Raw genomic sequence first — 72,089 nt, 5'->3', positions numbered from 1 at the left:
GGTGGGTTCCGGGGTCCCCTCCTGCCAGGGCGTTTGGGGTGGGCGGGAGGCGCACTGCCTGGACTCCAGCTGCACTGGCGGGTCCTCACCCTCGGGGCACTTGGAGCCACCAGCACTGACACGCTGGGTGAGGCCCAGGGACCTAGGACCCCTCTCCCGGCAGGAAGGAAAGGGAAGGCCGGCTGCCCAGACTCTCCGGCGGGGTCCCTACGCTCGCGCTCATGGAAGCCAAAAGCAGCACGATCTGGGGGCGCACAGCCACCCTTCCAGGGTGTCCCTGCCAGGGGTGCAGGGTCTGGGGGCTCGTGGACACCTCCCCTGGGTGCGCCCCTGCCTGCGGGGGGTGCGCATGGCTCCATCTCGGGGAGCGCCCTGCTCAAGGCCGCTGGGTGCTGGAGGTTTGGGGGGGGGTGCGCAGCCACCTCTAAGGGGTACGCCTGTCCTGGGGTACTGGGTCCGGGGGTGCTGGCCCCTCTGTGGCTGTACCCCGACTTCGCCCCTCACCCCACCCAGCAACTTCCCAGGTAGGCACAACAACCCAGCCTTCAAGGGCACAGGAACCAGGGGCCACTTACTTGCAATTGGAGGAATCTCACTAGATGGGCTCCAGCACTATGGACCTGGCCACTGGCTGCTGTCTGGCACAGCACCTTGGGGAGTCCCCAGCAGTACTTCCACACGGGGACTCCGCACAGTTCTTGCTGGGCGCTCAGGGCGCAGGGCCCAGGCCCCAGCACTGGGGCCTATGGGTGCGACACAATGCAGCATGGCTCAATGCTGCCTGGGGGTGATGTGATGCTATGCTACTCAATGTGACAGGGGGCGACAGGGTCTCAGGGCCCGGGCCTCAGGGCTCCATGGTGCTGCTGTGGATGCAGCTGGGACAAAGGGAAGAAGAGAAGAATGGAAGACAGGGTGAGAGAAAGATAGACACCTGCAGACCTGCTTCACTGCCTATCTTTCTCTCCCCCTCTGTCTTCCCCTCCTCTCTCCATTTTTCTCTGTCCTATCCAACTACAAGGACATCAATAACAACAATAATAACTACAACAATAAAACAACAAGGGTAACAAAAGGGAAATAAATATTTTAAAAATTAAAAATAAAAATATTTTTATTATCTTTGTTTATTGGATAGTAACAGAAGAAATCAAAAAAGAAATGGGAAGTAAAGAGGGAGAAGAGAGAGAGAGAGAAAGAGAGAAACCTGCAGCACTGCTTCACCATTCACAAAGATTTTCCTCTGCAGGTGTGGTGGGGACTCAAATCCAAAATAAATTTTAAGAATCTAACTCAACTCATTTTGTGTTGATGGTGTTAGGGTTTAGAGACAGACTTAAGTTTGAATAAAATCTAGAGACAGGATGTAAAGTTCAAAATCTCAGAGCCAGAAAAAGAAATAGGGCTTTGCCCAGACCCATCCCTGCTACCTGCACGATGAGACTGCGTGAGAGGAGGACAAAGCAGTAGGAATATAATATCCCTTTGGAATATATATCCCTTGGAATATAATATCCCTTTGGAATACAACTAAAATAGGCCTACCAAGGAGGTGACTATAACTTAATTTGGGTTAAAAATAGAGTAGAAAAAAAGGAAAAATTTTTTTCTTTTAAATTATTATTCCCAAAGCAAACCTCCTCCCCCTCACCCCCCCCCATAACCAATCCCGGGGGACCACCTCCTAGCAGGCTCCTCTGCTGAGCTTCTTTCTTTAACAAGATTCCTGTCCCACCAGGGAGTACCATTCATTCTAAGTCTATTCCCTTCTGAAACCTCTGGCCTTTTTTCTTTCTAAGTAGCCACCCCTCCCCCACATAGATAATTAAATAACAAAAAATAAACAAATAAAAAACTCTTTCCTTTAACTGCTCTTTTATTACTGTTCTTTTTCTTGTCTTTTTATTTTCTCTCTCTCTCTCTCTTTTTTTTTGTGGCTTCCAAAGCCACAGACCCCATCCCCTACATCACCAAACAGTGTGCTTTCACTGAATTCACTGATACACGTTTGGGAATTATTTTTGGGATGAAATCTGACTCAGAGTGGACTCTCACTATGAGTATCTCTCACTATGAGTATCTCTGATCAACTTCCCTTCCTCCTTTAGCTACCCCTAGAATATACAGTGGATAATAGATTTGTATAATTGTCTATTCCAGCTATCCTTGTCTAGTCCTGAGGTTTTTTTAATTATTATTTTTCTTCTTCTTTCTTAACAATCAGCTACCTCTGCTCACGAGGTTTGAGGTAATCTGGGACAGGGTGTTTTTTTTACCCTGCTCTATTTTATTATTAATATTATGTAAAGGCATATATCTTCCGCCCCCCCTTTAGGTTGATCAGAATTAACTCTTAGGGTATCTTTCATTGCTAGGGTAATGGGCATCTTATCTATTGTGAGAGGAACTTGTCTCATTACTCCTACCTCCTCTACAGACTCTCGCCTTCCTCCTCCTAGCTAATTAAAAAAATTAAATTAAAAATAAAGTAATCAAAAAAAACTTTCCTTTCACTGCTCTTTAATTACAGCTCTTTTTTATCTTTTCTCTTTTCTCTCTCTTGTTTCTTTTTTTATCTTGTCATAAACTTCTTCCTTCCTTCTTCTTTGCCTTTATGAATTTGTGAATTATTTTGGGGAATAAATCTGACTCAGAGTGGACTCTCTATGTGTCTATCTCTGCTCTAGTTCCCTTTCCCCTCTTGTTGCCCCTAGAATATACAGTGGATAGTAGATTTGCATAACTGTCTATTCTTGCTATCCCTTTTTTTTTACTCTTTCTTCTTCACTGGGATTTGGTTACTATTTTTTCACAGACTGGAGATATTGTTTGGCTAACTGGTAGTGATTAAACTGCTTCAATACTTGCTACAGTTGCTATTGTAATTCCTGAGGTTGGTGAGTGCAATTGTCATAAAGGTATTTAGTACAGTGTTAATTGTACTGAAGACACAACAAAAGAGGAATAACAGAGCATAAAAAAAGAAACACATTAAAAATGGGTAGATCAAAAACAAATAAAACTGCTGCTCCAATGAATGAAGACAAGAGCCCAGAAGAAACTACAAATCAGCCAGAAGTAACCATAGATAAGAAAAGGATACAAGCAATAATAAACTTATTAATGACAGAAATGAAAACAACTTTGGAGGAAAGGAATGGCACTATTCGGAAAACAAGTTGAGACCCCCAAGGAAAATACTGATTATATTGAGGCAATTAGAGAACTGAAACCTCAAATAGCTCTAATGAAGAAAAAAGCTGAGGCACGGGAAAGCAGACTAACAGAAGCAGAAAACAGAATTAGTCAGAGGATAAGTTAGAGAAAACTAAGAAAGAGGTGAAAGAGCTCAAAAAGAGACTGAGAGACACTGGAAACAACAACAGAGACATATGGGATGATCTCAAAAGAAGTAACATTCGTTTAATTGGCCTGCCAGAGGAAGAAAGAGAGGAAGGGGAAGCAAACATTCTAGAGGAAATAATAGAAGAAAACTTCCCAGACCTGAATAACAGAAAGGACATCGAGATTCAAGAGGCCCAGAGAGTTCCAAACAGATACAACCCAGACCTGAAGACACTAAGACACATCATAGTCACTATGAGAATAAGTAAGGATAAACAAAGGATCCTAAAGGCTGCAAGAGAGAAACAAAAAGTCACATACAGGGGAAATGCCATAAGATTATCTGCAGACTTCTCCAATCAAACTCTAAAAGCCAGAAGAGAATGGCAAGATATCTATCGAGCCCTGAATGAAAAAGGGTTTCAACCAAGGATAATATATCCTGCTAGACTTTCATTCAAACTAGATGGAGGGATCAAAACCTTCTTAGACAAACAACAGTTAAAGGAGGCAACCATCACCAAGCCGGCCCTGAAAGAGGTTCTAAAAGACCTCTTATAAACAAGAACATCACTATAAATACTTGCAATATATCAGAGCAAACAAAAATTTTTATTTGAACAATGGCACTACAATACATTAAATCCATAATATCAATAAATGTCAATGGTTTAAACTCACCCATCAAAAGGCACAGAGTGGGGGATGGATCAGAAAGCATAACCCAACCATATGCTGCTAGCAAGAATCACATCTGTCACAACAAGATAAACACAGACTTAAAGTGAAAGGATGGAAAACTATCATACAGGCTAACGGACTACAAAAAAGGGCAGGAACTGCCATTCTCATCTCAGACACTATAGATTTTAGGTTAAAAAAAGTAACAAAAGATAGGCAAGGACATTACATAATGATTAGAGGATCAATCAGCCAAGAAGACATAACAATTATTAACATCTATGTACCCAGTGAGGGGCCATCTAAATATGTCAAGTGCTTACTGAAAGAATTTCAATAATACATCAATAATAATACAGTAATAGTGGGAAACTTCAATACACCACTCTCACACTTAGACAGATCAACAAAGCAGAGAACCAACAAAGATACAAGAGAATTGAATGAAGAGATAGACAGACTAGACCTCTTGGACATTTTCAGAGTCCTTCACCCCAAAAAACTGGCATACACCTTCTTTTCAAATCCACATAATACATACTCAAGGATAGACCACGTATTAGGCCACAAAGACAGGATCAATAAATTCAAGAGCATCAAAATCATGCCACGTATCTTTCAGACCACAGTGGAGTAAAACTAACATTTAACAACAAACCGAAGATTATTAAAAGTCACAGAAGTTGGAAACTAAACAACATTTTCCTTAAAACTTTCAGGAAACAGTTAGTACCCATACTTCTTAAGCTTTTCCATAAGATTGAAGAAACAGGTATACTCCCTTCCACCTTCTATGAAGCCAACATCACCCTGATACCAAAAGCTGATAGGGACAGAACAAAAAAGGAAAACTACAGGCCAATATCTCTGATGAACATAGATGCCAAAATATTAAACAAGATCTTTGCTAAAATTTGCTAATGAGCTGAACTTGGATGGGAAACGATGGGAAATTGAAAACCATAGTAAATATTAAAAAGAAATGTTTCTGAGTGGAGCCAGACATGTTCATTCCTACTAGAACCTGGTTTAAAAATGACAAGCTGAGAGCGGACCCCAGAGAGCCCTGAGCAGCCCCAGCGCCACCGCCTCCTAGTTACCATCACACCCTGGGAGGAGCTGCAGCTGCAGCAGCTGGCCCCAGTCACCATCATGGCAACCATGAGCAGAGTGGCCTAGACCCAGCAGCCGCAGGCTGCCCCCGCCCTCAGCACCACCGACACCACGCCTGGTGCCACGGGTAGTGGCACAGGGAGCGGCTGCCCAGGCAGCCTCATATCGGTAGCGCCTGCTGGCAGGGACAAGAAGATCAAGGCAATGAAGGTTATGGGAACAGTAAAATGGTCAATGTAAGGAGCAGATATGGTTTCAACAACAGGAATGAGCTGAAGACCTTAAGTGCTTGCTTTTTGCCCCTTGACCAGATAACCAGAACTATCTGCATTATCTATGCAGCAAGGGGGTTTTTATTATTTTTACCTAAAGATGTCTCTTTTTGGTAATGTCAAACATGTTTTTTTTTTTTTTAAAAAAAAAAAGGCCTGGTTTTTCTCAATACACCTTTAAAGGTTTTTAAATTGTTTCATATCTGGTCAAGTTGAGATTTTTAAGAACCTCATTTTGAATTTGTAATAAAAGTTTACAACTTGATTTTTTTCAAAAAAAAAAAAAGGCAACAAGCTGTAAGCATCTGTTAATAAAGGTCTTAAATAAAAAAAAAAATGACAAGCCATCTTCTGTTTCCCAAGGAGAAGACTGCAAAAGAGACCTTGGTTTTACATTTTTACTAAATTTGCCATATAAACATTTAATTATATATGATTGAATTAATTTAAAAATCTACTTTAATCTTAAATATGCTAAGTATAGAAACTAAAAATCATGTATTAATAATCACACTATGAATCCCAAAGTATGTGTTTTCACATTTATTGAAAATATTTTATTAAAGATGTCCAGAGGGGAGTCAGCACCATAGCAGTCTAGCAAAAACCAAACAATGCATACATAACATTCCTGACTTCCATTGATGCTACAAAACAATAGCAATTAAAAAGTTATAGCACTGTAACAAAACCAATTTATAGACCAACAAAACAAAATTGAAATTCCATAAATAAACCCCTATGTGTGTACTAATAAAGGACTAAAACCTTTTCAGTGGGGGAAAAGAAGGCCTCTTCAATAGCTGATACTGGGTAGTCAATTGCAGAAAAATGAATCTGCACCAGCCTTTAACACCATATGCCAAATTAACTCAAAATGGACCAAAGACCTTGTTGTTAGAACTGAGACTAAAAAATATAGAGAAGAAAACATTGGTGAAACACATCCACAATTTAACATCAGGCTCTATATGGAGACTCATCACACTATGGGTAAGCAAAACTAAAATAAGGTTAAATTACTGGGACTATATCAAATTTAACAGCTTCTTCACATTAAAAGAAAACTTCACACACACATACACACACACACACACACACACACACACACAAAGGTAACCCGGAAATTGGGAGAAGATACCTGGATGTCACAAAACTGACAAGAGACTGATCACAAATGACAATAAATCAATCATATGACTCAACAATAACAACAAAACAACTAAACCCATTATTAAATCACTAATAAAAATAGGGAAAAAAATAAGCAATGTTCCTCCCTCACCAAGTGTATAGAGAACATGTTTTCTTTAGTATTTTTGTTAAGCTAGCTAAGCTAAACTCTTTTCTAAATATACTACAGAATGAATGTGGAGCTTCAGAAAGTTACTAAGAAGGTAGCTAGCAGATAGTGTGCTTCTGTGTTTTTACAGATTTTTTTCTCTTGCTTTCTTTAAATTAGTGATTTAATAATGATTAAGAAGATTGTGGGATAAGAGGAGTACAATCCCATACAATTCCAGTCACCAGAGTTCCCTATACACTCCCCTCCACTGGAAGGTTCCCTAATCCTTATCCCTCTGGGAGAATGGACAAAAGATTTCTTCTTTTTGCCTCCAGGCTTATAGCTGGGGCTTGGTGCCTGCACTACAGTCCACTGCTCCTGGAGGTCATTATTTCCCATTCTTTTGTCCTAGTTGTTACTGCTGTGGTTATTGTTGCCATTGCTATTGCTGTTGGATAGGACAGAGAGAAACAGAGAGGACAGGAAGACAGAGACTGAAAAGGAGAGCAACACCTACAGTCCTGCTTCACCACTTGTGAAGTGACCCCCTCCCACAGGTGGGGATCCAGGGGTTCCAACCAGGATCCTTAGGCCAGTCTTTGCGCCTTGTACTGTGTACACATAATCCACTGCACTACCGCCAGGCCCTGAATTTGCTTTATATTTATATAAATCTTATATATATATATACATATATGTATAACACTTATTTACAAGATGCCTTCAAATTCTTCTATTAAATTTTTATTTATTCATTTATCCTTTTGTTGCCCTTGTTGTTTCAAGTTCTTAATAATAACTGACCCTATTATTAATATTCTCAAATGTGTACAAAGAGAGGAAAGGCTACGTAACTAAGAAAGACTACTAACCTCAGTCCAGAAACATTTTTTTCATTCTGGGACTATATCAATTCACATCTAGACCATCCCCAAACAGCAGTGTTGTTTCCTCTGATGTCTGCACATTGGCTTCCATATAGTGTCTACAAGGATATGTACACTGAATTGTTACTGTTTACCTGTTTGCTACAGATTTAAAGATTCTTTTAACTTGTTTTTAAAAAATATTTATTCCCTTTTGTTGCCCTTGTTTAATTGTTGTAGTTACTATTGTTGTTGTTATTGTTGCCCTTGTTGGATAGGACAGAGAAATAGAGAGAGGAGGGAAAGACAGTGAGGGGAGAGAAAGATAGACACCTGCAGACCTATTTCAAAGCCCGTGAAGCAACTCCACTGTAGGTGGGGAGTTGGGGGCTCAAACCGGGATCCTTAGGCCAGTCCTTGTGCTTTGTGCCATGTGTGCTAAACCCACTGGGCTACCGCCCAACTCCAAGATTCTTTAAATGTGCTTTTTAAAAATATGTATGTTTTTTATTTTCCCTTTTTTGCCCTGGTTCATTTTTATTGTTGCAGTTATTACTGTAATTATTGATGTCGTCATTGTTAAAAAGGACAGAGAGAAATGGACAGAGGAGGGGAAGACAGCGGGGGTGGGGATAAAGATAGACACCTCCAGACCTGCTTCACCAGGTGAAGGACTCCCCTGCAGGTGGGGAACCTGGGGCTCGAACAGGGATCCTTAGGCCGGTCCTTGTGCTTCGTGCCACCTGCGTTTAACCTGCTGCACTACCGCCCAGCTCCTCCAGATTCCAGCTCCTCCAGATTCTTTTAACTTTTTTCTCTCAACATCATTGTTTATTTATTTATTTATTTATTACGTTCTGTGTTTTGTTTTCCTCACTAGGGTTATTTCTGGGTATTGGTGCCTGCACAAGGAATCTATCATATTTTACATATTAATTTGCTTTTGTTACAAAAGGCTTGGTTATAAAATCCTGCGCCTGGTAGTGCCTCAATTAGCAACCACCCCTAAGAAAGCCTGGCGCGCTAGCTGGCACTTGGAGAGCAGGGCATCAGCCACCCCCTGCTGGCGCACGCATTTCCCCCACCCCAGCAGCTGCAGCCGAGGCCACCCTACACCAGCGACCCCACACCTCTCCTTTCCCGCGGGTCCCAGAGAGCGTCACCACAGGGAATTGATCAGGGAGGTTGGGGGGATGCAATGTGCTGCCACCGCCACCGCCACCGCCACCGCCACCACCACCGTGGCTGCCCCTCCGGCGCCAGAACCCGAGTCCCAGTCAGCATGTAGCCCTCTTGCTGGTCAGCCCCTCCATGGGTCTCCTGGCTACTGGGCTCACAGGGCCGAGGAGGGACCGTCGCACCTCCGCGGCACCCCACTAGGCGCCCTCCGTGTTTTAGGGTCCGGTAATCCACAGAAATTACCAAGAGACCAGAGCGATGTAAAATCAACAGAGTCTTTATTAGCTGGCGCCAGGGACGAACACACTGAGCCACCACGCAGTGGTGGTCAGAAATGCTTGACCCCCTCTATAGTTTCTATTGAGATTATATAGGGTTTAGGGCAGGGGGGCTACGTGACAAGCATCGTGTTAGTTTAGTCAAAAAAAAGTATTCCCAAGCCATAGCAGGAGGAAGCAGGGGGGTAGGGGTTGCGACTTTTGGTTATCTTCCCTTCTGCCTGGTCAGCAGGATGTTGCAGGTTGGGGAGTTGCCTTTCTTAAGCAGGACATGCTGCGGTGGGTAGGAAGCTAAGTCATCAAGCAGACGCTGTGCTGTGCTCCTACTCATTTGTGAACCTTCAGGTCCTACCAGTATGGTACACATCTGACTGACTGATCCAATGAGCCTTAGAATACAGGTGGCTTTACACTACAGAGAAAATATTAATAAGCCTATGAATACCTATTTGACACATACCAGTCACCAGAGTTTTGATGTACCTTTCTAAGTCAGAATCTACAGAAAGTCTAAGAGTTGAGTTAAATCAACTTCAGTGTCAGCAAGAGCAGCTCTGCCAATTACATGAACACAATCTGTAATTAGCTAGTGGTCACATTTCTTCAGTGTCTGATTGGTTAAAAACATATCTCGTGCTGCAATTTCAACTGTTAATTTGAATGATAGTGATAATAGCTGTATCACAAGATTAAAGTCAGGACCACCTTACTGACTGGACAGTGGCAATCATAATGAAAACCATACTTTAATATTAGTTAAAGAGTAAAGGCCAGGCCAGGCGGTGCTTCACCAGGTTAAGCGCACATAGTACAAAGTGCAAGGACCTGCACAAGGTTCCCAGTTCAAGCCCCTGGCTCCCCTCCTGCAGGGGGGGGGATCACTTCACTTCACAATCAACAAAGCTAGTCTGCAGGTGTCTATCTTTCTCTCTTCCTCTCTATTTCCCCCTGCTCTCTCAATTTCTCTCTGTCCTGTCTAATAACAGAAAAAATGCCTGCAGGAGCAGTGGATCCATGGTGCAGGCACTGAGCCCCAGCAACAACACTGGAGGCAAAAAAAAAGTAAGAGACAAACGAAACATAAATGCAAATAGTATATAAATACACGTATTAATCATCTCCAGGGATGAGTTTTAAATTGAAAATGTATTTTAAGATGAGACATTGTATATTCCTAAAATTACCACTCATTGTAAAAACAGCATGTAAGCATACCCATATACTTGCAAGGAAGACCTTAAAACTAGAAAATAGAGAGCTAGGCGGTAGCAGTGCAGTGGGTTAAGCACACATGGTATGAAATGCAAGGACCTGCGTAAGGACCCCAGTTCAAGCCCCCAGCTCCCCACTTATAGGGGAGTTGCTTCACAGTCAGGGAAGTAGGTCTTCAGGTATCTGTCTTTCTCTCCCCCTAAATTCCCCTCCTTTCTTGATTTCTCTCTGTCCTGTGCAGCAGCAACAATAGCAATGGCAACAATAAAAATACCAACAACAAGGGCATCAACAAAGGCAGCAAAAATGGGGGAAATGGTTTCCAGAAGCAGTGGATTCATAGCGCAGGCACCGAGCCCCAGCAATAACCCTGGATATATATATCCACATATATTCAAGGTGGGAGAAATAGACAATTTTAGGATGCAGGAAAGATTTGGGAGCAATCCAAAGATGTCATCGTGGGCAGTGAAAGAAATCTTGTTGTGTACGCTCTCTAGAAAGAGTATCTCATTCATACGGGCACAAGGAAGCCTCTCAAAACCAGACTCACAGTAACACCTGAGGCAGCATTCCTTTATTAATTATCTGAGTGCTGAAGACAAGGCAGTTCAAGTCAGAAAGCAGCAGATACATAGACTCCGGTTTCCTAAATAACCTGTAGGTGAAATCACTGGGGCTCCCGGGGGTGGGGGGGGGGTTTAGAAGAGCTGAGTTCTATGGACTGCAAAGACTAGAGACAAAAGTGGTAAATAACCTGAGGTCAAACTCATGCAGTTCAATGAGAAGATAACTGTATCTGTACTGTTGGTAAAATGTCTTCTCTCTGGGGGTCGGGTGGTGGTGTAGTGGGTTAAGCAAAGGTGGCGCAAAGTGCAAGGACCAGCATAAAGATCCCAGTTCAAGCCCCCGGCTCCCCATCTGCAGGGGAGTCCCCCTTTCTGTCTTCCCCTCCTCTCTCCATTTCTCTCTTTCCTGTCCAACAATGAACAACATCAACAATGGTAATAATAATAACCACAATGAGGCTACAACAACAAGGACAACAAAAAAGTGGGAAAAAAATGGCCTCCAGGAGTGGTGGATTCATGCTGCAGGCACCAAGCCCAGCAATAACTCCGGAGGAGGGGGAAAAAATGTCTTCTCTTTAAAAGAAAGGCAAGGAAACTAGACTCTGATATTTTTTTAATTGTCAAACAATAAAAAAAAGTGCTAAGTGCCCTCCAGCGGCAGCTCCTCTCTTAGCACTGGGGGAAAAATTTCCTAAACTGAACAACCTTAGTCTTGGCCAACAGCCAAATAGCCAACAGCCCCAAATTCCACAATTATTTTGATTTTTCATAAGGTGATAAATTCACATACATCTTATAGGTATCTATGGATTTTTGTGCATGTGTGTATGTAACTTATAAGGCAGAAGATAACCCAACCCAACAGCCCCAAACTCCACAATTATTTTGATTTTTCTTATGGTAGAAAATTTACATACATCTTATAGGTAACTGTGGGTTGCTGTGCATGTCTGTATGTAACTTATAAGGCATAAGATACTTCATTTTGAATCTGAGCTATCTCGGGCAAATAATGAGAATGAAGGGTACTATAAATCAAACAAAGTAAGACTACAACTACATCTCAATTATTTTTTAGGTCAAATGATATTTTTCATTTAAAATAATTAAGATCACCTAAGGAAATTTCTATAGCTTCATTATTCTTATCCTTAACACATGTAAAATAAAATCAGAAATAGATCACTTTTTTTCATTTAATTACTATTTTTAAAAATCTTGAATAGGGGAGAGGGCATAATGGTTATAAAAAAGACTGATATTTTGAGGATTCAAGGTCTAAGTTTCATTTCCTTATCACCTTCATAAGCCAGACCTGAGCAGTCTTTCTCTTCATATCTTTCTCTTCATATCTCCACTTATTTATTAAAATAAATTTAATAAATAAGTAAAATCACACTACCAAATCCCCAACATCAAAAAGACCAGAAACAGCAGTTATTGGTGAGGGTATGAAAAAAAAGGATCCCTTATGCAGAGATATGTAAACTGGTCCAGGCTCTAGATAAAGCAAATGGAAGTTCCTCAAAGTATTAAAAATGAACGGCAGGGTGATGGCACAGCCAGTTGAGAGCACACATTACAGTGCACAAGGACACAGGTTCAAGCTCCTGGCCCCCACCTGCAGGGGGCAAGCTTCACAGGTGGTGAAACATGGCTGAGGGTGTCTCTCTGTCTCTGTCTCCCTCTCTACATCCCCCTCCCCTCTCAATTTCTCTCTGTCTCTATGCAGTAATAAAGATTATTAAAAACTTTTAAAAATAAAAATAAATTGTACTTGGTCCTGGATAACATATTCATTTTGATGATGCTAATACTTCCTATTATTTTTCTACTTCCTTGAATAGTGACTCATAATTTTAAGTATACAAATCTTTCACTTCCTTTGTTAGGTTTATTCCTACATATTTTATTGTTCTTACTGCTATAGTAAAAGGGATTGATTTCTTCTTCTGTTAATTTAGTGTTTCCATAGAGGTATGCCACTGACTTTTATATGTTAATTTTATAGCCTGACATCTTACTATATTACTTGATAATTTCCAAGAGCTTACTGCTGGATTCTTTAGGTTTTTCTATGAATACTATCATACTATCTGCAAATGGTGAGTGTGTGACTTCTCTTCCACCATACTAACTGTGGGTTTGTCATAGGTTGGTTTTATTATGTTTTCACCTCAATATTTCCAAAAAAATCTTACTATCACAATAGAAGAAAACTGAGAGGATTTATCCACACTGAGAGGTGACAGTCCTTCCCTTTAAGAACATGACACACATGGACACAGCACTTCAAACAGCTTAGTCCACTATAATGCCGAGGTGTCTAGGGGTAGACCTCCGCCCAGGAAGATCCCACCTAGAAGTAGCCTTTGGCAAAAGCTTCTGTTCTGTCTCTAAGCAACCTCTATAGGAAAGCTCAGAGGGATATTTTATTTATTTATTTACTTATTTATTTATTCCTTTGTTGCCCTAGATGTTTTTTTTAATAGTTATTGTTGTAGCCATTGCTGGATATAAATGGAGATAGGAGGGGAAGACAGAGAGGAGGAGAGAGAAAGAGACACCTGCAAACCTGCTTCACTGCCTGTGAAGCTACTCCCCTGCAGGTGGGAAGCCCAGGGCTTGAACCAGGATCCTTACACTGGTATTTGTGCCTTGCGCCACCTGAGCTTAACCCTCTGTGCTACTGCCCAACTTCCAGGGGGATATTTTAAACAAGTGATCCACACTTACTTTGTCTTAGTAGTAGCATTACTGATAAAGAAGTGACATAATAAAACACTCCACATGTTCAAGTTACTTTATAACACCAGCTAGATGGATAGACAGTTATTAAGTAAAGAAGTAAGATTTTGTAGATAAAATAACTTTCAGACAAAGAAAGGGGTTGTTGGGAGTCGGCCAGTAGCGCAGCGGGTTAAGCGCACTTGGCGCAAAGCGCAAGGACCTGTGTAAGGATCCTGGCTTGAGCCCCCAGCTCCCCACCTGCAGAGGAATAGCTTCACAAGCGGTGAAGCAGGTCTGCAAGTGTCTATCTTTCTCTCCTTCTCTCTCCATTTCTCTCTTTCCTATCCAACAACAACAACATCAATAATAACTACAACAATAAAACAACAAGGGCAACAAAAGGGAATAATAAAAATAAATATTAAAAAAAGAAACAAACAAAAAAAGAAAGGGGTTGTTACTATACTACAATGTGGCACTAATATGTAAAGAGGTTAATGCACGTGAAATACATTAAACCTGAACACACACAAAGGGCAGGTTTGAGTAGGTTTGGTGGTGAAAGCAGCACAAACTTTCTAGTTCTCTAGCTGTTTCCAGGAGTAAGAACACATTAAGATGCTGATGCAGATACCTAGTTTCACCATACTGCCTTTTTAACCCATGAAGACTGAACCCAATGCCATTAAGCTTATAGGGAAATTCTCACAAGTCAATTTCTAGCTTAGGCATGCAATTTAATAAATATCTGATTTTTCATGTACTGTCATAAATAAGGGAGCTTAAAACAGAGGAATATGACAATTTAGCACTTTTGATGGGTATAATTATTCCTACAAACAGATAAACTCAATTTCTAATTAATAATTGTATTTTTAATTCATTTAAGAAAAGAGGATCAGTGCATTAATCTGATTCATATGGTGTTAGAATCTAATTTAGAATCTCATACTCACAAGTCCTGTACTCTACCACTGCACAACACCCAGCCCACAAAACAAAATTGGACTCTTTTTAAAGTTGACTAGAGTGTTTCAGGATCCCTGAAGTGGATCAAGTCAATGTACCTGTTCTCTTAGAATATAAGCCTAAGGGAACTGGGCAGTGGCACAGCAGGTTAAGCACACATGGCGCAAAGCACAAGAACCAGTGTAAGGATCCTGGGAGTCGCTTCAAAAGAGGTGAAGCAGGTCTGCAGGTGTCTATCTTTTCTCTCCCCCTCTGTCTTCTGCTTCTGTCGCCATTTCACTCTGTCCTATCCAACAACAAACGGCATCAATAAGGACAACAATAAAACAAAAAGGGCAACAAAAGGGAACAAATAAATATTTATTTAAAATATAAAATAAAAAGAAAATATGAGCCTAAAAGACCAGCAGAGAGCACGCTGTGTATCAGGGTAGTCAGTTGGCAATCCTTAGTGCTTGCATGGTGCTAGTATTTCCTGACACCACTCCCTATTCCTCTGCACCAAAAATGCCATTGTGATTACTAAATGATTAGACTTCACATCTTCTTATTTCTACTCTATGCAATTTAGATCAGAGTTAAATTATATGCACTGAAGACTGTTTTATTTTATTTTTATTTTACCATAACACTGCTCAACTGTGGCTTATGGTGGTATGGCAGATTGAACCTGGAACTTCAGTGCCTTTTTGCCATTTTTCACAGGTGTGTGCCTTTGGATTTTGATGGAGAGTCAGCTTTAAATATGGTCCTGGAGGAGAACTAATTTACCTAAATCTATTTACAAAGAAAGTAGTCAAATAGCGAGTCAGGTGGTAGCACAACGGATTAAGCACAGGTGGCACAAAGCTCAAAGACCAGTGTAAGGATCCCAGTTCAAGCCCCTGGCTCCCCACCTGCAGGGGAGTCGCTTGACAGGAGGTGAAGCAGGTCTGCAGGTGTCTATCTTTCTCTCTGCCTCTCTGTCTTCCCCTCCTCTCTCCATTTCCCTCTGTCCTATCCAACAAAGATGGCATCAATAACAACAATTACAATAACAAAAACAAGGGCAACAAAAAGGGAATAATAAATAAATATTAAAAATAAAGATAATAAAAAAAGAAAGTAGTCAAAGCATTACTTGAATAATTGGGCTCAGGAATTTCCTAATTAACAAAAGGTTGAAAAGAACCCCTGGGCAACAGCTTACCCTCTGGCCTTGAATTGTAGCTATTTCTTCATTAATCATAAGAAAAATAATCACCTACACTAAAAGAAATAAATACCTCTATCTTTTCACAGAATCTTCAGGCTTTTGGAAGTAAAAGACAAGATCATTTTCTCTTGAAAATTTCATTCTAGACTTGCTACTGGATTTGCTAATGAGCTGAACTTGGATGGGAAACGATGGGAAATTGAAAGCCATAGTAAATATTAAAAAGAAATGTTTCAGAGTGGAGCCAGAGATGTTCATTCCTACTAGAACCTGGCTTATAAATGACAAGTCATCTTCTGTTGCCCAAGGAGAAGATTGCAAAAGAGACCTTGGTTTTACATTTTTACTAACTTTGCCATATAATTTAATTATATAGAGATGAGTTAATTTAAAAATCTACTTTAATATTTATTAAATATACTAATTATAGAAACTAACAATCATGTATTAATAATCACACTATGAATCCCAAGGTATGCGTTTTCACATTTATTGAAAATATTTTATTAAAGATGTCCAGAGGGGAGTCAGCACCATAGCAGTCTAGCAAAAACCAAACAATGCATACATAACATTCCTGACTTCCATTGATGCTACAAAGCAATAGTAATTAATGTTACATACTGTACTGGAAAAAAACAATTTATAGACCAACAAAACAAAATTTAAATTTCATAAATAAACCCATGTGTACATAATAAAGGACTAAAACCTTTTCAGTGGGGGGTGGGAGGGAAAAAGACCTCTTCAATAGCTGATGCTGGGTAGTCAATGAAAAATGAAACTGCACCAGCCCCTTAACACCATATGCCAAATAACTCAAGATGGATCAAAGATCTGGTTATTGGAACTGAGACTAAAAATTATAGAGAAGAAAACATTGGTGAAACACGTCCACAATTTAACATCAGGCTCTATTTGGAGACTCATCACACTATGGGTAAACAAAACTAAAACAAGGTTAAATTACTGGGACTACATCAAATTTAACAGCTTCTTCACATTAAAAGAAAAGTTCATACACACACACACACACACACACACACACAAAGGTAACCTGGAAACTGGGAGAAGATACCTGGATGTCACAAAACTGACAAGAGACTGATCACAAATGACAATAAATAAATCATATGACTCAACAATAACAACAATTAAACCCATTATTAAATCACTAATAAAAATAGGAAAAAAAACCAAGCCATGTTCCTCCAGCAACAAGTGTATAAAGAACATGTTTTCTTTAGTATTTGTGTTAAGCTAGCTAGAATAAACTCTTTTCTAAATATACTACAGAATGGATGTAAAGCTTCAGAAAGTTACTAAGAAGGTAGCTAGCAGATAGTGTGCTTCTGTGTTTTTATAGATTTTTTAATCTTTTTTTTAAATTAGTGATTTAATAATGATTAACAAGATTGTGGGATAATAGAAGCACAATCCCATACAATTCCAGTCACCAGAGTTCCTTATACCCTCCCCTCCACTGGAAGGTTCCCTAATCTTTATCCTTCTGGGAGAATGGACCAAAGATTTCTTTTTTTTTTCCTCCAGGGTTACAGCTGTGGCTTGGTGCCTGCACTACAGTCCACTGCTCCTGGAGGTCATTATTTTCCATTCTTTTGTCCTAGTTGTTACTGCTGTGGTTATTGTTGCCATTGCTATTTTTGTTGGATAGGACAGAGAGAAATACAGAGAGGATGGGAAGACAGAGGTGGGGAGAGAAAAACAGACACCTTCAGACCTGCCTCACAAGTGTTAAGTGGCCACCCTACAGTTGAGAGCTGGGGGCTCGAACTGGGATCCTTACTCCAATCCTGGAGCTTTGCACCAAGTGCACTTAACGCGCTGTGCTACCGCCCAACCACTGGAGCAAAGATTTTTATGGGGTGCAGAAGGAGGAGTTCTGAATTCTGTAATTGCTTCTCCACTGGACATGGGCATTGCCCATTGGGTCCATACCCCCAACCTGTTTCTGTCTTTCCCAAGTGAGGCAGCAGGGCTCTGGGGAGGTAAAAGCCATATCTTTTTTTAGTCTTCTATTATTTCACATGAAAAATGTTTATTTTTTTTTTACCTCTGGGGTTATTGCTGGGGCTCAGTGCCTGCACTATAATCCACTGCTCCTGGAGGTTATTTTCCCTTTTGTTGCTTATCATTGTTGTTATTAACAATGTTGTTATTGTTGTTGGATAGGACAGAGAAAACTGAGAGAGGACAGGAAGACAGAGATGGGGAAAGAGAGAGAGACACCTACAGTCCATCTTTACCACTTCTGACATGACCCCCCCCCCTGCAGGTCAGGAGCTAGGGGTTCCGATCAGGATCCTTAGGCCAGGCTTTGAGCCTTGTACCATGTGCACTTAATCCACTGCACTACTGCCAGGCCCCCAATTATATATATATATATATATATATATATATATATATATATATATATATATATATATATTTATTTATATATATATATGTATTTATATATTTATATATATTACTTGTTAATTTTTTAAAGAATGCCTTCAAATTATTTTTTATTTATTTATCCTTTTGTTGCCCTTGTTTCAAATTATTAATAATAGCTGACTCTATCTTTTCAAATAGTCTCTGAGTAGAGAATGTTTCTCCATTTTCCACCTGAGGAAGTTGGATACTGAAATTGGGGCAGCTTGGAACATTCCTACTCATGACCTCAGAATGTGAACTCAGGTCTATAGGGATGCAGAGGTCACATAGGCTCCAAAGCTTAATATGGTCACCAGATCAGATAAAATTTATGTGGTTTACAGTCAACAATATTTATACACCTATCCCATACTTGGGAGCTACTCTCTTCGCTGATCCAGCTTTCTGGTCCTTTCTCCAGCCATGATATCATCTCCAAGGTCCCATTTTCAATCCCTAAGACTTCCATAGTCCAGAGCTGATCAGTGTCCTGGTTAAAAAGAAGAAGAAGGAGAAGAAGAAACATACCTTGTGTGACCCATATTTGAATGTGGTATAAAACTTTGTGAGTTCTTTAAATAAAATAAAGTAAAATGAAATAAGAAGAACTTGTGCTTAGGAGTTCTGCTGAAGCCTGTCATACCTGTGGCTTTAAGAGCCCAGTTTCAGTTCCCCTGCGCCCCTTGAGCTTGAGCTGACAGTGTTCTGGTGTTTCTCTGTATGTTTTTCTCCCTGGATCTGTGTCTGGTAAAGAAAGTGAAGAGAAATTTGGGAGAAATATGGGAGCCCTTTGGTTGGCTGTAAGGTGCATTCTGCTCTGTGACCACAAGGCGGCAACATAACACAGCAGGGCCCCTCCTGGGCTGGCCTTGCTCTCATTGCACTGCCCCTTGGTCTGGAATAGTTGTTACTTTGGGCAGGGTGTCTGCAGTCTGTTCCCAGGATCTGTTCCTGGGAGCTTCCTTCCCAGGGGCTAGAGAGAGGTAAAAGACGGTTCACTGGGCATGGCACCAGGTTTACGAGGCTGAGGCGCCAAGTTCCCTGTCCTGGTGAGGTGGCCACAGAGACAGAAGGGTCCTGGAGCTCTGCCTTTGCCCCCCCCCCTCGTGTTTGTGTCATGGGTGTATCCCCTTCCATTTCTTGCACTGCTCCAACCCCTTCCTGGAAAAATTATCTGAACACCTGTGCTGGGCTGCTGGGCTGTGAGGAACCTGCTGGAGTCCCCAGACTTCCCTGCACAAGGACCAGGGTTGGAGCCCTGGTGGTTCCCACCTGCATGGGGAGGAGAGGTGAGGCAGGTCGGTGGGGGTCTCTTTCTCTCCACATCTCTGTCTCTCCCCTTCCTCTCAATTTCTCAGTCGACTTTAAATTCAGAGAGAGAAAAAATGGGATGTTGTTAGGTGGCAGGAGTGGGGTGAGCCATCAGCATCCCTGGGTTCCTAGTTGGAAATGATGTCCAATTAAAATTAGTTGTCAAGGCAAAAAATAGGAATTGAAGCAAGGCATTTATTTATTCTTTTGCAAAAGGGCGTGCCACCAACAGTGGCCTTCAGGCAGCAGCATGTCCCCCTCAGCCTTCTCCCATCTTTTATATCTGAAGCAGAACTGACTCCCCACCCCTGGGCTGGGCTTCAGAGCTCACAATCTCTCCATTGTCTAAAGGAGGAAAGGAGGAAGGGAGTATGAGGGTCTCTGCTGGAGGATTGGAAGGCACTGCAGGGAGCTGACCTAAAGAATACAAAACTACTGGCCACAGGTGGTCACAGATAACAATTTATAAAAAGAATGTTTGTACTAAACAGTTGTTCTATTCGTGTTCTTTTGAAGAGAACACCTAACCATCTCTCACAGTCGATTGACTTTTTCTCTGCATGTTCTTTCTTTGATAACCACAGGAAGGCTCCCTTAACCTCCATGAAAATAAAGAGGGAAAAAATGTAGATGGGAAAGAGCTGCAGTTCAAGTCACAGCAATTCTGCTGATCCTCAGATTCCTTAGAATAAAGCAGAAGTGTCTAAAATTCTAGTTCAAAAATGTATCAGAAGTACAAGACATAAAGTTTCTGAAATATGTTTTCCTAGTAGATAAATAACGACATAGTATGGCTTTAACGTTCCCTATTTCTACATGTCTCTATCTATACATACAAATGCAGTTATTTCTCTACCTCTCTGCCCATTTGTGTCCTACCAGAGAGAAATTGAGTAATGAACAGCAAGGTAGGAAGCAAACTCTCACAAGAATATACTAAAAAGTTACGTGTCACACTGTTTATTTGGAGTTATTCATGACTTTAATCATAAAAGGGGACTGGAAAAAAAAGCAGTGGATGGGACTTGGGTGGTATAGTGTAGTGGGTTAAGTACAGGTGGCATGAAGCATGAGGACCTGCATAAGGATCCTGCTTTGACCACCCCAGCCTGCCGGGTTCCCCACCTGCAGGGGAGTCCCTTCACAAGCTTTGAAGCAGGTCTGCAGGTGTGTATCTTTCTCTGCCACTCTCTGTCTTCCACTCCTCTCTCCATTTCTATCTTATCCAACAATGACAACATCAATAACAACAACAACTAGAACAAGGGCAATAAAAAGGGAAAAATAAATAAAAAGGGCAAATATAAAATAAACATAAATTTTAAAAACTGAAGAAAAAAAAGAAAAAAGCACTTGATACCAGGTCTCACTATTAGATATTTTCACTATTAGGCCAGATTTCACTATTAAACATCCGTGATCAATGTTGGTAAGTTTGCTTGATATCCCAGTGGACCAGAAGTCATTCTGCTTGTGTTCCTACATTAATGACTGGAAACAACACTATTCATTGTTTCCAGTAAAAAAAGATTCATTTAATTCTACAGAAATTTCAAGAATGATTAATACCTATTCCCATAACTTCTTATTCAGTGATCTGTTATTGGCTATTTGCTTTCCTGTTTGGCTACTGTAAGCAGTGCAGCTGAGAACATGGGGCTCAGATACCTTTTTTTTTTAATGTGTTTGCCTCCAGGGTTATCTGTGGGGCTGGGTGCCTGCACTACAAATCCACTGCTCCTGGAGGACATTTTTCCAACTTTGATGCCATTGTTGCATTGCTGTTGTTGGAAAGGACAAAGAGAAATTGAGAGAGGAGGGGTAAGAGAGAGTGGAGAGAGAAAGACAGACACCAGCAGACCAGCTTCACCCCCAGTGAAGCGACCCCTCCCTGCATGTGTGGAGCAGGGGGCCTGGGGCTCAAGCCAGGATCCTTGTGCTGCCATGTGCAGTTAAGCTGCTGCAATACCACCTGGCCCCTGGGCTCAGATATCTTTGAGAACCAGTGCTTCCATGTCTTTGGATAGAAGCCTAGGGATGGTATTGCTGGATCTTAAGGCACTGCCCTTTTTGTTTGTTTGAGGACTCTCCCTGCAGCTTTCCAAAGGGGCTGCACCAGTTTGCATTCCCAACAGCAGTGTCACTTCTCAGGGCTCCCTTTGCCCACACCTTCCCAGACCCCAGATCTTAAAGGTATGTTGATGTGTGAGCTGGGAGTCTCACTGTGATCCCAATCTGCATTGCCAATGTCCCTGTAATGGGTTGGCCAGTCAGCAGAATTGTTGTGCAAATGACTTGAAAGCCTGGGGCTCTGAGATCCCAAATCCTGTTTCAGCACCAGAATCAGCCAGAGCTGAGCAGGGAGTGAGCAGCTGAGAAAAAAAATCAAAGGCCCCTGTAACCTCTGAGGTCATGACCTTGGTGTCTTCCTGGCCCTTGACTTGGGCCAGTGCTGGTTGGGGACCTGGGTCTCCCCTTCACAGGAGCTCTTGGGGGAGCTGCTGGGCTTTGACACAAGACCTGCCCCTGCTTGCAGCAGCCCCTCAGTCTTCCCTGTGATGGTGGCCAGGAGGACACAGTCCAGGTCACCTGAGTGAAGTGACACTGCTGGGCCCTTATTGGGGATCCCAACACTGACTCACAGCCCCTCCATCCCACACAATTGTTAAAGAGATAATGTGGGGGGGGGCATCTGCCCCCATTCTGAAAGTGCCTCACGCCAATCTCAACAATGAATTAAAAAGAGAGCATGATTATCCAAGTAAACTAAACTGTAGAGAAAACGAAACATGTTAGTGTACAAGAGAGGGAGAGGGAGAGGAATGAACTCACTTTCTCCTTGATCACATGGTATTCCCCAGAAAGAGAGCAAGCCCCACAAGGTTCACCACTTTTAAAGCCAAAGGCCCCACCTACAGCTGTAACCACTCCCATTTCTGGGTTGTGCCTTCTCTCCCTCAACACCATGACTCATCCAGGAAAGACTCACCCCTGCTCTCTCTATGCCCTGAGCCTCTGCCTCCTGCTCTTGCTCCCACTCCTGCTCCTACCTGATTTCATGGTTCCACATGGGTCTGCACTTCTGCTCTGAGAGGAGGCACCGGGACCCGGGTTGGAGACCACACCCCAAGTCCACCAGGAGTCACAGTGCACAGGGGGATCCCGTCCTGCTGGATGGTAAGAAGGGGTGCACTCAGTGATGTGGGTCTGAGACCTCAGCCACATGCCTATGACCTTGACGTCACTGCTTCCCACCTGGAGCTTCCAGAAGCTTCTTCAAAGGCGCTTCTGCTTACTGAGGGCAGGAGACCGGGTGTCTCCATAGGTTACAGAGACAGTGATTGGGATTGTGCCCTTATGTCAACTCTCCCAGAAACCTGGAGGCCCCCATTAAGATGATGGCAAAAGGAAAACAGACAAACCGCAAAAGCTAGAAGGAAGGCAACAGTGAGGTGAACACTGAACCTTTGAAAGTTCACGGAAATGTTTAGTGTGAGACGGCCTTTACTCTGTGCTTCATTTTGTCCCTCCAGGGCTGGGACTCCACACCTGCCCAACTCCACCATTCCTAGAGGCCGTTCTTTATCTTCTTCTTTTCCCATTTTTCATTCGATGGAGCACCCAGATGGATGGGGGAAACAGTGTCACACACTATAGAGCTCAGCTAAGATAATGTACAAGGACCCAGGTTTAAGCCTCCGGTCCTCACCCGGGGGGAAAGGAGGCTTCACAGAGCAGTTAAGCAGAGCAGCAGGTGTCTCTCCCTTTCTATAATCTCTCTTTCCACTTTCAGTTTCTCTCTCTATTCAAAATAAAGAGAGAAGATGATCGCATGCAACACTGGTCACCTGCTCCTGAGTTCTTACCCCTTCAAGAGGGAACCAGGGACTTGAACCCAGGTCCTCTACTATGGTATCATGTGCTCTCTACCAGAGGAGCTAGCACCTGAGCCATGGCTTTTGCCCTGAGCCCTCTCATCACACATACCAGGGGTAGTGATGTGTGGATGAAGACACACACATACGCACACACAGAGCCCAAACCTTTTGATTCCTACTGAGTTAGCTTCTGATGTTGGAGTCCTACAGGCCTTACCTATGAACATGACACAGCATAGCCAGGACTGAACACGTTAGGGAAATAACTGAACAGTCTGGGGCCTGGGATTCAGCATCCAAGATACACGCAGATGCACTTGCATTTTCCCAGCAGCTGTTAGAAATTCTCTTCCGTCAGAATGAACTGCATATTAGAATTTAAACATACTTCTGAAGGAAGCTCAGAGTTACTATTATTGAGGTGAGGGAGCAGAGATTAGTGCAGAGCACAGCGTTCTTAGCACATCAGTGTGCAGAGATGAAGCCTGGCTGCAGGTGGGCACCATCTGAGGAGTTTTTAGACCCCAGAGATTCTGTTCTGTCACAGGATGGACTTCCTCTGGGGGGCCGAGCTCAGTGCTGAATAGCTCCAGGTGAAACTCCCTGTGCTGCACATTTATTTGGAGGGACAGCCTCGGGGATTCAGGGACATTGACATCAACTTAGAGAAGTAGGGTCAGTTAGTCCTGTGAGTGCCCACACACATCTGGTTTGGTAAGAGCATGCTCAGTGAATATGAAGATAAGATTAAGACAGAGCATTGCCTGTGCTGGTGGCCAGGCTGGTGAGGAAGCCGAGATGTGGAGATCGGCACCAAAGTAACAGTGTGTGGATTGTTGTTCTGGGGACCCTTCTGAGCAGCTCATGTTCTTTGGAAGCACATGTCAGGCTGTTCTGTAACTTACAGTCTTTCCATTTTTCCTTTAAAAACAGAACCTGATGTGACTGACTTGAACCATGTCTAAATGAAGGAGTGGGGCTTGTCTCACTGACACTGTGGACATAAACATGTTCATGTCTGGGTCCAGGACGTAACACCAATTTTAGCTAAAAATATCAGTGAGAAGTGTAATTTTCCCCCTCAATTTTATATCGTTCCTGCAGTTATTCACAGTGGCATTTTAGATGAATTCAAAGTGTGTTTACATTTTGGTGACTGGAGATAGCTCATCTCTTAGAGTGCATGCCTCCCATGTTTGAATCCCTGCATTTGAGCATCAGCACCATACATGGCCTCAGTCTCGTCATGGGTGGTGACAGGTGCTGTGATGATTCTGTCTCTCTTTCTCCAACTGCTCTCTCTCTCTCTAAAAAATTATTTTAAATATTATACAGTTGGGCATTAGGGCCATTCAGTGGCACTGTGCAGATGACAGGGCCAGGATTATTCCCTGCAGTGATTAAAATAAATCAAGAGCCAGGGAGAGAGCATAATGGCTATGCAAATGACATTTATGTCAGAAGCTTCAGGGTCCCAGGTTCAAACCCTGCTACCACCATAAGCCAGATCTGAGCAGAGCTCTGAAAAAAAAAGAAATTAAATTCAAATAAGTCTCCTTTCAAATGAGCTCTTCCAAGGAGCCTTCCTTGTTTGTCCTCTCCACAGTGTCAGTCAGGTTTCATCTTTCACCTTTAATCCCTCACTTCCCTCTTTGTTTTTTTCTGGGTAATATTTCCAGGAGTCTAGAATCACATTGTGATTGGTAGTCTCTTCTGTTGAATTTCTGTCTTCCCCATTCAAAAGTTGGTTGCATGAGAATTGGGCCTTTTTTCTTTTCTTTTCTTTTCTTTTTTTTTTTTTTTTTAGTTCTTACTATAGGACACTATTTCATTTCCTCAGGAAAATAACTTAAATATGTAGGCCAATCTGAAGATGCAGATAAGAATTCATTAGTAGCCACTTGTGGTGGACGGTCATTAGCACCTAGGGGTCCGGGACCTGGACAGTGTTGGAAACTTCCCCTGGAAGCTGCATGGACATGTCTGAAACATATAGTCTTGCAAACCAAGGTCTCATCCAAAACTGTGAATGATGCCTGGCAGAGGCATAATGTTGAGGTGGTTGTGTGTCTAGTGGTAAATAAAAGACAGGCGTCCATCAAGCTTCCTGAACAACTAGAAAAACCACAGGCCACATTTCTCCAGTTTAGGACCTATATATCCCCCATTTGGAAGCAACCCAAATGCCCTTTGACAGATGACTGGATAAAAATGTTATGGGACGGGGGTCGGGCGGTGGCGCAGTGGGTTAAGCGCATGTGGCACAAAGCGCAGGAACCGGCGCAAGGATCCCAGTTGGAGCCCCTGGCTCCCCACCTGCAGGGGAGTCGCTTCACAGGCTGTGAAGCAGGTCTGCAGGTGTCTATCTTTCTCTCCCCTTCTCTGTCTTCCCCTCCTCTCTCCATTTCTCTCTGTCCTATCCAACAACGAATTGCGTCAACAAGGGCAATAATAATAACCACAACGAAGCTACAACAAGGGCAACAAAAGGGGGAAAAAATGGCCTCCAGGAGCGGTGGATTCATCGTGCAGGCACCGAGCCCAGCAATAACCCTGGAGGAGGGGAAAAAAAAGTTATGGGACATATACTCAATGAAGTATCCCCTAGGAAAGTAAAGATGATGTTGTATCCTTTGGGATAAATAGGATTATGCTTGGTGGATAAGTAAAGAGGTAAGTGACAGCTACAGAATGGTTTTTGGCACTGGGTAGAAACAACTCAGCAACATAAATCTCAGGTCTGGTCTGTGGCACTGCATATGCTCGTGTCATGTGTCATTCTATCTCTTGTCTCTCTCATCAATCAACAAATGGAGCTTTGAAGTAGGCTACCTGGTGATCTATTCCTCTCATCCTAAATAAATACTTGAAAGAAACTCTAAATAAATTTATTTATTTCATTCTTTTATGAAAAAGCTATTGAAATCTTTTTTTCAATCATGTGTTCTTTTCTGTGAAGGCCTGAAATAATTTAGAAGGCCCGAATTAAAAAGTTCATCATTTCTACTAATGTATGAGGTTTAGTAATGTAGTATATACATTAAGTGTAACAAAGTATAAATATCAGAAATTCAGCAACAGGAAAGGAACGCGCAGCATTCTCTGAATGGCATTTGTAAACCCAGAAGTGAAGAGTGCAGCCACACTGGAGCCTCAGCTCTGAGGGCAGGACCTTCCTGCCTGTGGTGTGGTGTTTCCAGGGTCAATCAGCACACACAGTGCTCAGGCCCCTCTCCCCACCCTTGCTGAGCTGCCAGATGAGGACAGAGCTGCAGAAGCTTATGGGTTGGGCTAAGAGCAGAGGGGAGAATGACAGAGTGCTTCTCTCTGTCTCTCCAAGTTTGAAAGGAGCTTCAGGATCAAGCACTCAGTGCCTCTGCTTAGCCTGTGGGTGTCTGCCTACTTGCAAAGATCCATGAGAGCCACCAGCAGAGACAAGAAGTCACTGGTTCTAGGCTGGCCCAGGAACAGCTTCCTGGTTACTTTCTCCTAAGACCTCCATCTTGATTTTCCATGTGGTCGTGACTTTTACATTTAAAACCTTTTCATCTACTTGTCTGTAAAGCCAATGGCTCAAGCATGAAGCTTTAGTCTTTGTTATTCTCTCTCGTTCTCTTCTGAACATTAAAAGGGGAAAACAAAAGAAAACACGGGTCATCTGGCACAGTGTAATCATGCACAGGAGGCCCACAGATAAAAAAAGGAAATATGGACATCAGTATTTTGTGGAGTTGAACTTATTTCTTCCCAATTTCTTGCACTGCAGGTCTGTGCAGCAAAAACAAGAGTGGCATTCCTGTCTGGAGAGGGTGGAGAGGAAGAGAGTCAGACACCTATAGCACCGCGTCATAGCCCATGAAGCTTCTCCAGAGCAGGTGGAAGCAGGGAAAGGAACCCAGGTCCTTGCTCTTGATAACATTTGTACTCTAATGGGTATACCACCTGCATGCTGTGCAGTTGGTTTACTAGGGAAACTATAGATATTTATGTTTATGGGAAACTGTAAAGGCATAGGAAGCAAAAGGAATTCTTAGTGGCTCTACAGCCTAAATATAGAAATAATGTTGCTTATTAAATTCCATAATGTTGATCAGGCTCTTCCTGATGTCAGTCATCATACTCCTTGTAAGGAAGTGAGTTTGAGGGCCAGGTGGCCATGTCCTGAAAAAGCACACACATTACAGTGCACAAGCACACAGGTTCAAGCCCCTGTTGAAGCTTCTGGAGTAGTGAAGCAGGCCTGCAAATGTCTCTGGCTCTCTCCTTCTCTGTATCCCCTCCTCTCTCAATTTATCTCTGTCTCTATCCAATGATACATATTTTTTTTTAAAAAGGGAGTGATGTTTACTAACTGGAAATTCCTACAAGAATCAAAGAAATTTTCTAAAAGCAGGGGAGAGGCCCAAAGCCCTGTGTTCAAGGGAGATAGCATATGGCTCAGGGTGAGAGTTTCTACACGTAGTTTAGGGAGATATGAATGTGAACCCATCAGATGACTACAGTCTTGCAAAACATCATTCCTGGGGGCCAAGAGGTAGCACAGCAGGTTAAGCGCACATGGTAAGAAGTGCAAGGACCAGGTTAAGGATCCAGGTTCTAGTTGCAGGCTCCCCACCTGCAGGGGCCACGCTTCACAGGCAGTGAAGCAGGTCTGCAGGTGTCTGTCTTTCTTTCTCTCCCCCTCTGTCTTCCCCTCCTCTCTCGATTTCTCTATGTCCTATCCAACAACAGCAACTATAACAACTACAACAATGGGAAAAATGGCCTCTAGGAACAATGGATTCATAGTGCAGGCACCAAGCCCCAGCAACAGCCCTTGGGGGAAAAATAAAAAGTTCCTTAGCATAAACAAATAACAGTTTCCCTCAGTTAATTGTCATCCTTACAAATGGTGTTTTCACAGGTCCCTGTCCCTTATGATTTACTGAGGTAACCTAGAAAAAAAATGGTAAATGTAAAAGGATCATTCAGAATCCCCTCAGGTACTGTATCTGGACTCACCATTTCATGGTCTTTTCCCACCCTTAAGGAACCCTTCCATCTGGAGCAGATGACTTCAGAGACCCCAGGGCAGCAGGTCTGCAAGGCCAGGCAGTAGAGAAGGAGCCAGCAGGGGAGAGGTGAGCCCCAGCCTTCCCAAAGTGCCTCCTCTGGGATGTCTCCCTTTCTGAAGCAGGATCATGACACAGGACCATTCGCATGTGGGGGGTGCGGGGGTTCAGGGAAGGTTACAGGCAGGGACCCAATTCTCATCCCAAGTCATTTCTAGAAAGGTATTTTATTTTGGGAATTGCTCTAGGTCAGTGTGGCCAACCCTTTTTCTGCCAGGGGTGACATGGATATTTAAGAGATAATTTACAGGCCCTACAATTATCAGCTTGAACATGAGCATTGGATGCTATGTGCTGACTTTGATTCCCAGATGAAATGACTCCCTGGGTCTCGTGTTGTCCACAGGCTAGAGGTGGCTTTTATTCCAGATGCCCAGATCCTGTCCTCCATGGGCTGCTCTGTAGGTGCATTGTTCTGTCATTAGAGCAGGACCTTTAGGGCCTGGGAAGACACCTTCCCCACCCCAGTGTGTGTCCAGTATCCTGGCCACCCTGGGAGCAGATGCACTGCCAGGCCTGTCAATCCATACTTGTAGTGGGGAACTCCCATGCACAGAGAGTATTGGGGGGGTGAAATGGACTGAGCACAGCCTGGGCTGAAGTGGCCTTGACTCAGCTAGAATGTGCCTCTGACCTCACTCCACTGACTTACTTCTCACATATTGACTGGATGTTGATTGTCAGGACTATTTGTTTTTAATTCAACAGCTTCATATTCCCCCATGATTCCATGTTATGCTTCTAATATTCCTACTACAGAGAAAAAAAAAAAGATTTGATAAGCTTTTGCATCAGTGGAAGGGCAAAAGGCTCTCTTAGATAAAGCACTACCTTGCTTTTGTATGACAAAGCCTCAAGCCTAGACCCTCCATGTTGAAAAAAGCTTTGGCACCATCTCTCTCTCTGTCTCTCTGTCTGTCTATTTGTCTGTCTCTTCGCCCCTCTGTTTTTCTGTCTCTATCTTGAGAAAAAAGATCTTACACCAAGAATGAAAATCGTATAACATACCTTTTATTAAGATGACTCTTACTTTATTAACATATAGTTCAGCTTTTTGTTCTTGTTGTTGTTGTCAATAACATTCTTACTTCACTGAAACCTGAGGAAACTGTACTTGAATCTTGCCTTAACAGATGATGAAGGATGAAGTTGCATTAAATTAACTTGTTTAATCATCTCCATTTGCCCTGCCCCCGCAAAAATAAAATAGACCATCTATTGTCATCAGTCACAGAAAATCAGAGTCTACACCAGGGCATGTCTATCTGTAATTAACAATACAGCTGAGCCTGACAGTCCTTCTCGGGATGAGACTCCTTTTCTGACTGTCTGTGTTCTGGAGTCACTATTGTAAGATTGCACAAAGGCTCTGTTCCATCAAGGAATAGAGCGTTCTTGCCGAAAGCCTTTGTAAGAGACTATATTTGGGTTCCATTTTAGAAGTCTTGGGTCTCAGGTAGGAAAACCAGGATGCGTGTATCAACTCATCTATAAACAAATATTCCCATGATGATGTAGGAGAATCCCGTGATGTATTAAATAGATGTTTGCTGTCCCCTCCTGTCTGTCCTACTGAGCCTCAGTAGGAAGTGGACCTGCCCCAGGCCCCATATTTAGCTGTCCTCCATTCTCTCCAAGCCTCTACTGAGCAGACAGGAACCTCCTCCTCTGCTCCTCCCAGAGCTCAGTGTCTTGTTCACAGGTGTCCTTGCTGATGGGCGAGTCCCCTGGTTGGGATTCCATGGCATTACCAGGAACTCCCAGGCCCTGGGAACCCTGTTGGATGAGCAGAACTTCTCCCCTTGTATCAGCAAGAAGCCACCTGACAGAAATCCCTGTTCATGCAGATGCGCGTGGCCCTGGTGATACTGCGGTGCCCGTCCATGCTGGCCCTGGGTGCAGCTCAGTGTCCCCCATCCGTGCGGGTCTGTAGTAGCCTGGGTGCCGCAGTGCACCACAGTACAGCGGGATAGCCCTGCATCGCCCCAGTTACATCTTCATTGCGGTGACTGGCCTCATAATATGTGTCAGTATCCCCTAGAGATGCCCGCTAGCCATATGCTGCTGGGCATTTCAGTGTATCTTTTCCCATTTGTTTTTATTATTTTTTTTTTATATTTTCCCTTTGGTTGCCCTTTTTTATTGTTGTTGTAGTTATTAGTATTGATGTCGTCATTGTTACACAGGACAGAGAGAAATAGAGGAGGGGAACAGACGGGGAAAGACACCTGGAGATCTGCTTCACCGCCTGTGAAGCGACTCCCCTACAGGCAGGGAGCTGGGGGCTCGAACTGGGATCCTTCAGCAGGTCCTTGCATTTTGCACCACATTGGTATAGATTGCGCTGCATCCTGCATGAATAAAGAGATACTGCATACAGCTCAACCATGAGTCCCTTGTCATCTGTTACAAATCCACTGCTCCTGGAAGCTGTTTTTCACATTTCATTGCCCTTGTTGTTGTTGTTGTTGTTGTTGTTATAGCTGTTGTTGTTGGATTAGACAAGAGAATCTTAAAGAGGACAGGAAGCAGAAAGGGGGAGAGAAAGACACCTGCAGACCTGCTTCACTGTTTGTGAAGTGACCTCCCACATACTCAGGTTGTTGTTTTCGAAGGGCTGGCTTCACGGGCGTGTAACAGATGACAAGGGACTCATGGTTGAGCTGTATGCAGTATCTCTTTATTCATGCAGGATGCAGCGCAATCTATACCAAGATAAGCTAAACTAACACAACTACCAACTCACAACTCACTAAAACGAACAATGTTGTCTTTATATACTTTCCAAGTAGGGTGTAAACAAGATGTGACATACAGAGGGTGGAGAGAAAAGTGACTGGTGAAAATCAGGGTATGACAAGGAGAGGGGGCGGAGCAGGCAAGAATTCTACCACTGAACCACCAATGCCCTGGAGGGAGGGTGGTGCATGTTAACAGAGGTTATGTAAATAGAATACAGTGTTATGTAAATAGAATGCAGTGTTAAGCAGGGGGTATTTAAACCAAATGAAACAGAAAAGATTTTTAGAAGTAGAATTAGAAACATACCAACAACAGGTGAGGTTCTGGGGCCTCAAACTGGGATCTTTATGCCAGTCCTTGTGCTTTGAGCCATATGTGTTTTACCTACTGTGTACCACCAGCCCCCAGTATTTGCCTTTAATGACTTTGGTGTACCTTACTAATAATGAGACTATTTCTCATATAGACTCAGATTAATAATTTGATCAGTTTTTTCAGAAATGCATTTCTTTAGATCATGCTCAGAGCTATATTTATCTTTTAAAATATTTTTTATGAGATGCCTGATTTTATATATATGGAGACAGAGGAAAAGGCAAGGATAGAGAAACAGAGAGACGGCATACCCAGCACCCATCTGGCTGGAATGATTCCCTAAACTCTCTCCCCTCTCTCCAACCAAGGAGATGTCCTCATCCCTACTCCCTGCCTGTCCTGGGACCCTCTGCCTAGTAATTACCACCTCAGTTTTTTGCCTAGTTAACATGAATTCTAGATCATTTGAGACATGGTCTCTACTCTTGAAAGTTGCTCACACTTTCAAGGCATTTACTCCTCGCCCCTACAATAAGGAGCACTTTGACTGCTATGTGGATACAATATATTTCCTTGCAAGAAAATATTTTAAACTATGATCCATATTTAAACTTGATTTGCAAAGAGCTGAATTTGCTAGAATATATATCTCTCATTTACAAGGAAACAGTCACACTGCAAGAAGAAATACAAGTGTTGACATTAGTCTTTTAAACATATATTGTTCTTATGCATTCAGTTAAAGAGTTACTGAAATCAGCAATGTTTACTCTCCAACCATAGTGAAGTCTGTGGAGCTAAAAGAATTTATATTTTTAGTTGATTCATTCTTTGTGAACCTTAGGGAAGCTAAAAACAAGTTTTCTTCAAGTAGATCTTGTGAAAGGTGGGTTGTAACTCCAGTTTTTTTTTGTTTTTTTTTTTAATTCAAGGTTCCTGCACAGCATTAGATGTGTCTGACTTCTAAGGAAAATGAGACTCCAGACACATTGATGGGTAAGTGTCAAGATATTCTAAGTTAGGATGGTTAGATTTAAAATAGCAGTTCAAAACTCTCTCAATAGCAGCTGTTTAGTATTAAGCTTTATTGTCTTCACACATTTCATCCATCCTGACCAGCCCTTACTGTGGCACAAAAGTCAAACCTGACTTCCTAAAAGTTTTCTTTAATACACTGAAGAATATACCAATTTGTAAATCTTGGGAACAATATAGTTGTTGGGTCTTTCTATTCATTTTGTCATCACAGTGTAATTTGTTTTAGGTAAAATGCTTTATTAAAATAATGAAAATAGAAAACAGGCATTGTACAATGTAAAGGCATCAATACCCCTGTCCCAAATTCACCTGTTCCCAGTGTCTTTTTCATCCCCTTTCCACATTTTCGGCTACATGTTCTCAGGAAAAAACAAAACAAAACAAAAAAAAACAAACCTCAGACCTGCACCTCTGCACCTCTAGCCATGCTTGATGGTTGCTAGCCAGAGAGGTGAAGTCTTCTCTCTATTTTTTTTCACCAAGAAGTGCTGTCTTGAAAAAATGTTTTGAGAGAGAGGCTGGGTGGTGGCACACCCATTAGAGAGCACATGTTACAATGCTAAAGGACTCAGGTTCAAGCCCCTGTTCCCCACCTACAGGGGGAAAGCTTCATGAGTGGTGAAGCTGTGCTGCAGGTGTCTTCCTGCATATCACCCCTTTCCCTCTCAATTTTTGGCTGTCTTTATCCCATCAATAAATAAATAAAGATAATAAAAATTTAAAAAACATATATGTTGAGGGGGCTGGCGCTGTACCCTGTTAAGCACACATAGTAGTCAGCACAAGGACCTATGCAAGAATCAAGGTTTATCCCACTCCCCACCTCAGGGGGGTTGCTTCACAATAGTGGAAGCTGGTCTGCAGTTGTGTCCATCTTTCTCCCTCTCTCTCCACTCTCAATTTCTGTATTATCCAATAAAATTAAAAAATAGGCCGCCAGAAAATGTGGATTCTTATTAAGCCCAAGGAATAAATAACCCTGGAGGCAAAAAAAAAAACAGGAAAAGAAAAAAAATGTTAATTGATTTATTCATTTACTTCACTAATCATGTCTTTCTTTCTTGATGTTTAAAGAAATACAGATTACACTCTCTATTCCTCACAGCTTTTTATTTTCAGTATGGGATTCCGCTAGTCTATTTATTTATTTATTCCTTTTGGTTGCCCTTGCTAGTATATTTCTTTACAAAAAAGGCCCTTGTATTTCTGAGACTCCTTTCAAATGAGGTCACACCTCTGAGTCTACACAGAAGTATTTCTTGAACCCCGGTTCCATGGCAAATTGTCCTCAGCATTTGAACATAGCGAGAGGCTAGTGTCCAGGCTCAGGTGTTCATGTGCTGAACACCTACACTTGGTGTTTCTCAGACTGAGTTCCCAGCCCTCTTAGTGATGTGCATTTACAGTCCAAGTTAAATTCTCAAGAAGATCAGAGTTGAAAGATACTTTCCTCTCTATACCTCAGAAATGAGCTCCATTTCCCAGACTGCAAGCTAGAGCAATGTCAGAGGACTGTGCGCTGCTTAGTGCAGCATCCTCAGTGCCCATCTGCCAGGAGCCATTTCTCTGCTTAATAGATGATAAGCTTTGAGACAATGGAATCCCTGGAGACAAGTGTTAATTCCCCCATGGGCAGGCCATTTTCCCTCAGGTAAACCATTTATCAGTAATCAAGTGAGTCAACACACAGTTTGGTTTCTGCCATTTGTTGCAAGGAACATTCTGCTTTGAAGTTTGCTCCCCCTCCCCCTCCTCCAGCATTCCCTCTCCTTCCCTAAAGCCTTATAATGCCTGTGAACACAATCAAATTTTGCAGCTTGATCAGAAACCTGTCTTGCTTCGTTGTTCGTGTCTTGTGTCCCTTTCATTGCAGGTTTTTTAGGTTCCTAGCCCCTGTTCACCGCCCTGCTGGTCGGGGCACCCATCCAGAATGATGTTCTGCAACTTTCTTTCCTTCTCCTCCTCCTCCTTTCTCTACTCTCTCTCTTTCTCTCATTAAGAAATGAACCGTCCCACCTACAAAGGAGTCACTTCACAGGTAGTGAAGCAGGTCTGCAGGTGTCTGTCCTTCTCTCCCCCTCTCTGTCTTCCCCTCCTCTCTCCATTTCTCTATCCTATCCAACAATGACAACATCAACAATAATAACTACTACAACAATAAAAACAACAAGGGCAAGAAAAAGGAAATAAATAAATAATTTAAAATGTCTTTAAGAAAACATTTTAGGAAAAAAAAAGAAAAAGAAATGTACCACATTTTTAAAACTCAAATCCACACCACAGCAAACTGTCTTTCTCTAATTTGGGAAGGGCAAGGGAAAGCAATCCTGAGCATGAAGTACTAGCCACTGTTTTTATGCAGTTACTCCCTGTGTCAGCTCTGGCTTTGTACTTGGCTTCTGGGTTTTCAGTCCCCTGTGTTCTCTCTTTGGTGACTTCATGGGCTGGGAGGAGCAGTGGGATGGGAGCATAGAGCAAGGTGCCTGCTGTTCTTTTGTAGCCCTGACAAGGAGAAGGACACTCTAGGACTGGCACAGAGCTCCCACAGCAAAGTTCATTTTATTGTGTAGGAAGCCCCAGGTTCACACCCTAGGTGCACATCAGATCAGCTCAAACAGCACAGAGGGGAGACTCCATGATCAGTGGAGGCTTGCAGTGAGCCTGGATCTCTTATCTCAAAACCTCTGTCTCTCTCTCTCTTTCTCTGCCTCCAGGGCTATTGCTGGGGCTCTGTGCTCTGCACTATGAATCCACTGCTCCTAGAGGCTATTTTCCTCTTTTGTTGCTCTTGTTCTTTATTGTTATTATAATAGTTTTTGTTATTACTATCATTGTTGTTAGACAGGACAGAGAGAAATCTAGTGAGGAGAGGAAGAGAGAGAGGGCAGAGAAAGACATACACCTTCAGACCCGCTTCTCCACTTATGGGCCAGGGGCTCGAACCGGGATCCTTAGGCCAGTCCTAGAGCTTCACACCATGTGCACTTAACCTGCTGCACTAGCGCCCGGCCACCTTGTCTCTTTTTAAAGGATTCAAAAGAAAAGATCTTCTGGAATAGTGGGTCACAAGACATAGAAGTTAAGTAAATAATAAAAGAAAAGAAACATTTAAAGTCTCTTAGACTGACCTCATGTGTCAGTATAGTGAGCAGAGCAATTCCACACAATGCATTGCAGTTATTTAATCACAGCAGCCATCAGTGTTCCTACCTTCATTTGTTTGACTTCTTAACAGATCTCTGTAAAGGAACAGTTTAGAAGGGCAATGTAAGTTTACAGGCAGTGGCATATCTGGTAGAGCGCACAGATTACAGTGCACAAGCATCCAGGTTCAAGTCCCTAGCCCCCACCTGCAACAGGGAACCTTGATGGACAGTGAAACAGAACTACAGGCTCCAGTCTATCTCTCTACCCCCCTATCTCTCCTCTCAATATCTCTTATCTTTATTCACAAGAAATAATAAATCAAATCTTTTCTAAAGAAGGACACATTTAGTGTCAGAACTGACAATAATCTGCCATAGATATAAAGCTCTCAATGGTATTGGGCATGGATGAGCAGGAGTGTTCTCAGGCACGATCCTATCAGAAGTTACTAATGGGCCCAGGAGAAGAGCCCTCTTACTGCACAGTCACCTGCTTTTCCTGTGCCAGATCCAGGTTCAAGCTTAATCCTCATCACATGATGGAAATAATTGTCAGTGTTGTGTTGCTGCTTTTCTCTCTCTCCCTCTCCCTCTCCCTATCTTTATCTTTCTCCCTCACTCTCTCTCTGCTATCCTGTAACTCAGTGGAGCTGGTTACTGGCACCATGAATTCACTGGTCCTGTCAGTCATTTTCCTTTTTTTTTGTCTATTTTATTGAATAAAGATATATTGGAGGGGAAAAAAGAGAATAGAGAATGATAGACACCTGCAGCGTGTTTCATCTCTAAGCATGTTGGGAACTTGGACTCAAACCCAGATCCTTGCACATGGTCATGTGTGCACTCAGCCTGGTGCCCCACCTCCCAGCCTCTTGTTGTTATTTTTGATCTATCTCCCTCCTCTACTGGAAGAAAGACAAACCCAGTGCAATGTCACCCCAGATATCACGTAATATAAAGTTCCTATTGCACCCTGTACCAAGGGATGTCTGCATTCTAAGCAAGGGAACCTGGGAAGCCTGCTCCCATGGACTCAGCAATTTCTATGCCTGGGCACCTGCTTTCTGTAGGGTTTCCCTGGCTGAGTGCAGTGATCCTCCCACAGACACAGTGGCTCCATCCTGAGGCCCAGTGGGAGGACCTAAGGCACCATGTGGGCACTAGCTTAAGGTGAGTTGGCCTGATTGGTACCATTCTTCAGCCTGAGTCTGCATGTTGACTGTTCTTGCTGTAGGGCATCAACAAGACTGTGGATAGGAAATGAGTGAGCTGCCAACTATTGAGCTGCTGAGCCGGAGACCACAAGACTCCACTTCTGTCCCCATCATCGCAGAGCCCTGCCATCTGGAGCAGACCTCTGAGGAGAACTCAGGTCAGTGTGTCCTCAGGCCCAGACACTGAGTAGGAACCAGCAGGGAGCACTGGTGAACCCCAGCCATTCTGCAAGTGTCCCCTCTGGGCCCATGACTGCCATCCTGATGTGGCTCCTGACATTGAAAGCCACCTGTAGGGGTGAGGGGGTGGTACAGGCAGGGACCAAGACCCACCCACAGTCCAACTTGGGGACACTTCCTGTTGTGAAATCAGACCCAGCTCACTGCTAGGGAGGGTGTTTATTTTTCAGTGGCTGTAGGTAGATAGTGGCTCCTCCTCTTTGTCTCTGGAGCCTCTCTCACACAGGACTCTGTCTCTGTGCACTGTGTCTCTTACCAGACCAGAGTGCAAGAAAGTGAAATGTATACATATCATAAATCCTCGCATTTCCCCTTGTAAAGGGCCCAGGGATTTGTACTCAGTCTTCATGCTGGGGAACATGTACTCTCTGTTATCCCAGATTCACCCTGGTCCCTTTTGGAATTTCTGAAAGCAGCAAGGTGTTCATCACCTCCTGTTCGTGAAAGGCTCAGGCTGTAGCTAGAGGACCGACAAGTCCAGGCTCCCACAGTGGATTAAGTTCAGACATCACAGAATATTAAGGGAGCCATTGTGTTAAAACCTTGGCTGTTCAACTTCAGTTGAGAAGTCACCATAAACAACCTGTCTGCATTGCCTGTCCTGACCAGTCTGAACACTTGCTAGAGTCTGCTGGTGACTGGTAACTTTGCAATAGTTACTCAACTCACACAAGGTAGCAAAGGGCATTGATGAGGTGCTTTCTGGTCATAAATACATGTGGCAGTATACAAATATATATATATATAGAGAGAGAGAGGAAGAGAGAGAGGGAGAGGGAGAGAGACATGAAGGAGGGAAGAGAAGGAAAGTATAAAAAAACAAAAGAAATGAGAACTAAGGAACAATCTGGCCCATTTGATGTCAAAGAGAGGAATCTGACTGATCCCCACTAAAGAGAGACCAGGTGGCAGTGCTGGCCTTGTGATTGCAGACAGATAGACACTGTGTCACACAGGGACTGTGGGCCCTTTCCTACATTGGAAGCCCAGAGCGGGCCAGTCAGAGTCAATGTTACATTAGAAGCATTTGAATGAAATGTTGGTGTCAGGTAAGTTGAGACAGCAATGCCTTCTAGCTGTGGGAAATACACATACACAGACACACACACACACACACGTGCGCGCGCACGAGCGCGCGCCCAACTTAGGCACACACAGAAAGGAAATAAGCAGAGGAATTAAAAAACTGCCATGCAAAAGGAGACAAATAGGTCTCCAAAGTGATGAGTGCACAGGTGGGTCCAAATCCGGGAGCAACCCCGAAGGTTAACAGAGGGGAGTGTTTTAAATGCTTGTTGTCCATATACACAAGGGAAGTCTACTCACCCATTGAAGATGGAGAAATCATCCTCTTGCGTCCTGCTGTATGGAACTTCAGGTGGCCATGTTTAGTACCATTTGTTGGAAGGAGAAAGATGAGTATTTGGCAATCTCACTTATAGATGGAACTTAAGAAATAAGGAAGAGTTTCAAGGCCCTGGCTCCCCACCTGCAGGGGAGTCTCTTCACAGTCAGTAAAGCAATTCTGCCAGTGTCTATCTTTCTCTCCCCCTCTCTGTCTTCCCCTCCTCTCTCCATTTCTCTCTGTTGTATCCCACAACAACATCAACATTAACTACAACAATAAAACAAAAAGGGCAACAAAAGGGAATAAACCAATAATTATATTTTTTAAATGCCCTTTCCCTTCATTTAAAAAAAATTAGCAAGAAAAAAGCCAGATACATGGCAGAATTTAGACTGGGCTTGGCCTGTTGCAACAAGCCCAGGCCTTGTGCTGTAACAGGAAGAGGAAGAGTGGGTGCTGGAGATACCCACTCTGCCCAAGGGTGGCAGAAAGGCTAAGATGGCTGTGGAGTCAGTGTGCAGGTGACTGTCAGAGACGGGGAGAAATTGTGCCCACTTGATAACTACTATTTTTAAATCATTCTTTCCCAAGTAGAAAAAAAAAAAAACTGAAAGGAATTTTGAAGATTAACAATAGGCTGTTTTGAGTTGAGGTAGATTCATAAACCAGTGTTTCAGAAATTGATATCTTCCCTTTTTCAAAATGTGTTGCAACACCTTGTCTTCCACAGGAGTCCACTGAACTCCCTGCACCCCATCTGCAGACTCTGGGGACTAAGCACTAAACTCTAGTTTTCCACACAAAGAACTTCTACTGTCCTTAATTTAAACTAGATTTTATGGACAGATGTTACTTTCCTAATTCAGGTGGCTCACTTATGTATTGTTAGGATTAAACTGAAGTTATGTAGAATACAGTTTTTAGATCAGTATATAGTGCATAGTAATAGCCTCTCAGTCATTTATTTTTATTTCCCTAAATGTATTGTTCTTAATTTTACAAATACCTCATGTGTTTTAGATTTTGCCCATTTGGCTTTGGCTGGAATTCAATTACTCTGCCGGTCCTTGTCTCATCATCTAGTGGGTAACAACCTTTTCCAAAATGGGCCAGGGAGTGAGTTACTGTTGTTTCCTTTCTCTTAAAGTTAATAATACCGGGTGGGGGAGAGAGCATAATGGTTATGCAAACAGAATCTCATGCCTGAGGCTCCTAAGTCCCAGGTTCAATCCCCCATGCCACCATAAGCCAGAACTGAGCAGTGCTCTGGTGTTTCTCTGTGTGTGTGTGTGTGTCTCTCTCTCTGCATTGCTCTCAAAAAATAAATAAAATTAATTTAAAAAAAAAGATTAGAATACCATTCCAGGCACACATGAGAAAACTCCATTTATTCTGGACTATGAATGCCCTAACACAGTAAGGATTAATACTCTTCTGAAATCGCTTCTAGAAAGGTTTTGCAGTACATCTGGTGTCTCTGCTAGAATTATTTTATCTCCAAGAATTTAAAGTATTAACTTAGTGCTATTAGTCATAGGAAATATTCAAAGGCTGTAGCAATACAAAAACCATCCTTGATTCGGTAGCATCATGAATGAATCTCAGCTTGTAAGGAAGTGTGTATCTGTATATATACACATACACATAGTTGTATGAGAAGTTTTTGCTAAGGAACTCAGTGTTCTAAGAAACATTTAAGATTGTTTTATGTACTGCATAATCCTGAAGTGTGAGGGCTTTATTTACATTTATGGTTTTTCATTCCATCAGTGAATGTCCCTCTCTAGTTAAGTGGAATTGTACTGCATTTATACTTCAAGCATTATTAACCTTGTGGATCTAGGACCTCCTGTATGCTTGATTTCACCACTTCTAGGCTGCTTTTTTCATTCAGACAGAGGGACAAGAGAGGTGAAGAGAGACAGATGGTGTACTGACTACATTCAAACTTCTCCTGGTCCATTCTCTTCCCATGTAGGGCCAGGGCCCAATTCTGGGCAGCCTGCTCTACTTGGTGAACTATGTGTGTTAAAGGGTTCATTTTCCACATTATTTTAAACTGTTTTTCACAGGTAGCATTTGCAAAACAGTGTCTTGGAATGAGGATAGGTTGACTTTAGATGCCAGTTATAGGCATAGCTGCTCTTTACAAATTAGTGAAAATTCAGTTTTCTACATCATGGATATTACTTTTCTTTATTATAAATTCCCTTTTCTTTATTATTCCTCACTCCTTCTCTCTGTCTCTCTGTATTATTTGTTTGTTTGTTTGTTTTACCAGAGCACTGCTCAACTCTGGCTCATTTTATGATGGTCTGAGCTGCTGAGCCTGGGACTTTGGAGTGTCAGGTGTGAGAGTATTTTTGCAGAACCAATGTGCTCTCTACACCTGCTGGAACAGTGACTTCTTTGTGTCAAATTCTTCTCAAGAGAACATACCAGAGCATCATTCTGGCACATTCAGTGCTGGAACCAAATTCAGGATCCTCTGCTTGCAGGTCCTGCTTTCTGACTTCTGAGCTCCCTCCTGGGTCACAGTAATTCTGCTTTTAAAAACAACCAGAGCACCTCTGAGCTTTGCTTGTGGTCATGCCAGAGGTTCCACTGGGACTCCAGAGCCTCAGGCATGAAAACCTTTTGTATAACCACTATGATGCCTCCCAGTCGCTGCAGTTGTGTTTGCAAAATGGACTTGTAGCACCAAGGTTTGGTGCAGGGACCTGAAGGAGCAAGGAGCAGCCCTGAGTGCTGCCATGTAGCTGTTGTGAGCTGAAGCTGGTTTTGGAGGTTAGTTTACCATGTCAGGAAAGCTTCATGGAACTCATTGAGACACCTGTGCTTTTCCTCCCTTTATTATGCTTTCATCAAAGTCTAAGTGTCCTTTAAAGGAGGCTTGGTACTCTTCTCTTTTCAGACCCACTAGAATTCCTTTCGTCATGGTACTCTCAGCATCATGACTGCCATTGGTTTGAAGCTCATCAGTAACTCTTTAGAATCACTGCTGCTTGAATGTTGCTAACATTATGCTTGTTTACACTTGAATTGTGGCTTCTGGTGGGCAGAAGATGTGTGCTTTCTTTCCTCTCTCAGAGGAAAAAGTCGTGTCTGATACTACGCAGTTGTAAAATCACTAGTAGCCACAAACAACTTTTCATGCTTCTCTTTTCTGTTTTCATATTAGTATAAGTAGAGATTGTTCTGGCTCTGTGCATGTCTTTTTTCCTTCCCAAGGTATTTTCTGATTGAGTATGATATGTAGTTATTTTCTGTTGTTTTCATTTTTATAACTTACAGGTTTAAATTTATTCTGCTTTGCAATGGCACTTAGTCTTCCCGTGTTAAAACTGCAAAAACTGTTTTAAAAAGACCAGAGGTATAAAGGAGGAAAATGATAGTTATAACTAAATATCTTTTTTAACATTTGTATTAGGGATTTAGTAATGCTTTATAAGATTATAAGATGCACAGCCATGATGTGACACCAAACCTGTTGCCAAAGTTCTGTACTGCTGTCCACAAGAGGAACAACCATAGTTTTCACAAAATCTTAGAAGTTAGCTTGGCTGCTGCTGTTTCTTTCACTTTTTTCCAAGTTCATTTGTTTCAGTTTTCTATATTCCTTGTCCAAAAGGACATGGTGCTATCTCTTTTTTTAAATTAGAAAATATTTTTCTATTAACTATATACCTGAAATTATTATTATTATTTATTATCACCAAGTTTATCAGTGGTGTGGTAGAATGAGTAATGGTCATTATTTTTCTGTTTTATGGGTTAGAACAGAGAGAAATTAAGAGGTGATTGGGAAGAAAAAAAGGAAGGGGACAGGTGTAGTGGGTTAAGAGCCCATGGTAGGAAGTTCATGGACCAGTTTAGGAATCTACGTTGGTGCCACCCACTCCCAACCTACAAAAGGGTCACTTTACATGGGGATGAAGCAGGTCTGCATGTGTCTGTGTTTCTCTCCCCCTCTCTGTCTTCTCCTCTCAGTTTCTCTTTGTCCTGTCCAAAAACAATGACAGAAATAACAATAATATTAACTACAACAAAGATAAACAACAAGGGCAACAAAAGGAAAAAATAGCCTCCAGGAACAGTGGATTTGTAGTACAGGCACTGAGCCCCAGCAATTATCTTGGGGGGGTAATTAAATAAAAAGAGAAAAAAGAGAGAGATGGACTTTTAAACGTACTTCACCACTCATTAAACATTCTTCTTGCTGGTGGGGAGCAGGGGCTCAAACCCAGGTCCCTGTGTATGGTAAGAGCAGTGTCAGCTGTGTGCATCACCAGCCATGCCCCATTCTAACATAGTTATCTAGTTGTCTGTTTTAGGTTGGTTCCATATTTTGACTTACCAACTATATAGCTATATAAGCATAGCTGTGTGTCTTGAGATTAGCATACAATTTAATATTAGAAATTAAAGTGCATATATATGTTTTTAACAGACTATTTACTTATTATTGGACAGGGCAGAGAGAAATCTAGAGGGGTGGGGGAGATGGAGAAGGCGAGAGACAGAGAGGCACCTGCAGCCCCGCTTCACTGCTCTTGAAGCTTTCCCCACCTCAGGCAGAGACCAGAGGCTTGCACCTGGGTCATTGTGCACTGTAATATATGCGCTCAACCAGGTGTGCCACTGCCTGCACCCTAAAAATATAAATATGTAATTTATATTTTTAATGAGAGAGAAAGAAAAAGAAAAAACAGAGCACTGCTCAGCTCCAGGTTATGGTGGAGCTGATAATTGAACCAGGGACTTCAGAGCCTCAGGCATGAAAGCCTGTGACATGCAGAACCATTATGCTGGCTCCCCAGCAGGGACAGTGAAAGATAAGGAAGTCAGATGAGTGACATGCCTGGAGACAATCTGAGTATTCAAGACTATGGGAAGTTCTTAAAAATTGAGAAAAGTGGGCAGTTTGTGTATCACCCAGTAGAGCACTTAAGTTGCCATGTTGGTAACTTTGGTTCCAACCCCAGTCTCCACCCGTGAGGCGGGGAGGGGGGAAAGTTTTATAAATAGTAGAACAGTTCTGCACCTCGGTTCTTCATCTTTGTCTCTACATACATTCAAAATGAATAAATAAAGACAGCTGATTATGATGTTAGAGTCCTGTAGCTAATAAAAAATGACATAAATGATATATAAATTATATATGAATAAAATGAATAGCTGATAATGATGATAGAGTCCTATAGCTAATGAGCAGAAGCCATAGCATTAACGACAACAATGAAACATCAAGAAGAAAATGACACATTGGCCTCTAGAGGATTTCAAATATTATGAATAGGGTACAGAAAAAGTACAGGTAGTCAATAAATACATAAAAATATTACACTTGTTCATTTACTATCTAGGAGGTGCAAAAGAAACTCTAATGTTGATTGTATTTATAAGTAGCATAAAAATGTGCGTCACTATTGAAAAATATTAAAAAAAAACTCCCATGCTCAGTGATTTGGGACTGAAATAATTGTTTCCATCTTTTTTTAAAGAAGATTTTTTAAGGTGCATTTAAAAAATTTTTATTTATTTTCCCTTTTGTTGCCTTTGTTGTGTTTATTTTTGTAGTTATTATTGTTGTTGTCCTTGTTAGATAGGTTAGAGAGAAATGGACAGAGAAGGTGAAGACAGAGAGGGGGACAGAAAGACACCTGCAGACTTGCTTCACCGCCTGTGAAGTGATTCCCCTGCAGGTGGGGATCTGGGGTCTAGAACCCAGATCATTACGCCTTGCATTTCAGCCACATGCCCTTAACCCACTGCTCTACTACCCGTCTCCCTGTTTCTATCTTTTTTATTGCCTTTCTGAGCTTTTTAACTTTTTATTTATTTATTCTTTTGTGCCCATGTTTAGTTGTAGTTGGTATTCTTGTTGATGTTGGATAGGACAGAGAGAAATGGAGAGAAGAGGGGAAGACAGAGATGAGGAGGGAAAGATAGACATCTGCAGACCTGCTTCACCACTTGTGAATAGACTCCACTGCACGTGGGGAGCTGGGATCCTTACACTCGTCCTTCTGCTTTGTGCCACCTGTGCTTTACCCACTGTGCTACCGCCCGACTCCCGACCTTAAACTTGTATAATTTTCAGGTGTGGTAGTAGTGTACACAGGTTTTCATTTTTTAACTATGATAAAAGCATATTCTGACATTTTAGAAATTTTGTACTTTTTATTTTGGAAAATGTGCACTTGATTGTTTAAAAATGTCACTTCTCTTTGAAAGACCATTCATTGAATGTTATATTTTCTGAAGTTCTTAGTAGACAGTGTAGCACTAAATCATCCTAAAAAGAGAAAGGGCAGTCAGGTTGAACAGTGACCTTCATTTCCCCAGGAGGCCAGTTTTGACCTGTGACCTTCTGACTTGCACATGTTGCACAGATACCAGTGTCAGCATAATGAGTGGCTATTCCATGACCATTTGTCCCCACACTTGGCATCTGTCTGGGAAGTGCTGGGCTAAGGAGTAAAAGGCTAGTAGCTGAGGTCCTATGGTAGTAGAGGTGTCACCTTGAATTTTGCAGTGAAATGTGCTGATCACAGTAATAGCCATCCAGAAATCGGAAATGTGCCATCTTTAGTCTCTGCTACTGTCTCCTCCTGGGCTGACAGCAGACTCAGCCATGTCCTTGCTCTGGCCCATGGAACATGGACAAGTGGGAAGGAGGTAGAGACCTCAGTGGCTGTCTGGCTGTGGGAACTCTTCTTCCAGCATTGAAGAAGCTCAGTGCCACCCTGTAGAGGCTTGGGGAACAGGCAACACACAGAAAGTAGATCCAGTTGAGCTGTTAGCTGCCTGCAGACACATGGGACCTCAGCTAATGTAGAGCTGCCCAGAGGAGGCCACCAAGATTTCATGTGAGCCCTGAGCAAAGAGAGGGGTCATATAAGGCACAGAGTCAGGGATTGATATTTATTATAGCAATACAATCAACAAGAAGATACATTTAAAAAGATTCTATAACTACATACATACAGTGAAAGGAATAAGAGAGAGATTTCTGTGGAAAGACTCTCAAACTAGGATGTAAGAAGGCATCAGGGAAGATGACTCAAATGAAATGAGCTGGATGTGGAATGTTGACATTTTTCATATTGACCCCACTAGACAAAAAGTTTAAAAGAACTGCCTAGTCAGAGGGCTTCATGTCTTCCACCAGGAAGTTTACACATAGATGCCAGGACTGAGAACTAAGTCAAAATCCTGCAAAGGATTAGGAAAATAATTGTTGTCAGTTGGATATCATAAACTGACAGGGAAAAGAAAGGGTCAGTTCTTCAAAGGGGAAGGCTGGCTGTAGGCATTCCAGCAGACACCCAGGTGGCCTCACTGATTGCAGACTTCCCAGGGGAGCCCCCAGCAAGGTGCTGAGAGGAGCCCTGAGCCCTTATCAGCTGAGCAGGGTGTAGACAGGGGGCTGTCTGGATCCTGCTCAGAGAGGCCTGAGATGGTCCATCAGTGAGCCTTTCTGTAGGGGTCACTCTCCTGGCTAAATTGAATTATTATGAAAAGAATTAAATATATTAAAGCCTAGTCAGCATATAGTAGAAACCTTTCCTCTCTATACAGCAAAAATCTGCAGCCTCCACCCAGACTGTGCTGCCACCAGGAGAATGAGTAAAGTCCTGCCATTGTTGGGATGGGATTCTCTTCTCCTGTTTTAATCAGCCAGAACACCTTGTGTCTCACACAGACTAGTTGCTCGAATTAATCTCACATGGCCTAGGTTCATCCAGACTCATGGTGTAGATGAGGTGTGTCCAGGAGCCTGGTCACCTTTTAACCACTGGCATCAGTCAGGAAGGAGGCACCTACATCTAGCAGGAAGGGGACCAGGATGGAGGGCCTCACTTCTCCGTGTCTTCCTTGTTAAGCTCTTTGTGGTTGCCAGTACAAAGCACGGACATGATGCAGGAGAACTGAGTGGATGATGGGGTGGCTCAGGGCATAGTTGTAGAGTGACAGCTTGTGGGTGGCCCTGTCCCCACAACCCATCAAGTATTCAATTATGAGCTCAGAGGCAGTGAGGTCCAGCAAAGGTGGCCATGAGGGGCCCCCGTGCAGATAATTGAACACGGAGCTCTGCCTGATGCTTTCCACATCATGGAGGGTGGAGACAGTGTCATCCCTCTGGTCCACAGCCACCAAGATGCTCTTGTGGTGGCCTCTGTCAACAGAGATTCCCAGGGTCCTGGTAGAGTCATCCCCAGTGCAGAGACCTGTGAACATAGTAGTGGGATTAGCAATGGACAAAGGAGGGGCCCTAGGGAGCTGAGTCAGTGAGAGGATGAAGGACATAGAGAACCAAGGGGCGGAGGGTCTACTTCCTAACTGAAACCTTTGTAGAGTGACGGATGAAGAAAGCAAATCGAGTCTTTAGTGTAGGAGATGATTCCGCATATCAGCAGGAAAATCTTTGAGGATTTGAGAAAGGAGACCTGGACTCCCTACTTTTTATTGATTTGAAGGTGTGTTAACTGGCCTTGTCTTTTTTTTTTTTTTTTTGGAGAAATAAGATGTTTCTAGAAACTTGGAAGTAGAATTTATGCTAGGTCACTATTCTGATGTATATTCTGGTCCCATTTCCCCAGTGAGGCTGGTTTTCAGTGTCATGAGCTTGTTTTCAGGAGGGGAGAAATTTCCAGAGAGGTGGCACTTGCAGCAAAGTGCTCAATTTCCCTCTCCTTTGCTGGTCCTGACCTGGGATCTGGGCTTGAAGAGGAACTAACCTGGGGTGTCTTCAAATAGCTGCTCCAACAGGAAGGACTCCTGGCAGCTGGAATCCAAGCCAGAGACTTCCTGTTCCTTTGACTGGTCCTCAGTTACAGGCAGTGGAGCCATTCCATTGTCATGGTGGTATTCACCATCTGTATGGAGAGAAATCCAAGCATATGTTTAGGCTGAGGTGGTTGGGATGAGCCCATCATGACCACAGGATTTAGCTAGAGTATGGCAAGGAAGCAGTGTCTTCCGGGGAGACGTGCATGGCTTTCTCTGGGGCTACTGGGTCCTTGCCAATCCTGCCCCCCACTCCCTCCTTGAGATTGATTTTCAGTGTCATGAGCTTGTTTCATGAAGGAGATATGACATGGCAGGAGGCATATGCAGGAACCCAGCAGGTCCCCTCTCCCCTGCTGGTCTCCACATTGGAGGCTGCAGGAGTCATGTGCTTCTAATGGAAGCCCCTCCGTGGCTGGCATTTGGCCCACTTCGTGTTCATTCAGATGTTTGCCACCTACATGGAGAGAAACTGAATCTAGGTCCAGGATGACCATGAAGAGACTCACCTCACTGTAGAAGATGACAGAAGGGCCTTCTTTGGACCATCTGTGCAAAGAAGGCTGTGTTTCTGTGTCCATGAATCTGACAAGAGACCCTGCCCTAGCATGTGCCCAAGAGAAGAGTTGACAAAGTAAAGAGGAAGATTCTGTTATACATTCCTATGCCTAGAATGCAATGAATTCCTCATGAGGAAGACCTCTATAGAGCAGCCCTGTCTGCCACAGAGAAGTAAAGAAGCAAGGGCTGTCATTAGAGCCTGTTACAGAGCAGTGAGTTGGTCAGTGTCTGCTGAATGCATGGAGGCCTATTGCCTGCACTTTTCCCTGTCAGAAGGTATTGAAGCTAAGCTGGAAACCATTTTCCCTGAGCCTTTGCAGTTAATGTCTCACTCCAGTCAGCCTCTTTGTAGATTGCCCTGACACTCACCTGCAGGTGGCTCTGTGGTTTCTTCCATCCTGGAACTCACAGACCCCTGATCAGGTTCCTCAAACTCCTGGGAGAGAAAGAAGTCAGGGTCACAATAAGCCTATGGAGTGAGCAGTGGAACAACATATTTCCCAGCAGCTCTGTTTCCCTAGAGAGAGATAGAGCCCTGTGTCCAGTAACAAAGCTACTTGACCCCTGGGAGTGACTGTGGTTTTGAGTCAACACTGTAGATTTTAGTGAATCCTTGGATTTTCAGTGCATGTTTAGAAGTGTGTTGACAAGGATATGTGGATTTCTTCCTGCTTGCTTTCTAGACTCGGTATATACACACAGGTAACTCCCAGCTGATTAAATACTTTTTAATTTAAAATGTCAACTATCTAATCAAATGCTTTGAACTGCCCCCTCCACGTGAGAAGCATTGGCTGGTGTATGAAGAAGCAGGAAAATGGCATCAATGCTGCAGAGTGAAGGCCAACCCTGATATGATGCAGTTTTCAAATTATGCAAAAGAAGAAATAAAAAAAAGAGGGTTAGGCAGTTGTGCTGCTAGTTCGGCACACACCTTACCAAGTTCAGAACCCAGGATTGGGTGCCACTGCCCTGCCAGAAAGCCTTATTGACATACTAAGCTGTTAATGAAGATGAGAAATTAAGGAGGAATTGGTTTGTGATAGATCATTAAAAATGATCCCATCCTAATGCAATAAAGAATTGTAAAAAGAGCACACAGTATCCAAGGGACATGCAGACAGAATCCATAGGTGTAGTATATCTGTAAGTGGGATCTCATGAGAATAGCATAGTGGGACCTCTTAGCATAATGTTTTTGCAAAGAGACTGTCATGCCTGAGGCTCCAAAGTCCCTGGTTCAATCCCCCAGACCACTATAAGCCATAAGTCAAAGCTGATCAGTGCTCTGGAAAAAAGAAAGAAAGAGAGAAAGGAAGAAAGAACCCTCCTCAGGGCCAGGCAAGGCAGTATACCTAATTAAGCACACACATTACCATGGACAAGGACCCACATTCAACACTTAGGCCCCACCTGTAAGGGGAATACTTCATGAGTAGTTAAGCAGTGCTCTAGGTGATTCTGTGTCTTTCCTTTTCTATCTCCCCATCCCACTCAATTTCTTTCTGTATTTATCAATAGTAAAACAAACAAAAGAACTCCAAGGGAAGAAGATGGTGTCCATACCTGAAAATGGGGAAAGATTTAAGATGGGAAAGAAAAAATATCCAAGGTCACATGACTGAAAGATTCTAACTTAATGAAAGAAGTACATTTACAAATTGGAGATGATGAGCATGGAACTCTACCCCTATAGTTGTATAAGTTTATTAACCATTATTCAGTCACTACTGAAATTGTGGGTAAGAGAATGTCTTAGTTCCCCATAGTAAATATCTTAGCTATTGTACTGCAATTACAGAAAACAAATGATACTCAATGTACTTTCTTTTGCCACTGGGCTTGGTGGCTGCATCATGACTCCACAGCTCCTGGCTGTCATTGTCTTCTTTTTTCATATTATTTGATAAAGGGGAAGCAGAAGGGGGAGAAAGGGGCATAGACGTAGAGAGACACCTGCAGTACTGCCTCAACACTCATGAACCTCCCCCTGCCACAAGTAGGACTCAGAGACTTGAACCCAGGTCATCTTGCATGGTAACATGTGCACTCTACCAGATACACCACTGCCTGGTCCCTCCTAGCTTTCTTTTGATCCAGTAGCATAAAGAAAACTGAGCTTGTTATTTTCTCTTTAATTAGTAGAGTCACCCATTCCAGGGGGAAATAATCCACAGGGAGCAATGCAAACCACTCTGTATATGCAAGAGAATGTTGCATACAGTTTTGACTCCCTTTTTTTGTGTCTATAGAGATGTCTGTAAGTAGGAAAACACATCTTTCTGGATGATAAGTGTTGGATTCTTCCGTCATCTCTAGAGCACTTTCTATGTAAAGCAGGAACATGGGATGTGAGTTCTAGTGTTAGAAACACTCACACAGTTGCCTTCTGCCTCCTCTAGGATGGTGTCCAGGTAGTCGAGAACGGCAGTGCAAATTTTTCTAATGGATTCCGCAGTGACCCAAAAGAGAGAAGGAAAAATGATCTGTTAAACTATTTTCAAATGAACTTGTGTTTGGCTAATCATTTCAGCATTTTTCAATGCTTTTTCAACATAGCAACTTTTTGAAGATATATGCAAGATCTAATGAGAGAAACAGTATGCAAATGTATTTCCAGAGAATGAGACAGATCCAAGAAAACATGTCTATGGTGTCAGGTCTCTGAGACCAGGGCTGCAGATCCCATCCTCCTGGCAGCTTTCCTGCCTGGAGTCCAGGCCAGAACCTCCCTGGGCTGTAGGGCTGGCAGGTATATTTCCTTTGAGTACCAGCCCATGAAGAAATCTGCCCTTAAGTCAGGGCCATTTAATACATGGTGCAGGGTGATGTTAGCTCCCATCACAGCGTGGAGAGAAGGGGGACAAGAGCGATGGGCATTGACTGCTAGGACTCTGCATTCTGAGAACTTTAAGATTTGAAATACATGAAATAAGGACATACTCATAAAGCTTGTTGTACCATTGCTCCATCTTCTCAACTGACCTGAAATCAAAGAGAAGGGGAGAAAAAAAGTTAAAATGCACAAAATTCAAACAAACATATTATAATGCCGGCCAATATAAACAGCATCATTGATTGTTATCGGTGGGACTGTGTGATCCAGGATGCCTGTCCTGGTCACTGGGTGCTGAGGGGTCCTGCTCTTTAACAGTTTGCTGGGATGACGAGGAAATCTTCTAAATGGAGGAGAAATTGGGTTTGGGATCAGTTGGTGGTGCAGATGGTTAACTGCACATGCTACCATGCACAAGGACCTGGTTTAAATCCCCGGGTCCCTACTTGCAGAGATCTTAGCAGCTACATGTGTTTGCCTGAATCAGAGCCATTGGAGGACAATGGAGAGCACAGAGCTGTCCTTGTGGGGGTCAGAGAACATGTGGCTAATAGACCCCCAGATGGAGCTGTGCTCCCCCTAAGAGTCATGAGGAGACAGGCAGGGCCTGGCTGCAGTCTTACTGAAAAGAGACCACGAAGCTGCGCTCAGCCCAGCCCAGGACCAGTGATGTGTGGGCTCTCGCGGCTTTCTTCATGCTGGTTCCACCCTCATGTCCATCAGGGGCACCAAGTACTTGATTCTGAAGTGACTCTTGTACCTGGAGAGGGAATAGAGCACAGCACTGTAAGCTTCTATCCCAGCGATCTGCAAGCATCTGGGTTTCTCCTAAGGAGATGGTGGGTGTATTTCTTGCTTTTAGTCATTTTTTATTGGGGGATTAATGCTGTATAGTCAACAGTAACTACAATAGTTTGTACATATATAATCTTTCTCAGTTTTCCCTGAGAGTTCCCCATAATAATACAACCCCCACTAGGTCCTCTGCCATCCTTTTCCAGGACCTGTATTCCCCCCCCACTCCTCCACCCCAGAGTTTTTTACTTTGGTGCATTACACCAACTTCAGGTTGAGCAGGTACATACTTTGTGTTGGAGATGAGCAAAACCTTGGAATATAAGATCAGTTGCCTTTTCTGCCACCTCCGACCCTTCTGGAATTTGCCAGAGCCGAAGAACTGGATATGGCCATGAGGCAACACTAGGTTCTTCTCTTCTGGACTACCCTCCTCCACAGAAGAGCTGCAACACAGCAGACCCACAAGGCAGTTTGTCACTGGCAGGTGGAACACAGGGGCTCCTGCTGATGTCAGCACTCACAGAGCATTACAGAGGAGTCTAGTTCCCCAGAAGGGCTCAGCAACCCAATTCAGGAGTCTTGAGCTAGACAGAGCTCCTGTGAGAGTTGAGGTCACTCAGGGCTTGGTGGTAATGGAGGGAAGCTTAAAGGACAGGGCACAGGGCCTGTCATTTCAGTGTCAGGGGACAAGGAAGTAGCAGAGTCTCAGGACCTGGTAAAAAGGAGACACTGAGAGGGAGTGAGGGGGAGTGAGGGTATAGGGGCCCTGGTGCTTGGTGCTGGGAGAGGACCTGAGTGGGGGTGAGAGTGTTGTGCAGACACCCCATGTCAGCAAATCACACTGTAGTGAATTAACACTGACCCCAAAATATAAGGATAAAAAAATGTAAGGGGACACTAAGAGGTCAAAGGAGAGAGGATGAGAAATGTTTCAAAGAACCAATTCAGGGACACAGGGCCAAGGCCTGAAGGCAGCACAGTGTCTAGAGTGTTGTGGAGCATAATCAACCCCAAGTATCATTTGCAGTTTTTGCCTCAGTGACTCTGCCTCTCTCCCTACCCATTCCTCTCCCCCTTTTCATTTCTCTCTGCTTCTTTTTTCTTATTTTTTGTTCTCTCTCTATTCCTTTCTAATAAAAATAATTTTAAACAGATCTATGTGTGACCTATAGGGGTCAGATTGCATAGATCCAAGAGTGTGAAGAAGTCATTCCATTGTGGTCTCAGGTTAACATACACACTTAGATAACAGGATTCTGGAAAACTGACTCTAATCTTCTTTAAGTCAGTCATCACTTTGGGGTTGAGGGGGGCAGGAATCCATGATCAGCCGAGAATAAACCAAACATTCAAATGTTTCTCAACTCAAGGAAGTACTAAGCTATTCCTTGGCTGTGCCCATAGTAAGCCCACAGGACTCAGATGCTAACAGTTCAAGCCTGCTCTCTGGCATCAGCAGAAGGGAATCTCATGAGCACAATTAACTGTTGATAACTATGGCTGAAGCTGAGTATTCTGTCCATGGGCATCACACAGAGCACGTCCTGGGACCACCCTCCTCCTCCTCTGCTGGTCACACAGGCCATGTGAACAGACTATACCTTAAGCAGGGCAGCCAGCCCAGACACCCTGAAAGCCTCGAAGACTTTCTGATAGACACAGACATCCTCTACTCTTCACTCCTTGATGTGAAAGAGAAAGCTGGGCACAGCACTGTGCGCACTGTTCAGCTCAGTCTCCGAGACTGAAGATTCCGCTGTAGCCAAGGAACCTGGGCTGTGATGTCAGTGGTCAAAGGTCAGTGTCATAACTGAGAGTTGACAGAGTTACCCTCTGAAGCCAGTTGCACCTACAGCTTTGAGTCTTTTAATCTTTTTCTTTAGAGATGACTATAGACTTCCAGGCTGTTATTGGAAATAATAGAGATTGCACAAGCCTTGCCCCTATTTCATGCAGTGGTCATCATCATCTAATTATATAATTCTAAACAGTAAATATCACTGTAGGATATCCACATGGATGCTGTCACAGACACACTATTTCCAGGAGCATAAGTGTGTGTGTGTGTGTGTGTGTGTGTGTGTGTGTGTGTGTGTGTGTGTCTGTGTGTACATACACAAAGGCAATGTTATCCTCATAAAACCATTTTTGAAAGAATGAATCCATTGGCAAATGAGTTGTGGACATTCTTTGATGACCTGTGTGCTGAGAGGAGGTGGAGAGCCAGGAGGCCACCTGGCCCACTTTCTAGTTGAGAGCATTATAGAAGGAGAAAAGGAAGAAAGCCCAACCAGTCTTAAGTCCAGGAGGAGAATGATGTATCTCACCATGGAAATGTTTCCTTTACATACAGTCCTACATCAAGGATGCCTCTATGAGCAAAGACAGAAAGCAGAGAGGGCACTGAGTCTTGTCACATACTGTCTGTCAGACTTCTGCCTTTTAATGGACAGTATTTGTTTTAAGAGTCACCAGGGGCCTGGCAGTGGTGCACCTGGTAGCGCACACAAGGAGCCAGGGGCAGGACCTTGTTTTAAGTCCCTGGACCCTATTCCTGGGTGGGGAAGGGAGTGGAGAACACCTCCCAAGTGGTGGAGCAGTGCTGCTGATTTCTGCCTTTATCCTTCTCTCCCCATGTCTATATCTCTCTGGCGTGGCAAATTAGAAAAGGAAAAAGTGACTGCGGAGAGCAATGGAATCATAGTGCAAGCGTGAGCCCCAGCAATAACACTGGTGGTTAAAAAATTAAAAAGTCAGAATAATAAAATTATTTAACTAGACATCCTAGTCTGGTCATACTACATAGCAAGCTAATACAGTTTCTAAATATATAATTATTGATGGGAGAGTATTAGAATGGTATGGAGAAAATGGCTACTAAGAAATTAAAAAAAAAAAAAAGAAACTGGTCAAAAACATCCCTGTCGGGAGTCGGGCGGTGGCGCAGTGGGTTAAGCGCAGGTGGCGCAAAGCGCAGGGACCGGCGTAAGGATCCTGGTTCGAGCCCCTGGCTCCCCACCTGCAGGGGAGTCGCTTCACAGGCGGTGAAGCAGGTCTGCAGGTGTCTATCTTTCTCTCCCCTTCTCCGTCTTTCCCTTCTCTCTCCATTTCTCTCTGTCCTATCCAACAACAAATTGCGTCAACAAGGGCAATAAGAATAGCTACAACAAGGGCAACAAAAGGGGGGAAAAATAAATGGCCTCCAGGAGCGGTGGATTCATGCTGCAGGCACCGAGCCCAGCAATAACCCTGGAGGAGGGAAAAAAATCCCTGTCTTCTTTCAAAATAACCTGGTTCTGAAGCAGGTATTCATGGTTAGGCACTGTGGGATGAAACAGAGAGTTTCTTTCAAATGGGAATTTGAATCCTACCTCATCCCAGTCTCAGAATAGAGTCCATGCCTAATACATACACTTACTGCATCACTTCCTGGATTGCCTGAGACAATAGAGAAATCTAAAAACATCCCCGATCCATCCAGCAACATATCCAGCATCATTGTACACAGTTTGAGTCTTCTTTTAAGGTCAGTCTTCCAGCATTTTCTCTCCTTTTTCTTACCACTCTCTTTTTCCTTCCCTTAGGCTCTCAGTCTTCCTCAATATATTCTAAGACAGTAATAATAGAAGTGAATAAAAACAGATGTACAAAAATTTACAGATCTACTTATATCCCTCTATATAACACACTTGTGCTTGTACTGCATGAACAATCTCTATACATTTAGAAATAAGTAATATTATAAGTCATTATCAAGACAATATATTAGATTCACTAAAACGGGTTATTTCAGTTTTTCTAGGAAGGAAAGGTATCTCAGGTATATTATCTTTTTGTTTATCTGGTACTATTATTTAAATTCTAGACACCGCTTTTTTTGTGTGTGCATTAAGTATCTGAGTGTCAAAGGAACTGAAAGGACTAGTTTATACCCCTTTGCCTTCATTATTTCTTTCTTCTCTTTCCTTTCAAAGAAATATTTTCCTTTAAGCAAAATGTACTCTTGGTTATCACAAATATAGTAATGAGAAAATGAATACATAGTATCTGGACAGAAAAGTCAATATTTTTATGCATGGTGTGTGTGTGTGTGTGTGTGTGTGTGTGTGTGTGTGTGTGGTGTAATAGAGAGAGGGAGAGAAACATGGAGAAGGCCTGTGAGTTTCCTGAGTCATAATCAGCTCTAATAATGATGCCTGATGACCCTGTCCCCAGAGAGGTTGCAAACCTGGCTCTAGACTAGCCAAGTTGGATTCATGTCTTGCTGTCCTGGTGTCAGACCAGTTCCTCTATAGGCCTCCAGCTTTATAAAGGCAAAGCCCTTCACAGAGATTGAACCCATTCTTCCAGGCCCTGGCAAATATGAAGAGGGCTGCACCCTAGTGTTTGAATTAAAACACCAGCCTTAATCCTGTTTCTCAAATCCAGAGGCCAGAATCTCATAGTAGGTCTTCTGTGGCGGCTCACCCTTGCTTCTGAACACTGAGACCAACAGGCCAACAACTTTCAATCCCACAGACAGTTCTGTCCTAGTTATTTTCTGGCTCAGATATGTTCCTTGTAGAAGGAATGGTAACTGGAGCTTCAGAGGCAAGTGGCCATCAGTCCCCCTGGGCATTGCTGGGTTCCTACCTCTCCTCCCATGGGTGTTATGCCTGGACATTTCAGGACCCAGTGGGAGGTTGTCTGAGGACAGAGTTGTCCAGCAGCAGGGAAGGAGAGGAAAGAGCAGAACATGCTCAGTGTGGCCATGTCTGAGAGAACAAAAGGAGTCATCCCAGAAGCAGAGGCTGCAAGGTTAAGGGGTGGGACTTGGACCCACTGCTCAAGGTCTGTTTTCCTTAGTTATTATTATCTTTCAGCAGAGCTGTGCCTGGGAAAAAAAAGTTTAGCCTCCACAAGAGAGAACCCACTGGTGGTGGGGGAGGGTGTCTAGTTGGGCAGGAGTTAGTGGGGTTATTGAAGCCTCTTCTTAGCAAACATTCAGTCTGTGTCCCCATCCCCACACCCATAGATAAACCACTAGAGTGCTCACACAGTCTTAGAAATAGGTTTACAGTTTGTTTTTTTCCCCACACATTTAGACTCAATATCCCATGTATGAGTGAAACCATTCTGTAGTTGTCCTTACTCCTAACTTGCTTCACTGAGCATCATCTTCTCCAGTTTCAGCCACTTTATCCCAAGGGACACAAGGATATCCTTTTTGATTACTGCATGATACTCTTTTTTTAATCTAGGCATCTGTCAAAACGACATTTTGGTTGTTTCCAGGTCTTTGCTATTGTGACTAAAGCAGCTGTGAACATGGGGGTGCACATATCCCTCTGAACCAGTGCTTTTCTGTCTTTGGGGTATATACCTAAGAGTGGAGTTGCTGTGTCATGTGGTATTTCCTTTTTTATTTGTTTAAGGATTCTCCATACTTAGTTCACCAGTTTGCATCCCACAGGCAGTGCAGTAGAGTTCCCCTCTCTCCACATCCTCTCTAACACTAACCTTCTGTTGTTTTACTTATGGAGTCCATATCAAAGGTGTGATGGGGTATCTCAAAGTGGTTTTGATTTGCACATTTCTGATGATGAGTGAACTGGAGCATTTCTGCCTGTGTCTGTGGGCCAGGGGTATCTCTAGAGAGTCACCTACTTGTATATTCTGACCACATTTTATTGTGTTCTTTTTGTTGAGTTTTCATCTCACCTTTCTCAATTTCTCTCTATATATATCAAAAATAAAACAAAAATGACCACTAGTAGGGCAACAAAATTGAAAATAAATAAGTAAATATAATTTTTTTTAAATAAGACCACTAGCAGCTGTGGATTCGTCGTTCATGAAGTTACCAAGTCCTAGTGGTAATCCTGGTGTCAAAATAAATAAATGCCTTTAGAGAAAATCCTGGAGTCCTTGCACTTAAACATCATTATTCCTACTATGCAGGAAGAGCGCACCTAATAAAATTCAGGGCGCTGGGTGGAGATGGGCCCTTCTCCATGTGAGGGTAATGGAGAACTGCAGCCCCTGTCCCTGTCCTGCCCCTTGGGCTCAGAGCAGATTTGCCACTGCCCTTGGCGTGGGTCACACTCCCAGCTCATGCTCATCCTCACTCAGAGACAACTTTTCCCTCAATCCACAGCCCGCAGTGACCATGTTCAGCAGGGCCTCGAGACAGAAGTGCATCCTTAGCCAGGCCAGCTCAGCGCTGGGGAGAAGCAAGCCCAGAGAAGATGCTGCAGACAAGGTAGGCAGACAAGCTTCTCCCTGCCTGGTAGAGACAACCTGGCTTTGTCCAGTTTGCAGATGTGGTGGTGCTCATTCATGCACTTGAAATGCTGTCTCCTAAGTATTCGTTCCAGTGACTGGCGAGGTCAGTGAACCTGCCAGAACCCTGCAGGGACTGTTGTTTTCCCAGATTTGACCCCTTGAAAGCAGGACCTTAGTCTGCTAGGGGAGGAAACCGCTCAGCCGTGTGGCAGATGTGCACTGAGGTGTTGTGAAAAGTAGAAAGCTTACACCTTGAGGAGAGAAGCTGCTGGCAGTGGGTTCCTTTTTGGCGACAAGAACACTGAGGTGGATGGTTGAGGACTGAGGTGGATTTGGGCATTTGGGCAAGAGCTATCCCTCAGAAGTCATAGGCAGCAAATGCAGAGGCAGCAAGGCATGCAACTGGATGGTGTGAGAAGACACAACTGACATCCTGAGGACAGTGTGAAGGGGTCAGCTGAAAGGGGGTTAGGGTGGGGTTGTCCTTGTGCCTTGGCAGTAACTCAGCAAGAAGAGCCTCAGGCTTGCCTTTGTGACACTGAACTTGGATGTGTGAGGTCTTCTAAACCAGCACTGCTTGTGTGAGAGATGAGTTGCTTTGCCAGAGGATGTCTTTCTCCTTAAGTAAGTGCTTAAAACTGGAAAACAGAGTTTTTTTAAATGAACTGTAATACAGGGAGCCTATGGCCATTGGAAGGTGTGTAAGATAAGAAGGATGTTGTAGCTGTGAATCTCAATGTTATGTGTATTTTTCTCCCTTTTAAAATGATTTAATTATGAAGGTCAAGTCCATTGGATAAGAGGGGTACAATTCCACACACAATTCCCAACACCAGATATCTCCAAACTACCCCCTCTCTTGGAAGTTTTCCTATTCTTTATTCCTCTTGGAGTATGGGCCCAGGATCATTTTGGGGTGCAGAAGGTGGAACGTCTGGCTTCTGTAATTGCTTCTCTGCTGGACATGGGCATTGACAGGTGGATCCATACTCCCAGCCTGTCTCTCTCTTTCCCTGGTGGAACATGGATATGGGGATTTGGGACTCCAGGACACATTGGTAGAGTTGTCTGCCCAGGGAAGTGAGGTTGGCATCATGGTGTGTGTATTTTTTTTTAATGAAATGATACATATAGTAGTGCCTGTGGATAGTAAGTTGTATCTTTACACCTCCATGTGGATGGGTTTAGCACTGTATCAGATCACTCTGAGTGTTGAACCTAGTTATTTTAAGCATCTAAACAGAGGCTGTGGTAGAAAAGCCAACCATAACAGGATTCATTCAGAAATATCCAGAAGATAATTGCAAAAGAATAGAGAGTGTGTCAGGCTGGAGAGAGAGATGGAACTAGAATTAAAGCTCCAGACTTTCAGTCCCAAGATACATAAGGCACTTAATTCCATGGTGAATGGGTGAAGAGCCCCACAGCCCTGGCACAGTAGTTAGTGCTCAGACTACCTCTGGGCCTCTTACTCCTTTCTCACCAAGGCACATCCACAGTGGGGATTTGTGGTGCAGGCACTGAATCCCAGCAGTAAACGTGTCATTTATGACAAAGAGATGATACAGACACATGGGAAAGCTCCTTTTCCCTAAACACAGATTCCCTCCCCCATTTTATTTAATAGGAGTGAGAAAAATTGAGAGGTTAGGGGATATAGAAAGGGAGAAAGATTGACACCTGTAGACCTGCCTTGCCACTTGTGAAGCATTCCCCCCTGCAGGTGGAGAGTGGGGGCTAGAAACTGGATTCTTTAAGTTAGTTTAATTAATTTATTTATTCCCTTTTGTTGCCCTTGTTGTTTTATTTTTGTAGTTATTATTGTTGTCATTCTTGTTGGATAGGACAGAGAGAAATGGAGAGAGGAGGGGAAGACAGAGGGGGAGAGAGAGAGATACCTGCAGACCTGTTTTACTGCCTTGAAGTGACTCCCCTGAAGGTAGGGAACTGGGGGCTTGAACTGGAATCCTTATGCAGGTCCTTGGGCTTTGCACCACCTGCGTTTAACCCACTGTGCTACAGCCCGACTGCCAGGACATTGATTCTTGCGTGGGCCTTGTGCTTAGTAATATGTGCGCTAAACTAGGTGCACCACCGCCAAATCCTGACTTTTTTTTATTGTCAACTTAATACTTTACAAAATTGTATGATAATAGAGGTATAATTCCATACTGTTTCAACCACCAGAGGTCTGTGTCCCATTCCCTGCATTGAAAACTGCAGTCTCCCAAAGTTACCGATATGGGCTGATTCTACTACTTACCATCTGCCTGTCTGTCTGTCTATCTAAGATCTATCTTTATCTATGTATATATATTTTTCTCCATTATTTTTGTGGTCCTACCTTCACTTCCTTTCTAGGTCAGCCCTACACCTATTACCACTTAGAAGGTCTCTCCTTGTCACACCCTGATCTTCCACCAGTCACTTTTCACTCCACCCTCTCTATGTCATATCCTGTTTCCACCCTACTTGGAGAGTATAAAAACAGCTGCTCTTCTGATTAAAGACACTTGGAAATTGTTTTCCGGCTCCGAGATTTCCAGAGTGTATCTCCTGCGAAGTTAGTGTGGCAAGATTTCCTGATCCCTCTCCCACGCAGCAGCCTAGATCGGCTCCAGTTGAGATCTCTCCAAGCCAGAGAGCAATAGCTCCGGAAGAAGCACCCTCAGGCTATCTCGGCAGGTGTTGGTCGGTCAGTCTCTACCCCTGGACTGTTCTAGTAGAGTAGGGCTCTGGAGAGGTGAAGTTCTGGGAAGCATTGGTGAGATCATCTTCCCAGGGAAGTCAGGATGGAATCACAGTAGCACCTGCAATTTGGTGGCTGAAAGGCAGTAAGATGGAAAACAGGACAAAATGTTTAGTTAACAGGAACCATAAAGTAAGTATAATGCAGATGAAAGTACAGAGCTTAGGATAGAAGGGAGCTAGGAAGTCTATTTTAGGAGTGTTCCTAGGAACTTATGTCTTAGTAATCTTTGCTTGAGCTTATTAGCTAACATGGAGGTGGACTAACAATATTGTCTGAAAAGATGGTGTCAGAGTTGAGAGTAGTACTAGAAATCAGGATTAGGGTAGAGAGTTGCTTGCAAATTTAACAAAAAATATATAAATGCAATTAACTGTTTACCTCAGTGAGTTAACCTGGGGCTCATATCTATTCATGTTTAGCACTAGAGCCTCTGCAACCTCCAAGTCCCTGTCAGGCTTAGCTCACAGTTGATAATCAAATCTGAGAACATTCTAGGATACACTCACTTCAGAATCAGTCTTCTTTGAGTGGCAGAATAGGATAATCCAGCCTCCCTTTGGAGAGTAGTTCATAGTGAAGGTATGGTCCTGAGAAGCGCACAGAAGGGCTTATGATGTTGTTCCTAATAGATATGACCAGTGATAATAGAGAGAGGTCTAGGGGAGAATCTATGGGGTATTCAAGGATTCCCTGTCTAGGACTCCAGGTGATGATAACATGGCCTAATGGTGGCCAAAAAGGTCATAGATAAGTGAGCTAGTCTCTTGCCCTTATTTGTAGTCCCTTTATCTGATAAGATTAGACTTTCTCCCCATGTTGAGTGTAATTTGTTGTATCCAAACCAGTATTGGATTTATGGAATAGGGCCTCATGTTGGGGAGGAAATAGACCTAGGATTTTAGTGAGGTCTTAGTTAGCCTCAAGTTTTTCTTCAGTTACTTGATTAATGATTTTTTTTTAATACCAGAGCAGTGCTCAGTTTTGGCTTATGGTGGTATGGGGGGTTGATCTTTGGTCATTGGAGCCTCAGGCATAGAGTCTGATTATGTAACCATTATGCTATCTCCCCCTCGTTTTTTAATGATTCTAATAATGGTTGTCATAGGGACAGTACTTGTCCTTTACTTGATGTGTAATTTTTGCCTGTATATCTCTTGGCCAGTTGTATAGTGTCTCTTCTAAAATTAACCTAAGGGTAACAATAATGCTGATGCTCTGTCAGAAGAGATTTAAAAAGATGGAAGACTATATCGTACTTAAATTCTTTTTGAGTTATTTGATACTCAACTACATAAAGTGATTGAGAGAAGTGAAGTAAGGGGTAGGAGAGGATGGTGTATAAGCCTAAATAATAAATATGTGATTGGAGAATTTATGATGCCTTCTTTAGGACATTCTACTAGAATACCAGGCTTATGCTATCTAAGTCTAATCATAAAGGGCTATTTATTAAGCACTTTTACTTTGAGGTATATAATTGTCCCTTGCTTATACTAGGTACATGTAGGCCCTTGCCTGTATTTAATATCTGTAATTTTGTTAGAATATGTGCCATCTGGAAACGAACTAGGTAGTCCCATGCAAACACAGACTTTCAAAGTTTTACTTTGCTTATTAAATGCAAGAAGCAATGGCTACTACTCAGATGGAGAACCTTAGCCATATGCCAGGACCCTGAGTTCCCACCCATACAAATAGCTAGCCTGAGGAAGTCTGGAGGGATGTTCCCAGATACCTCGAGATGGGAGACTATCCAGTGTATCACTGATCAGAACTCCAGCAAAGATTTTATGGATAAAACCACATGTAAAGGAACAAGAAGATCAAAGATATTTTTAGTTGAACATACATCAGGAACAATTGTCAAGGTACAAATTACTTTCAAGGTAGGAGAGACACCAAGAATGTGTTGGCCTTACTTATGATAGTCTTCTCTTACTATGCACTTTTTTGATGCTCCAAGAAATATTTGTTTATTCTTAGGTCATTTTCTGCACAAACCCCAAAGCCCTCATGGAAGGAGTCAAACATCAGAGTTACAGATAGTTAATATTTTTTTAAAAAAATTTAAAAATGCATTTATTTATTAATAGTGAATTTTCCTTCCTTTTATTTTATTTCTTTAATGTAATTTTTACCAGAGCATTATTCAGCTCTTGCTTACAGTGGGGCTGGGGATTGAACTTGGGTCATTGGAGCCTCAGGCATGAGAGTGATTGCATAGCCCTTATGCTATCTACCCTTTGCCCTTTTAATCTTTATTTATTGGGTAGAGACAACCAGAAGTCAAGAGGGAAGGGGGTGATAGAGAGGGAGAGAGACAGAGAGACACCTGCAGCACTGCTTCACCACTCCCAAAGCTCTCCCCCTGCAGGTGGGGACTGGGGGCTCAAACTGGGTCCTTTCACATTGTAATACATGTGCCCAACCAGGTGCACCACCACCTGGCCTCGTGACAAAGAAAAGAAAGCTTCATGGAACTCATTGTGACACCTGTGTCAGTACCCCCAGCCATTGGTACTGACCAGGAGTGGGAATATTACCTGCTCAGAGGATTCCAATGCACTGACATCATTGTTTCTTAACCAGGAGGAACAGGGGCTCCCACAGCACCCATTCCACCAACTGAGAAAGAGACCACAGGCACAGAAGAGGGCACCACAGCAGGACAGTCCAATCAGGGCTCTAGGACCACTTGACCAGGCTCTCCAGGCAGTGCCAGTGGCTCCACTGTGTCTGGATCATCTGTGGCAGGGCAACACACCAAGGCTCCATCATCCCAGGGCTCTGGCACCACTGGACCAGCACCTAATGACTCTGGAAAAACAGGGCCACCTGCAGAAAGCTCTGGGACCTCAGGCAAGCCTCAGTAAGGATGTCAGTCCACAAGCTCATCTGTCCATCGACCTGGCACCTCTCAACCAGCTGCAGTGCAGACTAGAACCACTGGGCTATCTGTCATGGAGGCAGGAACCACAGGGTAATCCGTGCAAGACTCCAGGACCACCCGGCCTGGCTCAGCAGGCAGTAGCAGTGGATCCACTGGGGCTGGAACAGCAGGAGCAGGGCGCCAGACCACGGCTCCATCATCCCAGGGCTCTGGCACCACTGGACCATCTTCTGTTGTCTCTCAGACTTCAAGCCAGTCTAAGGAAGGATCTGAATCCACAGGCTCATCTGTCATAGGATCTGATTCCACTTCAACCTCATTGGTGTACCCATGGGCACCACTGGATTCTCTTCTACCCTGCTGGGCACTACTGCTTCCTCGGTGGGCATTGTCACAACCACAAGAGTTTTTCCTCAGGGATCCTCTGCTGACACAGCTCCAGCAGGTAAGCCTACACACAGTATATACAAACGTCTTTTTTTCCTTTACATTCTCTCTTAGGTATTTTCAGGCCATTTTGAGCTGTTAATGGCTTCCTGAGTCTTCTTAAAATAATGAAGCTTTCATAGTCTAAGTCAGGTCATCATATATTCATCATTTATACATCATGTTCTGTTTAGTCTTTTTTTAAATTTCATTATTAGAAACAGAAAGAAATTGAGATGGGAGAGGGCCATAGAGGAGAGAGACAGACACCTGCAGTTCTACTTCACCACTCCTGAAGCTTCCCTACTGTAGATATGGACTAAAGGTTTGAACCTGGGTCTTAGAGCACTGTAATATGTGTGCTCAACCAGGTGCACCACGACCTGGCTCATCAGGTTCTGGTCTTTTAATTTATCAATATATTATTTAGAATTGTGCTAGTTGTTCTTATTTAACCCAACATTACAATGAAATTATTTTAAATGCTTGCAGATAATTCATCTACATAACAAGTTTATTTTTACCCTAACCCTTGTGATACATGCTCTTTAGTTTCCCCCCTCTTTCAAATGGAATTCTCGAGAAATAATATTTTTAGGTTTAATGAGGACTGAAGCTTAGGCTGTCTAGTCTCCAGTCCTGTTCTCAGCCCCTACCCTCCTCACTCCAGTGGCTATAGGAACAATCTGTGTATAGCACATACATCCAACCACACTCTGCCTCTGGAACTTGCAGTGCAAAAGCAATGATTATTAAATGTGACTCAGTTATTCTTCCATAAGTAGAATGTACTATCCACTCTGTTTTATGCTTAATAATAATAAGATGTAGCACAGACCTCACTTAGTAGCTTGGTTCACTGTGTTATCAATACTGCAGGCTTTATTTCCCCTTTTCATTTGTGATTAATGGTGGTTACAATCTATTAAGATTACAATATGTAGGTCCATGACATACTCCTTATAACTGTTTTTTTTTTTTCACCTATTTCAAACAATTAATCACTTCTGACCTTTCCACTGCTACTCAGTGATGGTGGAGTATAGCCAAGTTTGTTACCTACATGAGTGTAGATTTGTCACACATAAACTCAACCAAGAATTAGAAATTTCAAGCTTTTTAAAAAAAATATTTATATTTTTATTCCCTTTTATTGCCCTTGTTGTTTTATTGTTGTATTTTTTATTGATGTAATTATTGTTGGATAGGACAGAGAGAAATGGGGAGAGGAGGGGAAGACAGAGAGGGGGGGAGAGAGACACCTGCAGACCTGCTTCACTGCTTGTGAAGTGACTCCCGTGCAGATGGGGAAAAGAGACTGGAACTGGGATCCTTACGCTGGACCTTGCACTTGGCGTCACGTGTCCTTAACCCACTGTGCTACTGCCCAACTCCTGAAATTTCAAGCTTTATTCAGGAAAATTGAGAACAGACATTTTAGAGTACATGTGTGGAGAGAAAGAGAGAGAGAGAGAAAGAAAGAGAGAGAGAGAGATCGAGAAATGAGTGTGGGAGTAAGTTACTGATATGTTGAGGGCCCCATGTTAGCAGAGCTAGAAAGGGCCTGTAACAGAGCCTTATCAACTCCCAAGCCCTGCCTCCACCCTCTTTCTAAGCCATGCCCATACCTGTTGCCACTCCCATTTCCTGTGCATTCTTTATTTTTTTAACAATTTTATTTATTCATTTATTTTCCCTTTTTTGTCCTTGTTTTTTATTGTTGTAGTTACTATTGTTGTTGATATCATCATTGTTAGATAGGACAGAGAGAAATGGAGAGAGGAGGGGAAGACAGAGGGGGAAGGAAAGATAGACTCCTGCAGACCTGCTTCACCTCCTGGGAAGGGACACCCCAGCAGGTGGGGAGCTGGGGGCTGGAACAGGGATCCTGACACTAATCCTTGAGCTTTGTACCACCTGTGCTTAACCTGCTGCACTACTGCCAGACTCCCCCATTCTTTCCTTTCTTCCCCACTGGCTTGGGAAACATGTTCTGGCAGTGGTGCTCCAGGGAGTGTCTATACTCCCCAGGTTCTCCCTATCCATTCTCTGACCTGAGCAGCTCTAAGGGGCAGCACACCTGAAGACACAAAGTCTGTTAATGCCCCTCCCAGAAAGTGAGAGTATCAAGGATGTAACACGGGAAGCCTCTCCTTAAAACAGGGCTGTGGTCCAGGAGTGGGCGTGGTAGGTGGAGCATCTCACCTGTGGACCTGAGGTCCTAGTTTATTCCTGCCATCTCGGGTGCTACAGGGATACTGTGCCCTCTGTATCTGTCCCTTGAGGTCCCCTTCATTAATACATATGTCACTGTAACCACAGGACTGCCATCTATACTTAAGACTCAGTTACCATTGCTATTAGAGCTGCTTCTGACCTCTGTATACTCCAGGAATCTGAGCTGTGGATGCTAGGATAGAGAGTCAGTATTCAGGGGCTGGGTGATGGTGCCTGTGGTAGAGTGCATATGTTGCTATGAACAAGGACCCCACCTGCAGGGGAAGCTTCACGAGTGGTGAAGCAGGTCTGCAGGTGACTCTTGGTCTGTCTCACTCTCTATCTCCCCATCTCTCTCAATTTCTCCTTATCTATCTGCTAGCAGAGGAAATATATATATATATATTATATTTATATAATATATATATATATATATATATATATATATATATATATATATATATATATATATGTCCTACAGCAAGGGCAACAAAAGGAAATAAATAATTTTTTTTAATTTCGAAAAAAAAGGTGTAAAAAAAGAAAAAGTGGACAGGGGTAGATGGCATAATGGCTATACCAAGAGACTCATGCTTGAGGCTCACAGGTCCCAGGTTCAATCCCCCACACCACCATCAGCCAGAGCTGAGCAGGGTTATCTATAGTCCTATGTTTTCTAGTCAGACAAAAGAAGTGGGTTTCATGACTTGAGTGAAAATACAGCTTAACTACTGCTTCATGAAATCAGATGCTATCGACAAAAATCTTCAAAAAAAATCTCAGTGATATATATATATATATTTTTTCCTCCTCTAGGGTTATTGCTGGGCTCGGTGCCTGCACCATGAATCCACCACTCCTGGAGGCCATTTTTTTTCCCGCCTTTTGTTGCCCTTGTTGTAGCTTCGTTGTGGTTATTATTATTGCCCTTGTTGATGCAATTCGTTGTTGGATAGGACAGAGAGAAATGGAGAGAGGAGGGGAAGACAGAGAAGGGGAGAGAAAGATAGACACCTGCAGACCTGCTTCACCGCCTGTGAAGCGACTCCCCTGCAGGTGGGGAGCCAGGGGCTCGAACCGGGATCCTTACGCCGGTCCCTGCACATTGCGCCACATGCGCTTAACCCTCTGCGCCACCGCCCGACCCCCAGTGATATTTTTAAAACTAGGTAACTTATCCCCCCCCCCCTTTTTAAGCCCTGAATTGTAGCAAGACACATTTGTGTGGTCAGAATTTAGTTAGAAAAGACAGACACCTGCAGCCCTGCTTTAACATTCACAAAGCTTTTCCCTGCAGGTGGAGACCAGGGCCTTGAACCCAGGTCCTTGCACACAGTAGTGTGTGTGCTTAACCAGGTGGACCACTGCCTGGCCCCCTAAAGAGGACAGTTTCAACATAAGTGTTTAAAATTCACTGCTTGCCCAGAATTTGAAAACTGAGAAAGCCCTTGGAACTGATCCTAAAGAAGTCTTGGGTGACCTGTAGGTTTACAGAGGCAGAATTTGGATTGTAAAACAGTAAAAAGTGGTAGCTAGAAGATCTAGTGACCACTCCCAGAAGCAACCAAGAATTACCCTGTACTTAAAATTATAGAATAAGACATGGGGGCCAGGCAGTGGTGCGCCTGGTTAAACACACATTACAGTGCACAATGATCTGGCTCCAAGCCCCTGGTCCCCACCTGCAGGGGGGAAGCTTCACAACTGGTGAAGCAGGGCTGCAGGTGTCTCTCTGTCTCTGTCTCTCTCTATCTCCCTCCCTCTCCCTTCTCATTTTTTCTCTGTCCAATAGTAAATAAATAAATAAAGTGGAAAAAAAGGAAGTATAAAAATAAGACATGAGGGGCCAGGTGTTGGTGCACCTGGTTAAGCACACACATTATAATTTACATGTATCTGGTCCCCACCTGCATGGGGAAAGCTTTGCCAGTGCTGCAGGTGCCTCTCTATCTCTCTCTCCCTTTTTATCTCTCCCTCCCCTCAATTTCTCTGTCTCTATTCAATAATAAAAATATTTTTAAAACTGATTTTTAAAAAGATAAAGGAAAATAATAAAGGGGCCTGGGCAGTAGTACACCTGGTTAAGTGCACATAGTACTAAGTATAAGAACCCAGTGAAGGATCTGGGATTGAACCCCTGGCTCCCCACTTGCAGGGGGAAGCTTCACAAGCAGTGAGGCAGGTCTGCTGGTCTCTTCCTCTCCTCTCAGTCTCTCTGTTCTTTTTTTTATTTTTTATTTATTTAAGAAAGGAGACATTAACAAAACCATAGAATAAGAGGGGTACAATTCCCATAACCTAATCTCCACATCCCACCCCCTCCCCTGATAGCCTTCCCACTCTCTATCTCTCTGGGAGTATGGATCCAGGGTCCTTGTGGGTTGCAGAGGGTGGAAGGTCTGGCTTCTGTAATTGCTTCCCCGCTGAACATGGGCCTTGACATGGGTTGATCCATACTCCCAGTCTCTCTGTTCTATCAAATAAAAATGGCCACTAGGAGCAGTGGATTTGTAGTGCAGGCAGAGAGCCCTAGCAATAACCCTGGAGGTAAAAATAAAAAGAAAATTAATTAAAATAAGACATGTGCTCATGCATGCTGACTAGGATGGTTTCTTCCTGGTAGATGGGTGTCATTTATGCACCTGTGGGAGCACATACTCAGGGACTCTGAAAGCCAAGGCCATTGACCACTATCGCTGCCTGATCATTATACACAAATAACCTGTTGCATGTTGCCAGATGTAACCTCCATTTTATTAACTTCAGATTAACAGTGTGCCGTGGTCCACTGGGAGAAGAAAAAGTGGTGAGTATCCCATTTCTCTTTGCTTGAGTCCACACTTGCTGTCACCCCTCACTTGAATAACATGTGTCCACCTGACATGACCCATAGCCTGGAGACACATGGACGGCCAACTGCCACCAGTGCACCTGCATGGCTGCCAGGTCTGTGGACTGCAGACCCCGGGAGTGCCCCGCCCCACCCACATGTGGAGCCGGAGAGAAGGTGGTCACCTTCTCATCTAGTGATACATACCTGCTGTGACATTGGACACTATGGTGAGTCATACCAGCATGTTTAAAAAATATTAATAAAAACTTCAGAGGGTCATATAGCATAATGGTTCAGCAAAAAGACTTATTCCTGAGGCTCCTAGGTCCCAGGTTCAAAACCCCACACCAACATAAGCCAGAACTGAACAGTTCTTTGGTAAAACAGAAAAAGGAGGGGGCTGGTGGTGACACACTTGGTTGAGCGCACATGTTACAAGGTGCAAGGATGTGGTTCAAGTCCCCATCTCCCACCTGCAGGGGGAAAGCTTTGTGTCTCTGTCTCTTTCCCTCTCTACCTCTCCTTACCCTCTCGACTTCTAGCTGCCTCTATCAAATAAATAAAAGTAATAAAAAATTAGAAATATTAAACCAGCATGTTTGAACTGAAGGGCCTAGTTTACTTTTGCATACCTAGGAGATATTTATTGAGCTACTTGTACGCGGTGCTTATGTGACGTTTACCATCCTAAGAGATGCTAATAGATGCTCTGTTTACTGGGCTCAAGACCCTGTTCCCACCTGCACAAGTGGTGGAGCTGTGCTGCTGGTGTCTCTTTCTCTCTCCCTCTCTTCTTCTGTGGCTCACCTCAAAGGGCACCAGTAGGGTTGGTCACTAAGTACCGGGCATGGAGGTTCTGAGCCAGTGTCCCAAAAAGACATGCTTTATGACATTCAGATCTGTGAGCTGGAAATCTGTGGTTGTGACTAGAGGAAATAGGTGGCCCAATTCTCAGAGATCAGAGAAGAAAACCCAGAGAGACCAGAACCTCATGTTATGTAAATAACAGCACAACATCTTCAGGATTGGATTCTGACAACTGATTTGTCATCTTGGAAAGTTGTTTCATGTTTTTTTTTTTTGCAGTTAAAATCAGATTCCTTTATTGTATCAAAGTATAATCTGAGTTTTACAAAGTATTTTCCATATATATATATTTTTTTTCTTTCTTCCCATTTTTTTTTACCAGAGCACTGCTCAGTTCTGGATGATACTGCTGCAGGAGATTTAACCTGGTACTTTAGTGTCTCAGACATGAGAGTCTCTTCACATAACCATTAAGCCATCTACCCCACCTGTATTTTACATTTCTTAGAGGAGAAATATAATTTAACATGTTGTATAAAGGTAATATAATCTTCTAATTAATTAATTAATATTGAAAGCATATAGTTGTGAGGGAAAACATTTAATTTTTTAAGGACCACTATCAAGCAATCCTAAAAAACAGATGATTCTCAAGTTGATACCACTATAGTTTAACTCTTGATACTATCAAAACATCTAAAAGATATGTGGTGGAGCTGGGAAGACAGTTAAGTGGTTTTGCTAAAAGACTTTCACTCCTGAGGCTCCAAAGTTCCAGGTTCAGTTCCCAGCAGCAGTATCAGCGAGAACTAAACAGTATTCTAGTAATCAACAAACAAATTAAATGAAAAATAATAGCATATAAAGAAAAAAAAAGAGTGGGTGTCGGGCGGTAGCGCAGTGGGTTAAGCACACGTGGCCCAAAGTGCAAGGACTGGCAGAAGGATTCCTGTTCCAGCCTCCGGCTCCCCACCTACAGGAGAGTCGCTTCACAGGCGGTGAAGCAGGTCTGCAGGTGTCTCTCTTTCTGTCCCCCTCTCTGTCTTCCCTCCTCTCTCCATTTCTCTCTGTCCTATCCAACAATGACGAGATCATCAACAACAACAATAATAACTACAACAGTAAAACAAGGACAAAAAATTGGAAAATCAATAATAAAAAATAAAAATGGAAAATGGAAAAAATAGCCACCAGGAGCAGTGGATATGTAGTGCCAGCACCCAGCCTGGAGGCAAAAAAAATTTTTTTTAACTGTGAAAAAAAAACATTAAGAATGGGGAGTCGGGCAGTAGCACAGTGAGTGAAGCGGAAGCGGAGCAAAACCCAAGGACCAGCTTAAGGATCCTGGTTTGTGCCCCCAGCTCCCCACCTGCAGGGGAGTCGCGCCATAGGCAATGAAGCAGATCTGTAGGTGTCTATCTTTCTCTCCCCCTCTCTGTCTTCCCCTCCTCTCTCCCTTTCTCTCTGTCCTATCCAACAACTATGACATCTGTAACAACAACAATAATAATAACAACATAAAACAAGGGCAGCAAAAGAGAATACATAAATAAATATTTTTAAAAATTAAAAATATAACCCCTTGGATTTTAAATTGAAAACTTATTTATCACACTGAAATTATCATCTACCCTTCCTAATTTTTAGTTTCCAAAGGTGATCTGACTGGAGAATAGATGAGTTTGGTTTTTTATAAAATCTTTTTAATATATATATTTATTTTCCATTTGTTGCCCTTTTTTGTAGTTATTTGTTGTTATTGATGTCATTGTTGTTGGATAGGACAGAGAGAAATGGAGAGAGGAGGGAAAGACAGAGTGAGGAGAGAAAGAGAGACACCTGCAGAACCTGCTTCACTGCCTGTGAAGCATCCCCACTACAGGTGGGGAACCACGGGCTCCAACTTGGTTAGATCTGGTAGTACAGCATATGGTGAAGGCTGGGGCTGTCTGGGGTCTTCAGGCATGAGAGCTGCTGCCTTACAATCTCCACTAGCCAGGTTTTAACCTGTCAGTCTGTCTGAGTGTGTGTGTCTGTGTGTGCTCAGAGCTCACCTCTAGTAGTCTCAGAGCATGGGTGGCAAGGTAGCCAGCCTTACCTGCAACTTATGTACAGAGAACGTAGCTAGTCAGGGCAAGCCAGCTAGCCCAGATTCTGGCTAAACAAGAAAGCATATGCAAAGGGAATCTCATGTCTAAATCTCCTGAGTTCCCTATTCAATCCCATGCCTCACTATCTATCATCCGGGGGAAGCTGGGGCACCCCTCAGAATTCAGGGGCATGAGCCTGTCAAGTCACGTTTGGCTACCTACTCCGCCTCCAGGCTCTCAGTCCACTGCTCAGGGCAGCAGATTACAAGCACAGACAGTACCCAGAAAGAGCTGTTTCAACATAGATGGGAACTGTATTTCAGCAAACAATAGTGGATGAACC

At 43.2% G+C, this 72,089-nt stretch overlaps 1 long non-coding RNA gene across 1 annotated transcript; it reads left to right on the top strand.

The window, feature by feature from the left end:
- Window positions 1-28,426: 28,426 nt before the first annotated feature.
- On the top strand, window positions 28,427-69,070 carry LOC132536201 (uncharacterized). Its single transcript, XR_009547863.1, has 7 exons — window positions 28,427-28,445; window positions 32,426-32,489; window positions 36,912-37,049; window positions 57,604-57,708; window positions 63,073-63,818; window positions 68,791-68,822; window positions 68,910-69,070. It is a non-coding gene; the product is annotated as an uncharacterized LOC132536201 (long non-coding RNA).
- Window positions 69,071-72,089: the final 3,019 nt, after the last annotated feature.

Source organism: Erinaceus europaeus, assembly GCF_950295315.1.
Source record: "Erinaceus europaeus chromosome 6 unlocalized genomic scaffold, mEriEur2.1 SUPER_6_unloc_5, whole genome shotgun sequence".
In the NCBI taxonomy this organism is placed as follows: domain Eukaryota; kingdom Metazoa; phylum Chordata; class Mammalia; order Eulipotyphla; family Erinaceidae; genus Erinaceus; species Erinaceus europaeus.
This window is presented reverse-complemented; position numbering and strand designations above follow the sequence as displayed.